General features: G+C 36.9%; 1 protein-coding gene and 1 pseudogene across 2 annotated transcripts; one reads left to right on the plus strand and one right to left on the minus strand.

Annotated features, from left to right (window-relative positions):
* The first annotated feature begins 10,754 nt into the window (after positions 1–10,754).
* Positions 10,755–18,104, plus strand: LOC143609865 (AP-5 complex subunit mu-like). Its single transcript, XM_077084503.1, has 7 exons — positions 10,755–10,853; positions 10,946–11,062; positions 11,587–11,898; positions 14,790–15,073; positions 16,629–17,521; positions 17,621–17,677; positions 17,753–18,104. Exons 1-7 carry the CDS (start codon positions 10,780–10,782, stop codon positions 17,870–17,872), a joined length of 1,857 nt encoding a protein of 618 aa, XP_076940618.1. The 5' UTR covers positions 10,755–10,779; the 3' UTR covers positions 17,873–18,104.
* Positions 18,105–18,695: 591 nt separating this feature from the next.
* Positions 18,696–33,125, minus strand: LOC143609863 (putative protein phosphatase 2C 35; annotated as a pseudogene). The gene is made up of 5 exons (XR_013149489.1): positions 32,889–33,125; positions 32,584–32,733; positions 20,106–20,979; positions 19,102–19,233; positions 18,696–19,006 (listed from the first exon to the last, which is right to left on the minus strand). The product of XR_013149489.1 is annotated as a putative protein phosphatase 2C 35 (transcript).
* Between the last annotated feature and the right edge of the window lie 38,964 nt (positions 33,126–72,089).

Below are 72,089 nucleotides of genomic sequence, written 5' to 3' on the forward strand. Positions count from 1 at the left end.
GAAGAGAAGAAAGCTTTGGAAATTGAGACTAAGGCTTATTCTACTCTTACTATGGCTTTACCTGAAAACATCTTTCACCAAGTAGAGAGTATAAAGATTTGTGCTTCATTATTTCAACATATTCGTATGAGAAGTATGGGTAATACTGCTGAAAGAAAAAAGGTTAGGCTCAAGTTTCAATTCAGAAACTTTAACCTACTTAAAGGTGAGACTGTTGAAGAAATGACAGCAAGATTTAATCACTTGATAATTGAGATGGATAATATGAGATTGGAAACTTCTGAGATTGATAAAATTGATACCATTAAAAGTGCACTACCGAGTTCTTACTCGACTTTCTTGATGGTTCTGAAAGAGAATAATTATTTCAACAATGAAGATCTGACGGCATCGGAATTTATGTAAAAGATCGAAGCACAAGAATATGATCTTAAATGTCAAAAGTCTTCAAAAGATAGTCAAGATCCTGCATTTTATGGTGGAAGTATGCCATTAAGTTCAACTATTTCTCCTATTACTGCATTTCTGACACAGACTGCAAGTGAGAATGCAACAACCATGTATAGTGATCCACGTGCTTGTTTCTACACAGCTAGAAATACTGGTTCATCTAGTTTTTCTGGTTCATCTGGAGGATCTGAGACCTCTGACCCACGGTGAAGCCACCGTGACCCACGGTGGAGACCGTGGGCCACGGTCCGGAGTTCGTAACAACATTTTTAAAAGGGTTTTTGGCTGCATTTTGACCTATCTTTCACTCCATCTCATTCTTGGCGGCTGAAGGCGATTAATAGCAGCTCCAAGAGGCGATTTCCACCACCATAGCTCGTGCCAAGACCCTACATATGATTCATATCATCCGTATTGAAGATCCAATGATGTCAAGGCTCGGCTAATCTCTTAGAATCGCACCCGGGATGTATAGTTTGTAACCTTTACAGTTTTTCTCATGTGACTATGAAAATTATTGTATTATTATTGATGATTGATATATGATTATTGATGTTTGGTATTTCTGAGTGTTCGGTCAGTTTAGGTTTACGTTGGTCTGAACGATATGTTACCGGTTGCTAGATAATTAATCATATAACTGTTTGGTTAGATTGAATACGATAAAACATTCAATTGCCCTTAACTGAGTCACGCTGGCAAGGACTGTTTGATAACCAGTGCCTTGTGTAAAGTAATTGTTGATGTCTAAGGTTTTGTCTGATTGATCAGTTTTTAGTTAATCGTTAATAATCAATCTGTTAGGTTGCTTGAGATACTGTTGGTTGCTTACTTGAATTCCCGGGTGTGATTTGCTTTGTTAACTGCTTGAAATTCGTTTATTTGTTCGTTGCTTAGTTATCTACTTTTACTAAATTTGCTTGTGTGATTAGCACTAAAAACCAGTTACTTCATAATAGTAAATCTGTTACACGAATTCATTGACCACATACTCCTTGTGATACGATAGCCTACTTGCTCTATCTATTTAGAATAATTAGGTTTTTGATTGACTCAAACGACGGTCATCAAAGATGATTCTTAGAATAGGCTTTGCTTTGTAATGTCTACGGACAAAATTTTTAAATATGTAATAGTATAACTTTTGATATGTAAAAGTTTGACTTTGATTTAATATGTATTTTGACTAAGTGTATGTAACCTTAGAGATGTTTTGGGACAGCTGAGGTGTTCCAATCTAGGGGGAGATTGTTGAGTCAAAGATTTGACCTAAAATGAAGTATATGGATGATTGGAATCATCTCAACCTCCTCAGAATTCGCCAAGTATGAAACCGAGCACACTTGGAAATCCGAGTAGGGTTTTTACTTGACCGAGCATGATATTTTGCCTATCGGCAGAGTTATCTTCATGAAGTATTCTTTAGTGTATATCCGATCAGGATTCACTATGTCTAGCAAGGTTGTTCTTCATGGGCGAGCACAGTTTACTTATGTAACGCCCCGTTACCGGTAGCTCTACTTTGGTGTTGGATTTACTCATAAACATAGTTCTACAAATCAGAGTTAATTAAAACTTTCGCGGAATAAAAATAATAATAATAATAATAATAATAATAATAATAATAATAATAATCAACCATTCTTTACAAACATTCTTAACTTGTCTTTAAAACATAGCATAAATGACAATATCAAAACATCACGACAAATCTTCAGATGCCAGCCTCTTCGATCTTGCCATGTCTCATCCTCAAACCAGTTGTCTCAACCTGTTAACATGCATGCATACTAAAAGATAGCTACGCTGAGTGAGTTCTAGTTAATCACATAACTTACTTTACATACACATATACGAGCCCAAAGGTACGCATTACATACTTAACATGTCCATCGTTCTTACATATACATTCATAACTAACCTTACGTTATAAAGAGCATTCGCTCTACATATCTCGGATATTATTAGGGTCCGGTACCCTCCATCCTCGAATATTATTAGGGTCCAGTCACCCTTCATCCTCGGATATTATTAGGGTCTAGTACCCTCCTTCCTCGGATATTATTAGGGTCCAGTACCCTTTCTTCCATACCTCCATAACGTACTTTCTATATACATAATCGTAAATTTCGCACATACATACATCATTCGTTCGTCATCTTACAACATACATATAACATCAACCGTTACCTGGCAGTACATGCAATATCCGAAGATCGTTCACGCACCGACAAGAGAGCATTCATACATTTCACATAATACATATATGACATACACTTATCACTTAGGATAAGTGCATTAACTAATCACATCGAGTATGCACATAGCCCCGAAAACATAACAAGAAATGGGGCTAGAAACTCACCTGAATGCGATTACGTTCGCCGTTAATAGTTATTCCCTTCTTTAGTTGTGCGCGACTAACTGTATAACAATTACCCGTATCAATTATCTATCACTAGCCATATCATTTTTCTATTCTAACTATAACCCCCAACGGACGGGGGTCCGGGGGCAGCGCCCCTGGCAGCGGGGTCTAGGGGCGGCAGCCCCTAGCAGGGTCCAAGGGGTAGATCCCCTGGCTGGGGTCGAGCTGTCTTATCACATTTTCCATTAGAATTTCGAATCATTAATTCATTGGCTAACTTGAAAGTCTAAGGGCTTCTTTGTAATTAAATCAATCTTTTCTAAGTCTAGGGACTGTTCTTGTCATTTATCAAACTTCTAATTCGTTACTGGTTCTTAACGAACTGGCTTATCCAAGAGAACTGGTTCTTATAACGAATTGAACCCTTTAATGAACTGGACTCCTTAGCGAATCAGTCCATAGCGAACTAGTCCATATAACGAATTAGTCCATCTAATTCGTTATCTCTTCTAACGAACTGGCTATAACGAATCCAGGGTGATTCGTCATCCTTTCCCCTTAACGAATTGAACACGAACTGTAGCTAGTTCGTTATGTTCCCATAGACGAATCAGCTAGCAAAACACCTTTAATTCGCTAAATTTCAGTTAGCGAACTTGGGTTAGGTCAGAGAATGTCAGAAACATTCTCTGACATTCCCTTCCTCGTACATTTTCCATTAGAATTTTGAATCATTATTTATTTAGCTAACTTAAAAGTTCGAGGGCTTCTTTGTAAATAAACCATTCTTTTATATGTCCAGGGACCATTCTGCCATTTTATTAAACTTCTAATTCGTTACTTTGGTCTTAGCGAATTGGGTTATCATAACGAACTGGTCCTGTAACGAATTGGACTCTCAAACGAACTGGTCCTCTGACGAATCAGTCCATATAACGAACCAGTCCATGTAACGAATTGGACCTTCTAATTCGTTATCTCTGTTGACGAATGACTATAACAATCAAGGGTAATTCGTTATCCTTTTTTTCTTAACGAATTGGATACGAATTAAAGCTAGTTCGTCAATTTTTCCTTAGCGAATTAGCTGACGAATTACCCCTAGTTCGTTAACTCTCCGTTAGCGAATTAGGGTTAGGTCAGGGAATGTCAGAAAATTCTCTCACATTCCTTAACCTCGTATCACTTTTCCGTCACCCGCCTTTCCGGCGCCGCCATTGCCGGAAAGTCGGGATTTCGCCGGAAAAACGAGTTTTAACTCGTTTTTCACCGTTTTTCGCTCCGTTCGATCCATATCTGAGCTAGGGTAATCCCTAATCCCATCTTAGGTTTGGTTTATACCCGATTCCATCCGGATCTCGTGACTTAAACGGTTTAACGGTGTCTGCTCGTCGTTTCGTGACCATATCTAACGGGTTTAAGTTCATACAACATCATACTATCATTACCTCGGGTCGGTGCTTGGTTTCCTTCTTGGTTTCGGTTTAAAGAAGGGAAGAGTCTAGAGAGAAAGCTTAAGTGTGTGTTTTGGTGGTGTATGGAATATGTGTAAATGAGGAATTAAATGGTGATTAAGGGTTTATATATTTATGGATCATGGCCTTAAGCCCATGGTCTTTCCTTTTTTCTTTCCTAACCCAAGTCCATAACCCATATTCATTTACCCAACACTAGCCCAACTCGTATTCTATTTATCTTAACCGATAACGACCCACTATAAAATAGACGAAATTTATTTTATTACTATAACCAAAAGTAGGATGTTACAACTTACTAGTAAACCCTTGGTAAAACCAAGCTTTTGAAGCCAAGTACTTGGAAGATCTAGCAAGGTATTCATTAATAAACAGTGGTCCGAGCATCTTTGATGGAATTTAAGAATTATCCTAAGGACCCATCGGGCAAGGTTCAACTCCAAGCAAGCTATAGTGTCACCAAGCACACATTGCTTTGCTAATAAGTTTTTCACTAGCAAAGAGTTGATAGGACCTCAGAAGAACAAGTTTGCTCGTTGGATCATATCGAGCAAAGTTTAATATAATCAAGAAGATTGAAGTCTGCTAGGTGAGTATTTTCTAAGTAAAGTCTACCCGGAGAACTGTTCCCGAGCACACTTCAAGATTACCAGGTCTACTCGTAAAGGACAAAATGGCACAAAGCCTACTCGGAGAAGACTAATGTAACAAAGTCTACCCGGAAGACCTGTTTTTGCACTTAGTATAGTTTTGAATATGTAATTTGAATATGTATCAATCATTAGGGTTTCTAAAGGAATGACAGCTGTCAGGAGGTGGCAGACCTATAAAATGAATAATTTAGGGCACGCCTCCTGCGGCAGACATACAGATTTGCCACTTTTACACTTTTCAGATAAGAAAGAATATTCCTGTTTGACTGTGACGGTTGTCCTAGATTATTACTGAAAATACATTCCCGACAAGAAACCCTAATCGATTAACATTTGTATGAATCAGTTTATATAAATGGAAATCTTTTGAGTTATTGTTCGTGTCTGTTACTTTTACTAACCTTTTTAGCAACAAGTTTGTTTGTTTCTGATTCCGCCATTAACAAACAATAATCTTTCCTTATTTAGCAATCCGTCATCAACCCTCTTGTCGACACATTTAATGTGTGGGTTATGACATTGTTGTGAGTATTGAGTGGCTAATCGGGACCGACATACTGGAAAACGATTAATCTTTATCTACATTACCGGAATATAGAAGATGGTGGATGGTGGAGTTGGTAAGATGAGAGAGAGAGAGAGAGAGAGATTAAAATGATTAGGGTGAAAGATCTTAAGGTTTAAATATAGCGTGTGAGATAATTTGACAATAATAGGAAATGAAATAGATGACTTGACAATAATGTGGCATTAATGCGGAGATGTTAGTTGAATGACATGTGAACAATAGGTTTTGTTTTGATAAAATTTGTTAGATTAGATTAATATACTTAATATTATAAAAAGTAACAAAATAATATATTTATGTTATCTGCAATATTATAATTGGAAAAAAATATAGAAATTAATTATTAAGAAATAGTATATGAGTTGAGCTTGAAAAGCTAAGGGGCTGTTTGTTTCAGCTCTTAATGGTACCATTCAGACCTGAACATCTGAATCGCTCAAATTCAGACCGTTTGTTTTGTTTAAAAATTTCATCTGAATGAAAAATTAAGCATCTGAATCGCTTAGATACATAAAGAGTCTTAATGAAAACATAGACAACAATAACCCTAACCTAATACACGCTTCTTCTTCATCTGTTATCCCTCTCCGCCCTCAACCTTCCAATCAGCCTACCTCCTTCCATTTCGGTGCTGCTGAAGTGTTGCTTGCCAATCAGTCTTTCTCATCTACTATCCTTCCCAACCCTCAACCAGGTAATTGTTTTCTTCAATAGCAATTTGAGATTTTTATTTTTGAAATTGAAGAATCATTCGATCCTTGTTCTCTATCTGCTAAGCATGTATAATGTTTGTGTGTTTGTATTTATAATATGTATTAATTAGATTTATAAGATTAGTCATAATTTTTAGAGATTAGGGTTTCAATTAGGGGTGATCTTTGTTAGAGATTAGGGTTTTAATAACTAGTAATGAAATTACTGATAATGCTATAAATTGATTGTAAAAGAATTAATTAGGTAACATGATGAAATATATATATATATTGAACTAGCATATATGCAGGTTGAGTGGGTCGGGTAACGAATCAGTGATTGGGTAAAAATACTACTTAAAGTTTGTATATTTGGCAAAATGGATGAGTTAGGTTAAGCGGGATAACGGGTCAAAACAGTTCGGTCCATAAAACGGTTTGAAATCAAACCGGTTTAGGACCCGAATAAACCGATTCGATCCAATCCAGTTGAAATTAAACTGAACCGCCAATTTATACCCGGTTTGAGAACAAACCGAACCAGCTGGTGAACCATTCGGCTAGAAGTTCATTTACTTAATAATAAAAAAACAACGAAACAAGAATGCTATAATAAATACTTTCTATAATATCAAACAACGTTTACATCAAAGAAATAATTTTTTTTAATGGCTAATATTTGACACCACATGAAGTCATAAATACCGTTAAACGAGCTGTCTTGTGAGACCGCGCCTCCCGCATTTCCTCCTGCAGCCACTGCATGTGCTGCTTGTGAGACCGGCGTCCCTTCTTCTGGACCCGAGATGACTGTTGCTACTGCTGCCGCAGGTCATTAGTCTGCTGCATTTTTTGTACTTGGTCTGCAAATCTACATTTATTATATTAACTATTTTGATTATCATATGTAGGTAAGTTGTATAAAATAGAAGCATTACAATTAATCTACCTCACTAATAAAAGAATGGAGTTTTACCAAACTTTTTCATTTACTTTGGTTAGATTCTGGTTTGACCCGAAAACTTGAACATTTTTTGCACTGACCTGTTTTAATTAGCGTTATATTTATTTATAAAAATGGGCAAAAAAAATAGTTTGTTGGATAACCAAATCCATTTTTCCTTGTGATATGGATTCGGGTCGAGACGAGCTGTCTTTAAAGTAAGAATCAGTTTTATGAGTTTGAGTCGATATGATTACATATATAAAGATATTAAAACCACATATAAAGGTAGCTGTAACAAGAATTTGTAACTAAATCTTCTATTTGCAATAAGAACTACGGTAGTGCAAGCAACCCAAGAAAGCCATATATCATTTATTTGTTGCAGTCAAGTTTATTCATGTTTTGTATTTGCGTTCATATATAACAGCTAATAGTTTGATGTTAATGTTTTCATTGTTGATTAATTTATTAATGTGTTCATTTTATTTGCGTTCATAGATATAGATATATAAGTACCGTAACACGATGAAATTAGGCCTTTATTAACTGTGAGTAATGTGGGTGTGGGTCTTTATCTGCTCAACTCTAAAAAGTGTGTTGACGATAAATTAGGCCTTTATTAACTTTGAGTAGATATAGTTATTTTTATGTGTTGAACTCAAAACTTGGTATTAGGGGCTGTACTTTTTTTACATGAGCTAAGCAGGACACGAAAAATATGTTTTACGTTGGCTAACATGACCGGTTATAATCTTATAATCTGGCCCGAAACTGTTTTTAAATCTATGTTTTTTATAAGTCATTACTAAGGGCATAAAAAATCAACTTATATATGTTATTTTTTTTCTTTTGAATTGTTCAAAGAAATGGCACAAAAAAGAACTAGGACTAATTGGAAACTAGAGAGTGCTGACAAAACATTTCTTGAAACATGTATTCATGAAATAACACTCCATGAACTTCAAGGAGGTAGCCTTAAATCAACATCATAGAAGAATGTAGCAGAGAAACTGAAAACAGAACACAAATTTATTGTGGATCAAAAACAAATGAAGAACCGGTACGATTATCTTAAGGCAAATTTCAAGCTTGGTCAAAGCTAAAAAAAACAAAACCGGCAATGTTTATAATCCCGTAACAAACACTTTTAACATGTCCGAAGAAGAATGGAAAATTGAGATTAAGGTATTTCTTTTATCTAAAAAGTCATTATTATTATTATTATTATAATATTTCAATAACATTATAGTTTTTATAATATATTTTTTTCACACAGACCTACAATAAAGTAGAATCTTTGAGAAGTGCGTCACTTCTCTTCCCCGAGTTTTGTGTTCAATTGTTTGAGGGCTCTACTTCAAACGGCTTTGATAGTTGGGGGCCATCTTTTACACTTCCTCATCCTTCTGAGGAAGTTTCTGACCACAATTTAAATAATCTTGAGGATTTCGAATGCACTCAAATGGACTCCCCAACTCAAGGTGTTAGTGAGGAGGCATCCGGTCGGTCTAAAGCGCAACGTAAAGTTAAGGAAACATTTAATTCAAAGCTAATAGAAGTTGGTGACCATATTACCAAGGTGGCAAAGATGTTGATTGAAAAACACAATCTTTCTAATGACATGGATGCATGCATGGAGAAGTTGGAGACAATGGGATGGGGAGAATTTGATGCCAAATATCAAACAGCGCTTTTGCTTTTTGGTTAAAGTGCTGATTTAAGAAAAGTGTGGTTACGACTTCCACTGCCCATTTGTGAGATATGGGTTAAGAATGCGGGAACGAAGTATGGATTGTTTTGATTTTATGTGTCATGGATAGAATTTATGTGGATGTTTTTTTGGATCTTATGTTGGGATTTTATTTTTATTTTTGGATGTTTTGGATATTTTTTAGGTTATGTTACGTAGGATTTTGTAATGTTCGGTTTGTAGGATGATCTTGTAATGTTATGTGGATGTTATGTTATGGATTACCTAGATGTTATCTTATGAATATTTTTTAAATGTTGGCAATTATTGTGACATGTAGTCTATGGACTCGGACGATGAGATTATAGTGTTCATTTTTCTTTGTTGGCATTGGTTAGGGTTAGCCTCAAGAAGAATTGAAAGGATAAGATACCTAAATTCGGCATTAAGCGGTCATGCATATATACAAGAATTGTTGCAGGGATCTTCTACCCAATGTTATGAGATGATGCGTCTTTCACGTGATGCATATGTATTATTGTGCAATCATTTTAAGCAAAGAAATTGGTTGCATAGTAGTAGGTCAATAAGTTTGGAAGAAAATGTGGCTATGTTTTTTATTGTTGTAGGACATAATGAACGTTTTCAAGTGGTTAAACGAAGGTTTCAACACTCAACGGAAACGATTCATAGATGTTTTCATGAGGTCCTAACTGCAATGATGAATTTCGCAAGAAAAGTTATAATTCCAACATCTTCTAATGAAATCACAAATACCTCAGACCGACATAAAAGGCTAAAACAAATATTTTCTAGGTCAATAGGTGCGTTAGATGGAACTCTTATACATGCGGTCGTGCCTGCCGATCAACAAACTCGTTATAGGGGAAGAGGAAGAGGTGAATGCTATCAAAACGTGTTAGCAATTTGTGATTTTGATATGATATTCACGTTTGTATGGGCCGGATGGGAGGGAATTGCACATGATTCAAGAGTTTTAAAAGAAGTTGCATTTAACCCAAATTCCGGTTTTCCTCCCCCCCCCCCACCCACAAGGTTATTAATCATTTTTCAACTTTTAGAATTAAATACATTATATATATATATATATATATATATGCAACCGTATTTGTAAAAAAATTTTGATACACATTTACAGACGAATACTACCTTGCGACGCTGCATACACCAACACTCGTGGATTTATAGCTCCTTACCGTAGTACAAGGTATTGGTTAGCTGATTTTCGACAACAACGTGCGTTAACTAAGGAAGAAAGATTCAATCATGCTCACACACAACTCAGAAATGTTATTGAGCGCACGTATGGCGTTTTGAAGGCTAGATTCCCAATCCTAAAGAGAATGACTCCCTTTTCTTTTCCAATACAAAGAGACATAGTGATTGCATCTTTTGCTGTCCATAACTTTATAAGAAAATGCAATATCCATGATCAATTACTTTTGGACTACGATGAGAACACCATCTTTTCTAAAATACAAGGCGAAGAAAGTGATGGCGAGTTCGTTCACGACATAGAATGGGGTTCACAAGGTGTTGAGTATATGACTAATTTGCGTGACGAGATAGCTACTCGACTAATTTCAAATTAATAAAATTAAAATTGTAAACAAAGTATTAATTTTTATTTGGATTTTAGTATGTTTCCATGAATTTTGAAGTAATGATGTGCAATTTGAATTTTCTATGATTTTTGTCTTTTCTTTTTATAATTATTTATCATTCGTAGTTTTAAACAAAAATATACATTTCATTCAGCATAAGAGTCATTTTTTAAAGTCGCCGTGGAGCTTTAAAAATATTATATTTAAGTTAAACAAGCCAAACAACATTGAAATGAAAGCTGTAGAACAAACAATCCATCCCTGGGTATCATCAATAAAACCCCTTTGGGCAGACAGAAATAGAAAGTAAGTATGGCGAGTAGTAGTTGCTGCAGCATTCGAGGTCTGTGGATCCTCAACAATCAAGACACCGTCGTCTTCTCAAGGTATCTATATCTCTCTAGGGTTTCATACATCCAATTCCTTGGCCTTATGTTCAGTTCTATACCTAACCAACCATTACTTTATCATTACTCAGGAGGTTTTCGGTGGTTGAGAGACGCTGGAGTGTTGCTGCTAAGCGAGAAAATGTCCTCTTCTCTCAACTTCCAACCGATTCAGAGCTCGCTGCTGCGTTTATCCAACGGAAAAAGAGGTTTTTATTTATTCATTTCACTTTGCACTCGCTACCACCAATAATATTTGACCGACACCGATTCCAGTGTTTTAAGTCTTAAATCAGTTCCTACTTGCAGCTACAATTGTTAGAGCATGTTTAAATTGCTATATATTAAAATTCCAGATATGATAACCGATATCTCAAATACGTCTACGGAAATTTAAAGTATATATATATATATATGTTGATTGACTGTAAACATAGGTGTAACGAACGGTTACATATATGCGTGAATAGTGTAATTTTTTATAGATGTAACGAACGTTAGTTAATCCACATATTCTTTTTATATTCATAGATGTAACTTGCATATAATGCATATGATTTTTTTAACAAGGTTATTGTTAAGCGGAGTTCTTTCGGGTTCTCGCAACTCAAGTGAGTTCTCAAAGTAACCATCCCCTACACACATTCATAATACATATAAATGTTTGTGTGTGTGTAACTGTAAGCTGTTCTTAGCGACATTTAACAGATTTGTGAGTTATGGCATAATGCAGGGAAGGGTCTGCTTGTGGGTATGGAATACGGGTCAAACAGTCAAATGAAGGCTCCGATTCATGGGTTGATGATCCAATTATGCGCCATATTGTAAGTCTTCATGTTAAGAAAGAGGAAAATGGGGAAGATCATACGTTATGGCCGCTTATTTTGCATACCAAAGGTCAATATTACATCCTTGTATTGCCCTTAGTTGAACCTGATCATTTGAAAGCATACAACACACTATGTATGAGGTCTGATTGTGGCAATGGTGTTGGAGTTGATGGAAATTTATCGTCACTCTTGCTTCAACTTCCTTGCATCACAGGGTATGGTAAGTTGTAGTTGCAGATTATTTTTTCTTGTCTATAGGATGTTGGTTTGTCTAGTAACTATGGCCTATATGTTTGCAGCCTCTAAAGATATTCCTGTTTTTTCCTGATACAATGAAATTTTGTTTACTGCCGCATTGATTGTTGCTTCGTCGTTGCTTCGTCGTTGCTTCCTTTTTGGTTTCATTAAGTCTTACTGCTTTTGAATATATGGCTTTTCGTATGCTGTGTTTATCTTGAAATGCATAAGTGCATGACTGAAATTGATTAAAGTCCTTTAACCCAAGCATCTAATATTATATGTTAGTTCTTTTAGATGTTTATGGAGTAATTAAACATTGCTAATAACTATTCAGATGACTTCATTGACTATCACATCATCATACGTTTTCTTATAATGGTATGTCGAATTCTATCAATTCTTATGTCTAACTTGTAAGCAAACTAAAATAAAACTATTTTTTGGTGCATTAGGAATACATCAATACATATGATCATATGAATGTTTACACATGCTCAACTCCATATAAGGAAGGCAATTTAATCAAATCCCTAAAAGTCCTAAACTCCTGATACAACGTTACTATTGCAACTAACCTGACTCCGATGGCATGCCTTGGTGAGCACACAAGGTATTTGACTTTGGTATAATAGGTTCACAACTCTTCTTTGTTTAAGTAGGCACATTCCTTTTCAATTGAGATATTTTAATCTGAAGGTGGCGGAAGGTTAATCAGGCATCATGTGGTGGCGTTGATAGCCGAAAGACAAGGGCACATGCACCAATCAGCCGGTGTCCCGATGATTGAGTGTTATGTGTCTTATGTCCAAGGCTTGATTCAAAACTACTATCGAGCCGGGGGTCTCACCGGAAGCAGCCTCTCTATCCCTATGGGATAGAGGTAAGGCTGTCTGCATCTTACCCTCCTCAGACCCTACCATAGCATTGCTATTGGTGGGATATACTGAGTACGATGATGATGATGATGTTGATATATTTTAATCTGAAGAAGTATTTTAATGGGCTTAGATTCTTTATTTGAAAGCAAGTCCCAAGTAAAGGTTTCACTGTTTTGATTTCAACTTCATCACTTATTCACTTTTGGTAATCACTATATCATCACATACATAATAAATAAATTTCATTAAGAACTTGATGATATAAAGAAGTAAAAGTGCATTCAGATTTCGATACTAAGTGTCATGCAGCTCTTTGAAAGCCTTACTCAGTCACAATAGCACTAAATCTCCCGAACCATGCACATGGAGATTGCTTCAAGCTATACGACTGTTTGAACTTGTACATTTTCTTGGGCTCCAATAAGCAATGGCTCCTTGTACAGCTCTTCAAGTAAGTTTCTAAATGCAATAATCTGGTAAAGTGCCCAATTGCAACTAGTAGCAGTCTATCAAATAATATAAACAAACACAAGAAAGTTTTAGGATGAATTAGAAAAAGTTCTAAAATAGTCCACCCCACAGGTAGAAGTATAACCTTTATGAGTGAAACAAGATTTCAACTGAGCCGCAAAACCTGACTTTAACCACAAACACCCATTAAAACTCTATAAGTCTAGAGCCCTTTTTACCAATACATATACTTAATATTCCTGTTAGCTAAGACAAGACTAGGCCTATGAAAACTTAAGGAAGGGATATGGAATCCTGAGATGCAACAAAGAACAATAAGGTGATAAATGATTGTCATTTATCCGTCCAGAGAACAGTCAGAATATCAAATGCCATTAGCTGATGAATAAGGATAAATTGGTTCCGGACGTGTAACCAAAGGATCTGTAGGAAATAAAAGGGAATGTTCTAGAAAAGTGACAATAGTAGACCAGGGTATTGTTTAACCTAGGGTAAAAACTGATGCAGTTTTGGAAGCGATCAATGGCTCAAGAAACTCATGATAATCAAAGACGATAAATCCAACCAAAGGTTCTAAGAACAAAGTTCTTTTATATTAAACTCAATCAAAAATTATTGAAAACGAAACAACCTTCAACCCTATTTATACTAAACTGAAAAGAGATAACATGGAAACACGATATACATAAAATAATAAAGCATAAAGTAACAATTTAAAATAGTTTAGTTAAGTCAAATGCTCCTGCATCAATAATATTGAGTCATTGACATCCTTTATGTATTCACAAATCACAAGTAATCCTAGAAAGCACACTTGTTTGACTGGACTAACTTTCACATATGAGGGACAAAATAATTGCAACCAAATAAGTGAGAATAGGAAGTACATGTTTTGTAAACAATGTGCTGTGAGGGATCTCAACGGGAACTGAAGGAGACATGATTAATGACGAAAACAAGCAATTGGACATTATTAACCGGAAGTGTTTGGACTAATAGAAAGGGAGAACTAGTTCTTTTATTTGGCTCTAGAGACGACAAATCAGAGTGACACAACTTTCTGGAGATGACACGTTCTAAATTTGTTAACATGGATAAAGGAGGATGTCCTAGGGTCATTAACTTGAGATGAGAAAACAAGCAGTGGACCTGGGCACTTGTGTTTGAGTATCCAGAGTGTACCAATAATTTGCTTCGTCATAAGCTCCTGAAAAGTAAACAATAATCTCGGAAGACCAAGATAGAACAACTTATAGCATGATTACTTTTGCTCTTCAACATTAAGTTAAAGGAGAAATCACGAAATCTACTAATCTTGGAAATGATAGGAACCAGGTGTTTAAAAGTTAATTTGGAAAGAAAAAAGTTAGGTTTTAAGTTGAAAAGTTGATATGATTATATATTCAAGTACATGTGTTTTGTAGTTCAGTAAACAAGTATCCATTTAGATGAGAAGACATGTGCTTAAAAACACTAGCTGTAAATACATTAAGAAGGTTTTATGTTTTCTTCTACAGTGCATTCATGGTGGCCCACGTTCTAGGCGACATAATAACATCAGATCTCCCAGAACCAGAAGTGGTTGTAAGTGCAGGACCTTCGGTTGGAGGCTTATTGGATTCTTTAACCGGAAGTATTGGCATCTCTGCCAGACCAAAACCCGTGGCACCGCCAGTTGCAGCTTCCACTAATTCCACTGCTATTGGCAGCGGCTCTGCCACATCAGAAGCTCCAAAAACTGCTCCTAGAAACCTTGACAAAGATGCACTTCGAAGCTTCATCAGCACTGCAATGCCCTTCGGTTGGTACACTTTTATATCTCAAAATTTTAATAATGCTTATTTTCGTCTCCAATATGTTCATCATTACATATAGCTCTGTGAATGAGCCCAGCTGAGACAGGTTGGGCTCGAGCTCAGAATATAAACGAATAACGAACTGAAAAGCTGAGCTCGATCTCAGTTTGTAACACATTCGAGCGGGCTTGTTCACTTTTTTTAAGAATTTATTTTTACTCATTGATATATAACAGAAACAATATAATTATATTTGCTTTCTTCTGAACTTTTTTTATATGTTATTTATTATACGGTTAGGTTCACTACAGACGTCCAAAAAATCTAAGAGCATCCACAACAACAAAAATCAACAAAACGCCACATCAGATTTCAAACTTTTCTAAAAAACTCACCTTCTTCCACAACAAACCTTTACAAACTGACACGTCATCACCTACCACTTTATATCTAATCAGATAAAAATACTTTAATAATATATCAAACTTTATATTTAATCAAATACAAATATACTTTTATAATATTATAATATATTAATGTGTATATTACCTAATCATCATCACCAAGAGAAACCTGCACCACACCTTTTCCCTTTCCATTTCCAGATTTGATGCATCTTCATCGACCTCTCGCCGGAAACTTTATTGATTCAAACCGTCGCCGGAGAACACAAATCAATCTACCCATAGATCAAATCGTAGTGGAGACGAAGATGGCTCTAACTGTATTTCGATTTCACTTGAATATGGATGGAAGGAGAAGATGTAAGTTTGTATGAAAGAGGGGGACCCACGCTCCATGTCCGTTGCAGGTTTGCAGAACCGGACCTGCAACACTCAATGTTCCACAACGGTGGCGTTCGGCTCCTTCCACGTCCGTCGGCTGCCACATCGGATCGGACCTCGGGGCAGGTAGCCCGTTGTGGATGCTCTAAGAACTTCAAGAACTCCCAACAATCAATCATATTATTTATTTTATTTTATGCATTTAATATTATTATAGTGTATTTTTGTCATTTACTATATTTAATTTTGTGATTACATATATGCAATTACAACTTTACATATGTGTAATAACCAACTTACATACACAGTGGCCAATTTTATAATTTCCATATATGTAATCATAAAGTTACATATAACAAATGACAAAACCATCCTCAAATTATGTTAAATATATAAAATAAATAATAAAAATGCTTGGTGGTTGAAAGTTCTTAAAACTATATAGAAATTTTGAAATGAAGCTAACCCTAAATATAGAAGGGAGAATCAAACTTATTTAAATTTTAAACATTTCCATGACTCTCTATTTACTTGAAAAAGGCGCTGAGCCTACAGGACTGTTCAGAAACTTTTTAAAAAGGAAGAGGTTTTTAAGGAACTTCTTTGCTCTAATCAAACAAAATTCAATTAAATTACGGAATAAGTACCAAGGATACACACACACATTGATATTTTGGGTTTAATTTAAACGAGTGAGCCACGAGCCGCCAGCTCGGTTTTTACAAATGAAAGTTTTGAACAACCCTAATTACATGCTACCTGTTTTAACATATAGGTACACCCTTGGATCTTAGCTACTCAAACCTTACTGCAATTCGGACCAATGGTTTCTCACCAACTGACGTACCTCCTGCAGACTGCAAACAACCCGCATGGAAACCGTATCTTTATAAAGGGAAACAGAGGCTGTTGTTCACAGTTCATGAGACCGTTAATGCAGCAATGTATGACCGGGATGAGATTCCCGATAGCTTATCAATCTTGGGTCAAGTTAATTGTCGGGCAGAGTTAGAGGGCCTGCCCGACATCCTCTTCCCACTGACTGGGTTAGACAGTAAACGGATCGAGATATTATCGTTCCACCCGTGCGCTCAAGTTCCTGAACAAGGCGGCGGTGATAAACAGGCCGTGATGTTTTCACCGCCACTTGGTAACTTTGTATTGTTACGGTACCAAGCTCCGTGCTCTATAGGTGTTCCAGTTAAGGGATTTTACCAGCTGTCAATGGTGTCGGAAAACGAAGGCGCGTTTTTGTTTAAATTGTCGTTAATGGAAGGTTATAAGGCACCGTTAACTATGGAATATTGTACAGTTACTATGCCTTTTCCGAGAAGAAAGGTGATTTCATTTGACGGGACACCTTCGATTGGTACGGTTTCGTATACGAAGCATTCAGTTGAATGGAAAATTATACCAAGTGGTCGGGGGGTGGGTGCGAAGAGTATTGAAGCGACGTTTCCGGGTACGGTTAAGTTTGGTCCGTGGAAAAGTCAAAGCTCGGGTGACTCAGGGTCTGGTCAAGGTGGTGATGAAGATAGTGATGTGGAAATTGAGCAGGGGAATAATATGGTTAACTTGGAGGAGTATTTGATGGAGAAAATGAATAAACAGCTTCCAGCTGTTGATTTAGAAGAACCGTTTTGCTGGCATGCGTATAACTACGCCAAGGTATATGAATTTAAGGTTTTATTTTTTTTTATTTTTATGTTTTTTAATCTAAGTTTGTTGGGTAGAGAAAACTATAGTTTATAAAATTGGCAATTTCAGGTTTCTTTTAAGATGGCAGGGACATCTTTCTCGGGGATAACGATAGATCCTAAATCTGTGAGTGTATCTGATTTAAGGTTAATTTATATTTTAGGAAAAATAAAAGGATACTGATGAGCAATTGATATGCAGGTAAACATTTTCCCATCTGTGAAGGTCCCTGTGGAGTATTCTACGCAGGTCCATTCTGGGGAGTATATCTTGTGGAATACATTAGGAAAATGTCAGGTTGCTGCTACACCACCAAACTGACAACTTTTGCCCTGCAAATGTTTGACCGTGAGTTGCATGGTTTTTTTTTTCTTTATCGTATTGACATTGGGTTTATTCAAACTCGACTTAAGTGGCGTGGAACTTTTACTACTTTAATTTTGTTGATGCGTTTTCCTCAACATTTAGTTGTTTTTTTTCGTTGGTCACACTCTTGTCAAAATTTCATCCATATATAAAAGAACTCCAAAAAACATGTGATTTTGTTTGGTCATTCTTGAATTCCTTCAAAAGCATCTTATCTGCGGTTTATTAACGCTTTATGGTTAATTTTAGAAACAACTATGTTTGAGATATAAGAATCAAATGAAAATGTAACGATTATGTACAATGTTATCACATTTCCTAGCAGATCGGTCTTATTGTAATTGTCTTGCATTTTCAAGTCCAGGGTTGCATCATGTAGAGAACATGAGACTAAAATTGATCCACCCTCACACGCAAGTACGCATGTGTATATCTACCAGTAAATTAGTTTTAGAAAGCACGCATGTGGTTGCTTATTGGTTATGACTCGCAAAACATAGGGTGAAGAAAAGGCGAGTGAGGAGCACACAAACAGTTTGGGGTGTGGTTTTGAAGCATGCTTCTTGTAGAAAGGAAAGTTTTGTGCATGGGAATTTGTATGTATAGCTTTTTATGTTCATTTGTTCATACACAATGGTGGGTCTCACGCCTCGGTGCCTTATCGCCTTGTCACATGCTTTTTAAAACGAAGATATATCGCCCATACCTTTTTAAAACCAGATACATCGCCCAATGTTGAGCCTAATTCATAGGAGGTGTATCTGATAACCCTAATGCCATCAAACATTAGCGTCATCTTACAACAAAATTCCATCTCTCGAATCCTTAAAATATCCACCTATGGTAACTAAACTAACAATAACACATAATGTTACAATGAACAAGGCTTGCAAAATATCATCTGGGTTGCTCAAAGGGCGGGTTCTGATCATTGTTTAACAAAACCTGGTGAAAATGTAGATTTTGTGAAAAATTGCTTCCAACCGACCGCCACATCTCTGACCGTGGTGGTGTAACATCCGGTTTCACTTCTGTCGGTTGGACATTACTACTGGTCCCACCTTCTTCACCACCATTTTTAACACCTGACTGTTGCAATCAGATTATTGTTTCTAAGTTGTCATCAGAATACAGTTATAAAAGAATAATTTGCAACTAACTGAAATGTTTATAACAATTCTCACATCGGGTAAGCCGTTAACATGTACAACAATAATGGTTATATCGTCCGTCCGATTCTCATGCTCTAACCATAATTTGTATGATTCTGCAGAAACCGCAGCACAGGCGCTCCTGGGATCCATGTATCTATCAACCTAGACAACATCAAATAAAAAACCGGCTTGTAAATAATGTTTTCTTTTAAGTAAAATAAGTTGGTGATTCCTGAGACGGCGCGGAATAATAAGGTTTTAAATTCATATCTAACCCGTTTAGATAAACAAGTTGTGTGACCTTTTGATCAGTTCCACTAAACAGGTTGACTAGTCAACCCAATCAGCTAAAAAAGGTCAAACCCACCAACCCCTATACGACCCGTTTACAATCGGCCAATCTGTTTAAGACGTTTACTTTACTTAAACAGGTCGACCCAATAACCCATTTACGACCCACTAAACCCATTTATTACAACCTTCCAACCTATTTAACACATTTACAACTTGATTTTAACCTGTTTGCTTCCTGCCAATCTGTCAACCCGTTTGACTCGCTTAAATAATGGAGTCAAGCCGGGTCATGTCCGGGTTGCACGATTTTAAGTGTATCCGAATCCTTAATATAAGGATTCATGTTCTGGTTAGATTGCAATTCTTAACACGACATGGAAATAACCAAGTTTGGGGTTGTTATATTAAACTCATTTACAAACACGTTGTGTTCAGGCTAACCTTTTTATCTCGCTAAACTAAATACATCAAATTCCAACCGATTTAATTAAACAAGTCAACCCACCAACCCGTTTAACCAATTTATTACAACCCTCTTAACTCGTTTAACACGTCTGCAACTTGATTGTAACTGTTTACTACCCGTTTAACCAATTTATTACAACCCTCCAACTCGTTTAACATATTTGCAACTTGATTATAACCGTTTACGACCCGTTAACCCATTTGAATAAATGGGTTAACGGGTCGTGTTCAGGTTTCACAACCTGACATGATTTACACCCCCGATAACAACGTACCATATCAACAACAGCTTGGCTCGATAAAAACTCAAACACGCCATCACTGGCGAGCACGAAAAACGGGTTATCAGCCGTGAGTTGAACCACCGAAACTTCTGGAACCGCCACAACACCAATCTTTTCAGCAATACTATCTCCGACACTACGTGTAAACGCGGTCCCGGGATACATTGCGTTCCGCATCCATAACCGTGGCGGATCACTCCCCGCATTCTCTTCGTCCCCCCACGATAGAACACTCGGGTCTTTCACCCCTTCAACCTGATCAACACTCAAAACTCTAGCCCCACACTCTTTCACCCTCTCACATTCATCTTTCCTAAAAGGGGTTTGATCTTGAGACAAATCTCGAGCCACAGCACGGCCATGATCACAGTTCTTGAACGAAATCACGGCCCGCGAATCACCCACATTGGCCACGAAAAGCTTGTCGCCGATCACAAGAACAGTAATTGCAGTCGTGCCACTCATGGAGTCATCGATTTCCGGGTTATCATGAAGCTCATTGTCCGTGACGGAAAAGGCGGAGTTAAAAGCTTTGACGGGATCTTCGATCAGTGTGTCGTCACTGCAAAGAGCCTCGACGAGTCTCGTTTTGACGAAAGTGGGGCAAGCAGCACTGCTTGCCCGAGTGGCCGTGACCGTCGAACACCCCGAAGAAATGGGCATTGGGGTTACCCTGAAGAGTGGTTCTAACGCAGAAAGAATCTTGGTTTTCTTTGTTAGGCGTGTCGGGATAGTAGCCACGGCGGGTGAGCACCGCGCACTCGAGTTTGAAATGATGTGAAGTGATTGGGACAACTTCTAACAGCTCATCTGCAGTTTTATCCTTTTTCCCTTTGAATTTGTTGCCGCCATCGACGGCGGCATTCTACGAGGACGGTACTTGCAGCAAACACCACCCGATTATCACAGAGGCGATTAGTCCCAAAAACCTGATTAAAATCTTAAACCAGTTTGTGAATGAAAACTTGACCCAGACACAAACAAATGCATGATGAAGAACCAAACCCTAGAAGCAACAGGGTGTTAATTTAATTGGATTTTTGTTTCTGATTATTCTTTGCCTCGTCAACGATGATTTCGATGCTCTTCAAATTGGTCTTTTCTTTTCTTTTCTTTTCTTTTGTTGAACCCAATCAACATTTTTAAATTAGAGGGATCATGTCGGATCCGATAGTTCAAGGAAAATGAACATGAAACCAAAATTGAAGAAAACAAACAATGAATGAATTCACTTTGGTTGTAATAAAATTTATTTAAAATGTAAATGTATGAAATATAATCTTTTTCTTAATCATATTTAAATAAGAAAAAACAACGTTTAATAATTATTATTACTATAGAGTAATTAAGAAACTTAGCCAAGTCACTATTGGATCGCATCAAGTTTATGTTTATTTTCTCTTGAGATTTTTTTGTTTTATCTTGTTATGGTAATGATGTTACTGTATTCGCGTTAACTAACCGCTGCAATACTTGAGGCCGCTAATTAACGCTTGGTTTTTACTGATTGATCGTTGCTACGCCCGACCAACAACGCTGAGGGTTTACTCGATTGACCGCCGTAACACCAGGGATAGGCAGCGCTCGGATTTTACTAATGAAAAACCAACTATTCTTTTTATTTATTTATTTTTATGTTTTTTAAATATAAAAGTAAAAACAACAAAACCTCTCTTTTAAAGAGTTGACTAAACGTTGACAACAAAACCTAGGTATCTTACCGTCACCATATTACGTCACTTAAAATGTACGTATTTAATTAAAAGTTGTTAAATATATATGTAATTAGGAAAGTTGGTTCACAAAGTCTCTCACTGGGCAAACTGGCGAACCATTATTAGACCACATCAAATTGCAAATTTATGTGTCTTTTTTTTCCTTTTTTTTTCCTGATTTTTGTATTTGTTTAGTACCACAATGAACGTAATCGAAACCGACTGAATTCGAGTCGACTCACTGTTGCAACACACGAGACCGACAAGTAACGCTCGGGTTTTATTGATTGATCGCAACAGAGCCCGAGACTGACAACACTTGGGTTTTACTCGAATGACCGTCGTAACGCCCGAGACTAACATCGCTCGGGTTTTACCAATGCATTTGTTTAACCGACCTTTTTAGAATGTAACCGAAACAAAGTGAATTCGTGTTGACTTATTGCCGCAAAGACCGGGGCCGACAACGCTCGAGTTTTACCGACGTCTGGGTTTTACCGACTCACCGCCGCAAAGACCGGGGCCGACGACGCTCGAGTTTTACGACACCCGGGATAAACCAATTTGATAAACGTTGCTCTAATATTTTATTTTTTTTAGGTGTTAATGTTTTTTTATATATTAATTTGAGGAATTTATTTTTTTAATTTTGATGGTTTTACCAACTTTGTTTATACAATATCGTAATGAATGTAACTGAAATCGATATAATCCGCATCGTCTCACCACTTCAACGCTTGGGACCGACAGCACCCGGGTTTTACTAACTCACCACCGCAACGCCCAGGACCGACAACACTCGAGTTTAACCGACCGAATATTGGATCCGATGGTATGAACATTTAATCAATTAGTATTCTAATTGTGTCTGTAAGAATTCATATGGAAGAACATATTTTCTATTAGGAAATATCTCATAGAATAGTAATCAACTTTCAAAAGTTTTCAAATTATGTCACTCATGGATATTTTTCTCAAATCGGGCCACTAAATTTTTAAATCGAGTCTCACCGATTTTGTAACACCCCGACCAAAGGCGGCGGAACATGCCGGGGTGCAACGTGATTGGACAAATACACAAGACACTATTTGAAGTGACGATATTTATTAAACACATTTTATTTCAACAAATCAATAACAACACATCTCGTTCATATAAACAAATAGTATTCATATTGTTCGTTTTACTAATACCCTAATAGTCTTGGTAACGTTTTCCGTCAAGCACTCGAGTCAACAAAAGTCAAACCTGTAACATTTCATAAAATAAAGTTTGTCAACACAAAGGTTGGTGAGCAATTCATAAGTTTGAGCATATAAGTATATAGTAATAAAAGCCACAAAACTTGTATACAAAACAATAAATAAAAGCAACAACTTGGATAAATTGACAATCGCTAATAGAATTACGTTAGCGCCACCTAGCTACAAGGGGTTGCCAAGTAGTCTAGGATTTAATAGAATATCGTTAATTGCATTACGTTAACGACACCGTGCTATAAGAGAATACCAGATAGATCACAGATTTATAGACTTCCCCCATGACTGAAAGCGATAAACACATAGGCACATAGCATAGAACACCAAATCAAGCAAGTATTTAAGTGATGTATACAATCACGTTTGTGGGTTTAAGATTCAAGTAAATAAAGCATTTAGTTTGATAAGTATGAAATGTCACCCCAAAACGAAAGATGGAAAAAGGGGTATGAAAGTACTCACCTCGATTGATGAACCTAGAAATAAATAGATAAATAAATGAAGCTCGAATGGTAAACGAACAGATCCAACTTGAAACGATAAACACCTTAGCTAAAATAAATAATGTAATATATATTAATGAACTTGAAACCGTAATGAAACTATATTGGAAAACATTGAACGAGGAGGTTCGGTTGTTAATCGGATTATCGGTTAATTTGTTAATGATTAAGGACTCATGCTAAATTGATAATTAAAATAAAATAATATTATTTTGTTGGGCTTTTTAAATAGCTAAACCAATATTAAAAGAAACAAGCCGGGTTTAAATCAGGAGTTCGGTTTTCATAAAAAAATGAATTGATAATATAGCTTATAATAATATTATTAATGATAAGATAGAAAAAATGATAATAAAAATTCTAAAAAGATATGTTATATATATATACATATATATAGATATATAAGATAATAATAATAACAGTAACTATTTCTAATAATATGAATATAGTATAATAATTATAACAATAATTATTATTAATAATACTAATATTAATAGTTATAGAATAGAAATCTTGGTATTAAATATAATGTTGTTGATAAAAAAATGGTAATAATAGTAAATAATATTGATAGTAATAATGATATCATACTCGAAATGGGTTCGATTTTTAAACGAGTTCACTAAATAAATATAATAATATTATTGCTAATAATAAATGATAAAAATATAATTTTAATAAATAATAATAATATGATCTTTAATAATATTGTTAAATTTAATATTTATAATAATAATGATAATAATAATAGTTTAATAATAATAATAATCTTGTTAATAATAATAATAATCACAATAATAATTTCTACTTAGTGATATTAGTATTAATTAGTGAAAATAAATTTGTTAAGTATATAAAACTAATAACACCAAAACCGGTCTAGGATGAGACCCGAACCCGAGACCTCTAGTTCAACAACTTGTGTATAACCAACCGAACCAAACTAACAATTGTTAAAATTAAACCCATAAGAAAATAGCATATCCATTTCCCGTGTGTTCATCTTTTCCCCAAATCAAAAATAACTCTATACCCAAACCGACTCATTTCAAAGTATATAACCAAATATATATAACCGGCTATTAACGAATTTAAATCTTTAATACGATATATGAAAATTAATAACATCGACACCCCAATATTAATTTACCTATAAACTGTTCCCGAGTCGTGAATTTATACCGGGAAGTAAATGAACCGAACCCGCTGGAGACGAAGCAACAGCAGTCGCCGGAAAACGAAGGCCGAGAGAGAGAGAGAGAGAGCTGTGGGAGAGAGATAACACGGGGAGAGAGGGAGAGAGAGAGATAGAGTGAGCCGAGAGAGATAGAAAGAGTGAGAGAGAGACGCGACAGCGAGAGGGAGGGAGAGAGTGATTCCGGCACACCGGTGGCCGGCCTTCCGGTCACCGGAAAACGATCCGAGGGGGAAAAGGCTGCCGAAAAGCCGAGAGGTAGTGGTGCGGGTGTGGTGGCCAGAGGCGGCTTCTCGTCGGAATTGGGGGTTCACCGGAAAACGGCAAACAAAGGGGAAAGAGGAGTGGTGGTGATGTTTGGGATGGTGGTGACGGCAGTGGCGGCCGGAGCTGGTGGCCGGAGGTAGTGGCGGCGGCGGCGGCCGGAAAACAAGAGAGAAAGAGGGAGGCTGAGTTTATGATGTTAATGGTAGGGTTAGGGTTTTGGGTTGGGTATATATGTAGGCATATTTTCATAACAGCCCCCTCAAGTTTTAATGAATGTTTTAAACGAGCTTAAAGGTTTGTACAACTCGTAACGACTTTACGAAAATCGTTTTGAACCCTTTATGATTTTCTTAACGATAGTATAACATGACAAACATCGGTTTATTTATGGTCGAGGTAGATTATAATATTATATAATAAATAAATAAGGTTCTAAAATGTTGAGTTGGGTTTACGTATTAAAAGTTTACAAAAACGAACATAATTCGAGATCTGAATTTGACGGATGTCACAGATTTTTTTTGTATGTCAAGAAAGAAATGGAGGATAAGATGTGAGGGTCAGAATTTGCAATATATGTAGTTAAATTTAAAAATTTAACAAAAAAGTTAATTATATTAAAATTCAAATATAAAAAATAAAATCCACGTCGTCACACAACATCAACATAAAAAAACAGATAAAAAGATTTCTTATGTGAAACATAAAAGAAAAACGCTAAAAAAACATGTTAAAACATTTAGTTTAATAAATGGATTACTCTATAGAATGGTATCAAAGTTTTGAAATTATTCCAATTAAGTCACTTATAAAATATTTTGTTTCAATTTGATCACTAAAGTTTCTTTTTTGTTCTAATCCTATATATTATACATAGATAGCATGTTATGTAGGTTTTTTTTTTAATTTTTAAATAGTTTGACATTGCAAAATAGTTTTTTTTTAAAATTGACAAAACTAGTAAATAATGAGAAAAAAAAAATTAATTGTGATAAAATGCAAAAAAAAAAAATTAAAGTAAAATAAATTTGAAAATTAAAAAAAAGTAAGTTTTTTTTAAGATGATTATTATTATTATTATTATTATTATTTGCAGTTTTTCTCAATTTTAAATTTATTTTTCTTAATTTTTAAAAATATTTTGCAATGTCAAACTATTTAAAAATAAAAAAAACCTACTTGACCTGCTATTCAGTTAAAATATCTAGAATTAGAACAAAAAAAAAACTTTTTTGACCTGATTGGAACAAAAGATTTTATGAGTGACCTGATTGTGACAGTTTCAAAACTTGGTTACTATTCTATAGAGTTGCCCCAATAATAAAATATAAAAGTTGAGTGGCTTAACTGGAACACTTTTTAAAGTTGAGTGACCTAATTGAAACACTTTTGAAACTTGGTTAGTATTTTATGAAATTGCCCCTTTTTATTATATTCAATTGATTACAAATTAGATTGCTCCCTCTCATTGTTAGCTCATCTTCTCTGTTTTTAGTACACAACATTTTTACAGAGGTGCGCAAAGTGTTGATGAGTCTGAGGGTGATAGCGACCTAATTGAAACACTTTTGAAACTTAGTAACTATTTTACGAAATTGCCCCGTTCTATTATAATCAATTTATTACAAATTAGATTGCTCCCCCCTAATTTTTAGCTCATCTTCTCTGTTATTAGTACACAATATATTTACAGAGGTGCACAAAGTGTTGATGAGTCTAAGGGTGATAATGACCTAATTGAAACACTTTTAAAATTTGGTTACTATTTTATAAAATTGCCCTTTAGTATTATAATCAATTGATTACAAATTAGATTGCCCCCCCCTATTTTAGCTCATCTTCTCTGTTTTTAGTACACAATATTTTTACAAAGGTGCGAAAAGTGATGATGAGTCTGAGGGTGATAGTGACAGTTAATAGAGGGTTTACAAGCAACTGAAAAAACGAAAATTTTCTAAACAATTAATAAATTAAAATATCATCTAAACTATTGATATCTTGTAATAAATGATGATGATCATCAGTGTTTGTCTGATTATTCAGTAGTTTCCCAATCAGTCCTTTAGAAGACTTCAGTTGTTTGTTGATCCATAGTTTGTCTATCAGTTCTTTAGGAGTAATATTCTTATTCTTCATTTATTATGGTGGAGAACAACTGATACTAATAAGTTGTTTTATAACATTCGTTAAATTTTTAAACTTGAAAACTCGACCCGTTTAAATTTTTGGATCTTCTTTTAATTTCTTAATTTAATCTTCAACATTATTTTACTTATGTTATACTTTAATCAACGTCTAGGGGTTAAAATTGTCAATTTCTAAGCTTTCTGTGAAAACTTGTTCTTTACGTAATCACATGATCACATTTACCAAAGTTCTCATTCATCATCTATATTATTATTATTATTATTATTACTGAATAATTAAGTATTCATTTCAAGTTATTAACATACTTGAATCTATATTAATTTCATTGTTCATATGTGTAATCGTTAATTTGACACGATAACTGGGTATGTCTAGATCAATATTTTAACATGTAAATAATTATGGTCATCTTAAATTAATTTTTATCCTAAATATTTTACTTGCCATATTTTATTAATAGAAAAACATCTTTTTAGCATATTTCAAACACAACTTTCTCTTCAAATCTTACCGACTTAACCCACGTCTAATCATAATTATAAATACCCTCATTTTCATTTTATATTCTTTGCTCATTCATCTCTTTTTCTCTCTCTAAAACATTCCTACATGTAAGGCTTTATTTATGTTATTCATTTTCATCATATTTTTTTTGTTCTCTCTTGTTTTTCTTTTTGTTTATCATGGTTATAAAATCATCATATAATCATGTCAAGGATCCCACATAATCAGTACACCATGGTGTGCGCTGTGAAGGAGACAAAGAACTAAAGGTTGTAAGATGATCTTTAGTGGTCACACCTTCACTTGAGGTTTTTGTTTTGTTTAATTTATTATAATTCACGAACCATAAGGATTTTGATGATAAATGACCAATAATATTGTATATATCATACCACAAGTGTTTCATAATTGTTCTTCATCAAAATTTATTACAAAGCATCAAGAACATTGATTTACAATGTTCCAGATCTGACAACAAAATTGTTCGACAAAGGTTGAGCAATAACTTGGTCATAACAAATTGGAACGATGCAAGGCCAAAACCTATCATTAATTTTAGTGAGTTACAATTTAAATACTATTTATTTGTATTTTTGTTCTTCGTATGCCTTCACAATCATTATTTTAAAATAATTGCACAGATATGCACCCTTTTAGAAGAATGGTTGTTTCAGCTAATCTTAGGTCCGGATCTAACCAAAATTTCTGAATGAAAGTTGTTCCTAACACATCGAATTAGTTGACTGGAGTTTTTTTTATAATTATTGGGAATTTTATCATATATGTTTATAATTTATCTATTATGGGTCAGCAAGCTATCCAATTCTGTTATCATTTTTCTGTTCCTTTTTTAAGTACAAGTTATTATATCATATAACATTATAATCCTTAGTTAATTATTCGTCAAACACAAACTAAAACTAGTCTTATTTCTTTTATTTAGGGCTTTCATGTTAGGACATTCACACGCTTAACCAAGATTTTAATCTTTTTAGCCCACTAAATTCAAGGTGAGTTTACAAACCCCTTTTTCATCTTTTATATATTTTGGAGGTAGCATATATACCTTATGTATTATTCAATTTTTTATTACCACATCTATTCAAAACACAATTCAATTTATACTTATGTGTGATTATTGCATGCTCTATGATTATACTGTATGTGCTTAAGTGTTTATTTTATTGTTTGATGGTTTGGTATCTCATCCTCATCTGTTCTCATCTATTATGATCATACATTTACCCAAGTACATTGATTTTGTATCAATTGGAATGAATCCTCATCTATTTACTTGTTTACATTTTCATAAGAATTATAATGCTCATCATTGACCTATGAATTGTTATTTTTATCTGTATATATGTAACTTAAACTTATGTATTCTCATCAACATTTGTGTTAACAAAAATCTATTTTTATACATGCTACATGTTCAAGTATTTGATGTTATATAGATTGAAGATAGTTAGTTTGGCCTTAGGGTATTTATTAAAAAATATAAACGAATGATATAATTCATTAAGTTATTGTAATTGTGTATTTTTTTATATTAATGATTAAATAATTATTATCACTTTAATTAGTGTCTTTTGAGCTGTTGTTCGATCAATACGTTACGCCCCGACATGTTCGCCACTTTTGGTCGGGGTGTGACATATTGGTATCAGAGCCGAAGGCTATAATATAGGTCGTTAGGCATAACGACCTAGTAGCATGCTTAGGGTCCCTATACATGATATGCCTTTACGTGCTTGCACCATAATTTATATTATTGATTGTCGTAGCTTAAATATTATTTAATGTTTGATATTATTCTAGTACATAAAAACACACACTATTCCAAGGCTGTGCCTTATCTCAAAATATATTTTTTCTCTGAAAAAAATATTTTTTTTTCTCAAACCGTGGTTGTTATTTAGTTAAAATATTCCTTAAAAAACCCACCTTTTTACTCCCCTTTTTTGAAGATGATTCGTGTGAAGGATATGTAGTAACTGGAAAGGGGACACGCTTTTTCTTCGAACCCTTGACACCAAGGCCTGCAAGCCTAAGGAAATGCAATGCACATAAATCTCAGTCAACTACGAGACCCGGTTGCTTTCCTATAGGGTTCGGTGAGGCTGTGAAATCTATTGTTCGGTGAGGCTTGCAAGCCTAAGGAAATGCAATGCGCATAAATCTCAGTCAACTACTAACCTCAATGTATCAAATGTGATCATGTTACGATCACATACCTTAATTATAACCGAATTCACGGTGGTTCATGGCTAACCTCGGTTTTTCCTTATGTTGTTTTAGTTGAATGTATGGGTGGAAAAATCCATGGGTGATACAAGATACCCTAACCACGCCCTCCTCTCAATTCTAATTGATTTTAAATCTGTTGTTGAAATTTAAGCCATGGTGTTACGAAAATATTCAACAGTGAGATTTTTGTATTAATTTTTTATTTTTGTTATGAATTTTAATTTTCTCATTTTATTGGTACAAGCTCATGGTAATTCATGCACATCTCAAACTTAAAATTTTTTTAATGTTTTAATTAATTATCAACCTCCTCAATACTCCAAGTTCAGGTTATTAAAATCTGCATTTTGTATCCTCACGAAGATTTTGCAAAAAAAAAGACCTTAAAGTTACATTATGTACCTAAAACCTATTAAATTTTCATATTCCGTCCTTGTAGCACGTCTTCCTCCCGTCGAGCCCATCGTCGCACTAGTAACTTAGGCCATAGTATGTTCTCCCTCATTGCTAAGGGAATTGTGGAATCCCTTCCAACAATCATTTCCCAGCTTCAAACCGTGAATGCCGCTACCGCACCCGTAAATCCAAACCCAATTGCTTTCTCCTTCAAATAATTCACGAATGCTAACTCGCCTAAATACGTTGGGGCCGAGGGTGCTACCATCATCCTCCAATGGTTCGAGCGGATGGAAAGCGTGTTCCTTCATTGTGCATGTGTAGAAGATAAGAAAACCACCTACGCCTTGAGTATCTTTGAACTAGGCCCCTCACTTGGTGGAATAATTAAATGCACTCTCTTGGGGCTGAGGTTGTCATGGCCTTGTCATGGGCGGATCTCAAGAAGCTCATGCTCAAAAAATTTTTATTTGAAATACGAGCTCCAGAAGTTGGAAGACGAATTTTTTAATTTAAAGCAAGAATGTAAGTCCAGTAGATGGATCTTTCAATAAGATATCAAGTAAACATATTGTTAGGCAGAAACTAACTACGTGGTGATTCAAGAAAAAAGATGAAGTAAAGACGATGAACAAGGTAGTATCACTTCAAAGCAAACGTATATTACGTCGTGTTCTTAAATCCCTTGAACAGAACTGATTAAAATGTTGTAAAACCACGGATTAATCAAGATCTATAACACTTTAAACCTAGATCTAAACCGTAATTGAATCTAGTTCATGATTACTCTTAGTTAGCTTATATCTTATATATTAGGTGTATTATGTATATGATATTAATAGATTAAACGAAGCTTTTGAACGAGAGAAGATTTTGACAAAGTGTCGATACTTTAAATCAAAAACTTAAATTATGCAGAGGACTAAGCCTCTATATATAGACGATTGATCTAATTCGTTACACATCCCGTAACGAATTAGAGTCCAGTTCGTTAACATTACAGACTCGATAAGGAAACGTAACGAATCACTTGATTCGTTGTGCCCCATTCGTCAATATTCCATGACGAATGGGAACATACATAACGAACTACAAGCCCATTCGTTAAACATCCTTAACGAATGGGTGTTACATTAAACAAACTGGCTAGTTCGTTAAACATCCTTAACGAACTAGCCTTACATTAACAAACTAACTTAATAACATAAGTGTCTTTTTCATAATAATAATAATAAATACAAAGACGATAAATACAAAGACTCGAGACGCCAAAACCGTGCACTAACAGACACCACCTCGTCTTGAGCTCTTTGTCTTGTCTTTAATTTATTTAAGCGCTTAGTTTTCCAATCCCGACAGCTATGGATTCCGTACTCATGACACACACGAACGACACGTTGAAACCGCATCGCGCGCTTATAGTTTTCACGGCCCTCTATCAATATTTTATTCTTGAACAACACGTCGTTATCAGTCTCAGTCAAATTCACGAGCCACATTGGATCAATAATCTTAATTAGCTCGGTCATTAAGCCCTTCCCCAATAAAATAACGGCCTCGCCAGTACGAGTATCATAATACCAACGGTTGAAAGATAAATGAATATGCTGACTGAGCGTCTTGACTGGTACATGCTTCATCGTCTTTGGCGGTTTAACCTTAAGCACGAGCTTCCTCCAACCCGTTCTTGGATCTATCTCGTCAATACGTTTACGGATTGGAATCTACGGCTTAAAGAATTTAAACCCGTGGTTACCTCGAAGAGCAAATGTCGATGAAACCATTCTGCTCAACGATTTCCACCATGCTTTATGAAAGGTCGACACCTGAGGGTTTGTACATCCCAACGCGGTAATGAGAGAACGTCAGTAATGTTTTCATAATACTGGACGCCGTTCTCCCATTTAACAATACAGACCTTTAAGTCAGAATCATACAACCATGAAATAATATCACCTCACACTTTTGACACGGCTTTAAATGAAGTCATCTGATTGGCTTAAGCAAGTGCAACAACTTCCACTTTAGCTCTTTATCTACGTACCTGTATGCCCAATAATCTTATGTGCCCGTTTGCTCTGATACTTGAACCATTCAACAATATCATCAACCTACGGATTAGGCTCCGAGTCAAATCTTGTGTCAATGCCCTTACCCTTTGATACTTTCTCCAAATGATCTTCGGCTGCTTTAACATTTTCTTCAGTAAATACAGGAGCACCCTGATCAACATTTGATCGTTGAAATAGATAAGGATATTCCTCAGCCGTCACGTCCTCAATCTCGACCACCTCATCTTCATAAATAAACGACGTGTTCATCGGAATCGTCGTATCATTCAAGACTTCCTCGTCGTTCTCAACCTCCACATCATTCTCGGTCTATAACACGTCAAATTCTTCATCATTTACGCCCAGCAGTATAGAAATCTGCTCTCGTGTCAAGGGCCGATCAACAAATTGTCCCGCTTCTATCTCATCATCATTCAAAATGCTCCTAACCACCCCCCACCCCCCGTATTATCCATAAATATAACAGTATTAGCCTTTATCGACTCAATAGGTTTTACATTCGTTGAGTCCTGATAAACGACCAACTGTTTATCCAAATCACCAGCAGCACTCGTACCCACAGCAGAAGATGAACCGTGAGCTTGTTTCGGCTCACTACCTCTGGCACCCGAGGCATCAGGATCATCTTCATCATTTTTTAGATTCTTTAATGCATCGTCTATACATGTAAGATGCAGAATGAGATCCTCTTGTTCTTTCATCTTCACCCCCTGAGCGGTAACAATCTCACGGAGGGCTTTGGTCTCCTTTTGACAGAAGGGGACATAGCTCATCAGCTTTCATTGATTGTCCAGCATACGCTCTTGAGCCAGATGGTTAGCAGCCATCTGATTTTCATAGAGATGAAGCAGACTCAAGAGCATGTTCATCTGATTCTCCTGAGGCATAGCATGAAATGATGGAGGCACCGGCTGAACAGGACCTTGAGGAAGATTAAGCCTCATGAATCAAATATCCATAGGCGGTGGTGACATCATCGTCGGTGTTGGTGAAACCACTGATGTAGCAGCAGTAAGCCTTGGTAATGTAGATAAAACAGATTGCAGAATCATACCAAGCCTAGGATCTGAAGTGAATGTAGTCGTCAATGTAAGTTCCGGGGTGCTAGTAGTAAGCGGCACCGCCGGTCTGTGAATAACAGACGACCTTGGAGGCTGAACTCCAAATGATACAGTAGCACCTTCATTCACTCGTCGTTTAGATGGCTCTCCACTAGTCACCTCTTTCCCCTTACGCTTACGTTGAGTAGCTTGAGTAGCAGCTGCCTCAACTTCAGTACGATGTTGGTGATCATCCCCACCTTCATCACCATCATTACCGTCATTCCCACCTGTTTCCTCTTCACGCTCATAATCCGAATCATCATGGATCCAACGATCATCAGAAGGACATATATAATCAGGATTAGCTAGATGATCAATCATGCGTTTGTTCTTGGAAGATCTTGTCTATAAACTTTCATACGCTTGATGGTATCAGCTGTCACGTGCTCCAATTTTAGCACATCATCCACTAACGTCTGATCAATCACCAAATCTGGAATCAGGTCCTGGACAATCAGCTGGATAAAGTGAGGATTCATCAAGAATTTCTTGCGTCGATTCACTACAAGACAATTCTCTTGGAGATGATAAAAGATCATCTCAGGATAGTTGAAGGGCTTGTTCAAAATCAATGCTACAAAAGCTGATTGCTACATAATACAAAACTCTTCGAAGCCACCCTTCCGTCCACCAAGGCAATGAATTAAAACGTGTAGTAGGTACTTGTATGTTGGACACAAGTACGCCTTGTTATACATGTACTTGTCCAGCTCGCCAGAATAAAACACACGATTAAATAATCCTCGAATCAAATCCTGATCAAACTCACACGGGTTATCCATGTTATCTACAAACTGTAGCACTCGTCTGATCACTCCACTAGTAGTAATAATAGGCTTCCTATTGATTTCAGCTACAATATGGTTCTCGGCTTCAACGTAACGTGCCGAGTTCCAGAATTGATGAACAATGCTGAAATGAACAGTCGGTCTCGCCGTTACAGCATAACGAACGATAGACCGTTTGATAAAAGCCAATACGTCACCAAACACATCCTCGTCAGCAAAATTCGTACCGACATAAGCACATATGTTATGCTTCTTGTCGTACGGAAGCAACAGAAGATCCTGCTCTTGTTGTTGTTGTTGTGGCTCAGCAGTAGGAGGATCTTGAACAATACTGTCAGCCATAACTAATAAAAATAAATAAACCCGAGACTTAGTAAAACGAATAATAAAGTGAAAAGAATTTAGAACTTTATTTTATAATAATTTAAAATGTCATTCGTTAGATATTCTGATTTTTAATAACGAACTGATGTTAAGTTATAACGAATTGATTAATTCGTTAACATGTAAATTATACGAATTAGTCATAACGAACCAATGGTTAAAAAATAACGAATTAAGGAACGAATGAGTAGTGATTCGTTATCATTTTCACGAACTTAGTAACGAATTGAACACGAAGCATTTTCAATTCGTTACCCTATAACGAATGGCCACCAATAAAGCTTAATGTTTGACTAATTAGAGTACCAAGTCAAAATTAACAAGAACACTAAAAGTCAAAGTTCAAATCTGGAATCAGTTACCACATAATCTACATTGTAAACCCGAACCGATGATCCTAACGATCTCGGAAACACATCGATAGTTTATTCATGTTGTCCATTTAGGCTAAATAATGTTGTAAATTAGGTAAATTGCAGTTTATATGTATAAGTTAAAACCGGACAAACAAACTATCAATTGACCCCTTAAATGTTCATCTAATCTGACGAAAATCATTACACAATGATCCTCATTACCTTGCGATTCAGAAATAATGATCAAAATAAGGTTTCGTTAAGGTTGGGTATTCTGGAAAAATTGGGCAGAGTAACCTTGCTTAAGGGTGAAGGAGATGATCAGTGAATGAAGACGAATGGTCTTCACAATTCCCTATAAGTAACGAGTTGACACAGTTTCCAAGGTAACGAATCATCTGATTCGTCGATTTTGAAATAACGAATCAGTTGCTTCGTTATCCACATTTGGAACACATGGCACACGAATTCATTAAATAATTAACACGAATCAATAACGAAGTAGCATAAATTTGTGCTTAGTTTGTGCTTAATTCGTTAAGTTATGGATGATGAATTAAGGTCATTCGTTACAGAGTGGCGGAAGCGAATTAGCTAACGAATTGAAGTAATTCGTTATAAATGACCCGATTCGTTAGTCATGAGTAACGAATTACATTTATTTAATTTTAAATTGAATAAATTAATAAATTAAATAAAAGAATAAAAGAATAGTTAAATCAATAAATAAATCAACGAAATTCCGTATCCCGAAGATCTTATAACTTAAAAATCTTACCCAACATGATAAGACGAAATACTTTAACGTGTTTTACGCTTAAACGCATAACTTAAAGGAATTAAATAAAATGTAAATGAAAAAGTAAAATCTTTTAGGTATTTTGTACTTTTGTTTCAAAATATTTACATGTAAAATATCCGAAAATAAAACATAAAGCAGAAAATAAAATATTTTTGTGTTTTTGTATGTTTTTCTAGAGCAGTACATATTTTTGGATTTTTGGTGAGTTTAAGCAGAGAATCATATTGAACAAATTGCCCTTCCATCAGAGTTTTATATTTCAGTGATATTATGACTGGCGTTAAGTCGGTCATTGATATTGTTGTCCACTTAAATCTTATAACAAACTTTCAAGCGTTTTTTGATATGATTAACTGTTCAATTAGAGCACAGAATATCAGAAACTATCAGCCTCTAATCTCGGTTCAAGCTTAATTTGATTTATACCGTATCACTCTAACTTGACTTAAACCATTATATTGTCGATCAAAAATATGAATTCATAGAAGTTTTTTTATCAATGCATCAAGTTTCTTTTACTGTGAGTGAGTGTGCACGAGTCCATCTGTAGGCTTACATACATTGTATCCGTTGGGGTCCGTTTTTACTGGTATTGAGACACGCGCAAGGGGGAACAAACGTATGACTAACAGAGGATTTTGATCAAATCAGTTGTTTAATTTGTACAAAGTACAACAACAATCAAGTTTAATGACTTTGGGTTTGCTCTAAAAGCGATTGAAATACTCATGCATATGAATACCTAGATGATTAAGCCGCATAAAGACTCACAGTGTCCAGAAACCTAACGCTTGTTATTTGCTTTATTTTATTTTTGGTGATCAGACAAATATAAGGCTTGAGTTTGATAGGCTATTACATTTCTGCCATCCTTACCGAGATTTTTGTTAGAGACAAATTTGGCATTTCTTTATGTTCATATCACATACTTCACTATAACATGTAAGGCCCCGTTACCGGTAGCCCTACATTTGGTATTGGATTTACTCATAAACGCAGTTCTAAATATCAGAGTTAATTAAAACTTTACGCGGAATATAATAACTTCAACCATAATATATTACATAACTTCCAAATCTCGTTTACCAAATATTCATAGCCATTTAAAAATAAAACATAGTCTTTAATTCATCATAACATTTCTGCGAGATGCCAGCATCTTCGATTCCATGCCATGTGTCTTCAATCATGCGAGCTGCCTCAACCTATTTGCTTGCGTGCATACTAAAAGTTAGCTACGCTAAGTGAGTTCTAGTAAATCACATAACTTACTTTACGTACACATATACGTTCCTGTAGGTACGCATTACATACTTAACCTGTCCATCGTTCTTTCGTATACATTCATAATTAGCCTTACGTTATAAAGAGCATTCGCCTTACATACCTCAGATATTATTAGGGTCCGGTACCCTCCATCCTCGGATATTATTAGGGTCCGGTCACCCTTCATCCTCGGATATTATTAGGGTCCGGTACCCTCCATCCTCGGATATTATTAGGGTCCGGTACCCTCCATCCTCGGATATTATTAGGGTCCGGTACCCTCCATCCTCAGATATTATTAGGGTCCGGTACCCTTTCTTCCATACCTCCTTAACATACTTTCTATATACATAATCGTAAGTTTCGCACATACATACATCATTCATTCTTCATCTTACAACAAACATATAACATCAACCATTTCCTGGCAGTACATGCAATTCCGAAGATCGTTCATGTACTGGCAAGAAACCATTCATACATTTCACATAATACATATATGGCATACACTTATCACTTAGGATAAGTGTATTAACTAATCACATCGACTATGCACACAACCCCGAAAACATAACAAGGAATGGGGCTAGAAACTCACCTGAAGTCGGTTACGTTCACCGTTAATTGTTATTCCTTTCTTCAGTTGGGCGCGGCTAACTTGGGTCGGTGCTCGGTTTCCTTCTTGGTTTCGGCTAGAGAAAAGGAAGAACTAGAGAGAAAGCTTAAGTGTGTGTTTTGGATGGTGTATGGAATATGTGAAATGAAATGAAATGGTGATTAAGGGTTTATATATTTATGGATCATGGGCTTAAGCCCACGGTCTTTCCTTCTTTCTTTCCTAACTCGTAATCTATTTATCTAACCCGGTAACGACCCACTATAAAATAGACTAAATTTATTTTATTATTATAACCAAAAGTAGGATGTTTTAAGTCTTCCCTCCTTAAAGAGGTTTCGTCCCCGAAACCTAACTATTACATAAACAGATTCGGGTAAAACTTGCGCATCTCATCCTCCGCTTCCCAAGTGGCATCTGAACCTTTGCGATGCTTCCATATCACTTTCACTAAAGGTATAACCTTGTGACGAAGTTGTTTCTCCTTGCGGTCGACTATCTCGATCGGTTGCTCAATGTAGTTCAATTGTTCATCAACCTCAATGTCCATCAATGGCACGTGAGACGTGCCATCAGCTAGGCATTTCCTTAGGTGAGAAAAATGGAAGGTCGAATGAATTCCTTCTAACTCTTCGGGCAAATCCAGCTTATAAGCCACTTCACCCACACGATCCATAATCTTAAACGGTCCAATGTACCTCGGGCTCAACTTCCCTCTCTTTCTAAAACGGATAATTCCTTTCCAAGGCGAGACCTTGAGCATCACATTGACAGCAACGTTAAACTCAATCGGTCGTCGTCGCTTATCAGCATACGACTTCTGTCTGTCTTGAGCCACTTTCATTCTTGCTTTGATCTAATCGAACTTTAAAGAAGTTTCTTGCACAACTTCTAGGCTTCCCATCTCTTTCTGACCAATCCCCCCCAACACATCGGGTGTCTACATCGTCTACCGTAAAGCATCTCAAACGGTGGCATACCAATACTTGAATGGTAGCTTTTGTTATAGGAGAACTCTGCCAGATGCAGATGATCATCCCAACTTCCACCAAAATCCAAAACACAAGCACGTAGCATATCCTCAAGGGTTTGGATCGTCCATTCAGACTGCCCATCGGTTTGTGGATGATACGCCGTACTGATGTTCAATCTCGTTCCCATAGCTTCATGGAACTTCTTCCAAAACCTCGAAGTGAATCGAGTATCTCTATCAGATACGATCAATAACGACACTCCATGCTTGGCCACAACCTCTTTTATGAACAAATTTGCTAACATTTCTGACGAGATGGCCTCTCGTATGGGCAGAAAGTGAGCACTTTTTGTCAAACGGTCCACTATCACCCAGATGGTATCATGATGCTTAGCTGTACGAGGTAGCTTAGTTATGAAATCCATGGTGATGTGTTCCCATTTCCATTCTGGTATTTCTAGAGGCTGCATCTTCCCATAAGGTTTTTGGTGCTCTGCCTTGACTTGCAAGCAAGTTAGGCACTTACTAACATAATCTACTACATCATTCTTCATGCCTGGCCACCAGTAATCTCTTTTCATATCTTGGTACATCTTCGTAGTTCCTGGATGAATCGAATACCTTGACTTATGAGCTTCATCTAAGATTCGACCTCTGAGATCTCCATGGCGTGGGATCCACATACGGTCAAACCTAGTTTTAACACCATGAGTGTTTTCCATCAACTCGTCTTTCTGACCGAAAATTCTCTCCTTCTTCACTAGTCCTTCATCTAACAACACTTCAGACTGTACTTTGACGATTTCATCAAACAGACTTGAGTTCATAATCAACGGGTATGACTTCACTGTTGCAAGGACTTCCTCGTTCTTACGGCTTAGCGCGTTGGCGACCACATTAGCTTTACCAGGGTAGTACTTAATATCGCAGTCGTAATCCTTTATCAATTCTAACCACCTCCGCTACCTCATGTTCAGCTCTTTATGCTCGAAGAAGTACTTTAAACTATTATGATCTGTGAAAATGGTACACTTAGTACCATACAGATAATGTCTCCATATTTTGAGAGCATGCACTACTGCTGCTAGCTCTAAATCATGCGTCGGATAAGTACTCTCATGGACTTTTAACTGTCTAGACGCGTAAGCTATCACCTTTCCTCGTTGCATCAACACACAACCTAACCCACGATGCAAAGCATCAGTACAAACAACCAAATCCTCGTCACCATCGCGTAGAGCAAGGATTGGAGCTTGCGTGAGTCTCTTCTTTAAATCCAGAATCCTCTTCTTGAAACTTACCCCAACTGAATACTATCGACTTTCGGGTCATACCGGTCAACGGTGCGGCTATCTTGGAGAAACCTTCGATGAATCTCCTATAGTAGCCAGCTAACCCTAGGAAGCTCCGTATATCAGTCGGATTCTGTGGAGTCTTCCAGTTAGTTATCGCTTCAATCTTAGCTGGGTCAACGGTAATCCCTTCAAGATTAATCACGTGACCTAGAAATTGCACTTCTCGCAACCAAAACGCGCATTTCGAAAACTTAGCATATAGCTTCTCTTTCTTCTAAGTCTCCAATACCTCTCTCAGATGCTCGGCATGATCAGACTCGCTCTTTGAATAAATCAATATATCATCAATAAAGACGATAACTGACTTATCCAACATAGGCCGACACACCGTATTCATCATGTCCATAAATGCTGCAGGAGCATTTGTTTGACCGAATGACATCACAAGGAAGTCGTAGTGTCCATACCGCGTTCAGAACGCTGTCTTAGGGATGTCTGCCTCCTTCACCTTCAATTGATGGTAGCCTGATCTAAGATCTATTCGTGAGAACCAACTTGAACCTTGCAGTTGGTCAAACAGATCATCAATCCTTGGCAAAGGATATCTATTCTTTACCGTAACCTTGTTCAACTCGCGATAGTCTATGCACATTCTCATACTTCCATCCTTCTTCTTCAAGAACAACACTGGTGCGCACCACGGGGAGACACTTGGTCTAATAAAACCCTTGTCGAGAAGTTCTTGCAGTTGGGACATCAATTCTTTCATCTCGGACGGTGCTAGACGGTAAGGCGCTTTCGCGACGGGTTGGGCTCCTGGTACTAAATCTATCTGAAATTCTATCTCACGCTCCGGTGGCAACCCCGGAAGATCCTCAGGGAATACTTTTGGGTAGTCGAACACGATAGGAACATCTTTCATCTCTTTCGTCTCGGCCGTAGTGTTGACAATATACGCCAGGTAGGCACCATAAACCCTCGGTTTTTATCATCGAAATGACATTAAGCCCCGAACTTTCCTTATCACCATAAACCGTCACTGCACTACCATCCAAGGATTTTAACCTTATTATCCTACTCTTACACCCTATCTGAGCTGCGTACTCAGACAACCAATCCATTCCCAAAACTACATCGAACCCTCCTAAGGTCATAACATACAAGGTAACAGGGAACTCATGTCCCTCTAACTCTATCTTACAGTCCTTAACCATTTTCATTATTTTAACAGAAGCGTCACTAGCGGTTTCTACTATAAAGGTTTCAGGCACTCGGCAACATTTCATTTTAGCTAATTTACTAAACGGTGTAGCTACGAAACTACTATTCGCACCAGAATCAAATAATACTGAAGCAGAAATACCGTTTACTAAAAACGTACAAGTCACAACATCTGGAATCTGTTTAGCCTGCTCCTGGGTCAGCATGTAGGCTCTAGTCCTTGGCCTAGCTTGATCGGTATCCTTCTTTCCACTACCTCCAGCTCCACCATCAGTACACTCCCTTGCCATATGACCCGTCTTACCACACTTGAAGCATGCGGGTTTTGCATCACATTCAGTAGCATAGTGCCCCACCTTCCCACACTTATAACAGGCATTTGTCCCAAGCCTACACTCTCCGCCATGAGCCTTTCCAGATTTGTGACACGCATCCGAACCAGTGCCTCACTTGTACTCTCCACCGTGCACCTTCCCACACGTGTTGCACGTTTTTCTCTCCCACACCTTCTGCTTCTTGTCCTTAGAGTTCCACAACTGGGTACCCGGTCATTTAATAAGAGCGACCCACTTCTTGTCTTTCTTCTCTTCCCCCACCACAACATCTTCCGCAGCCAGATCCTCATATACCATCTCTGCGAGTTCGACAGCAGAGTCAAAAGTAGCAGGTTTATTCGCCCTGACCAGCATGCGAACCTTTTTTGGCAGTCCCCTAACATAACACTAGATTCTCTTAGCCTTGGTGTTGACCATATCGGGTACCAACCTAGATATTCGGTTGAACTCGGTATTATACTCACGATGTGTCATCGTCCCAGCTTTCAAGTTCAGAAACTTCATCTCCGCCCTCTCAACTTCGGCGTCAGCACAGAACTTATTCATATCTAACTCATTCAGATCCTCCCACTTCATGGCCTTAATCTCATCCCGAGTCTTCCTCTGCTCCACACTTTCCCACCAATACATCGCCTCTTCCTCAAACGATTGGGTGGCATAACCGACAGCTTGATCGGGGCGACACTCGCTAATGCGGATAATTTTATCCATGGCAGTTATCCATTGAAGGGTAGCGATTGCGTCTCCCAAACAAGTCAGCTTCGGCGGGTCACAACCCTTAAAGGACTTATAGTTGCAACCACCTCGGCCCCTTTTCCTGTCATCGATCTTCACAGACTTAACCTCACTCGAGGCCTCTCTTTCACCTTCATCGTCTTCCTTACCACCTCCTCCCGCTCCTTCAGCTGTTCTTTCACGGCTTCCAGCAGATCTCTCGGGATTCAGGTTCTTCACAGCAGTGGCTACTGCTTGGACAATAGCTGCCTGGATTAAGGGATCTAGCTGAACCCCTTCATTATTGTTAAGGTTTCCTCCAGCAGCTCTTCCTTCTTCCTCGGTGTTGGAAGCTGTTTCTACTGAAGGTTGTTGGACACGGCGAGGCCTGCCACGACGTCCAGTGCGGCCTCCTGCTCCATCAACTGCCCTAGAACCAGCCATCGTATTCTGGAAGGAAAACACAAACGTCATCACTCAAGGAACTATTTAGTACAAGGATAGTAAGGCTAACATGTAATAACAGTGGCCCGCTGTGATTAGCTGATCACGTTACTTTCCGTGTCCTATACACTTCCTCTTATGAGTCTTATTTGTGCTGGTTCTACTCTAAACAGTTAACCAATCGAACAATCAATTAATCCTATCCCTATCATTCACATATTCCTTCTTTAGCAATTAAGCTAACATTTACATACATATTTAATCATACACTTTACCGTTACTGAGCTTGCTTGAGTGACACATGGCTATCTCGAACTGGCATCTTCTTTTTTTTTCTTTCTTAAATCCCATTCTCTGTTCAAGTCTAAGCATGTAGGATGCTTAAATCTCTCGAACTTTGCTCTGATACCAACTTGTAAGGCCCCGTTACCGGTAGCCCTACATTTGGTGTTAGATTTACTCATAAATGCAGTTCTAAATATCATAGTTAATTAAAACTTTACGCGGAATATAATAACTTCAACCATAATATATTACATAACTTCCAAATCTTGTTTACCAAACATTCATAGCCATTTAAAAATAAACATAGTCTTTAATTCATCATAACATTTCTGCGAGATGCCAGCATCTTCGATTCCATTCCATGTGTCTTCAATCGCGAGCCGCCTCAACCTATTTGCCTGCGTGCATACTAAAAGTCAGCTACGCTGAGTGAGTTCTAGTTAATCACATAACTTACTTTACGTACACATATACGTGCCCGTAGGTATGCATTACATACTTAACCTGTCCATCGTTCTTTCGTATACATTCATAACTAGCCTTACGTTATAAAGAGCATTCGCCCTACATACCTCAGATATTATTAGGGTCCGGTACCCTCCATCCTCGGATATTATTAGGGTCCGGTACCCTCCATCCTCGGATATTATTAGGGTCCGGTACCCTCCATCCTCGGATATTATAAGGGTCCGGTACCCGCCATCCTCGGATATTATTAGGGTCCGGTACCCTTTCTTCCATTCCTCCTTAACATACTTTCTATATACATAATCGTAAGTTTCGCACATACATACATCATTCATTCTTCATCTTACAACAAACATATAACATTAACCATTTCCTGGTAGTACATGCAATTCCGAAGATCGTTCATGTACTGGCAAGAAACCATTCATACATTTCACATAATACATATATGGCATACACTTATCACTTAGGATAAGTGTATTAACTAATCACATTGAGTATGCACACAGCCCCGAAAACATAACAAGGAATGGGTCTAGAAACTCACCTGAAGTCGGTTACGTTAACCGTTAATTGTTATTCCTTTCTTCAGTTGGGCGCGGCTAACTTGGGTCGGTGCTCGGTTTCCTTCTTGGTTTCGGCTAGAGAAAAGGAAGAACTAGAGAGAAAGCTTAAGTATGTGTTTTGGATGGTGTATGGAATATGTGAAATGAAATTAAATGGTGATTAAGGGTTTATATATTTATGGATCATGGGCTTAAGCCCACGGCCTTTCCTTCTTTCTTTCCTAACCCAAGTCCATAACCCATATCCATTTACCCAACACTAGCTCAACTCGTAATCTATTTATCTAACCCGGTAACGACCCACTATAAAATAGACAAAATTTATTTTATTATTATAACCAAAAGTAGGATGTTACATAACAGCTTGTTCAAGATCTATCATTGCACCAATGCAATTAAACACTCAGTTTTTTAAGCTTATTTCTTTCTGGATATGGGACCAGATTATCAATGTACTATCATTTTCTCTTTTTTGCTTCAAAACTCAATTTTTGAGGAGCATAAAAATAAATTCAATCACCCCAGTCACTTTCAGTCTACAGATTAATGGCTATCCTTTCAATCTACAAGTAGATAATCAGGACCAAAACATGCAAGCACGTTCCACAAACTTAAATAACTGACATAATTTTCAGCGGGAGAGTAAAGTAAAATGCATAACAATCGCCTCAACTACGTTCCATTGTCAGGTACATGGCTATCCTGAATATTTACAAGTAAACACCAGGACCAAACATATACACGTATATGTCCTTCAAATGTGAGTAATTGACATAATTTTTAGCGAACATATGAAAAAATCTTTTTGGATTTTCTCTTTACATACATAAAAACACAATCTTTTTGTCTTTTTAGAATAGTTATAAAACAAATAAAAAGATTCACATTCTTTTTGGTTTTTTGGATTTTTCTATACATCCCAGAAAAATTCACAATATTTTTGTCTTTTCAGATTTTCAGAACAAATAACATAATATTTTTGTATTTTTCATCATTTTTAATTGTTTTTGGTTTTTCTCTATACAAACAAGAATCACAATATTTTTGTATCTTTTATTTTTCACCACAAAACCCAAAACATAAAAATAAATGAAAGAAAAACATAAACTAAAAATGAAATAAAGATAATTATACTTATTTAAGGATCTCAGCAAGGGTTGTAAGACCATTTAGACCAAGCAGAAAGTTAAAACGAGTTTTGTCAAATGCCTTGGTAAAAAGGTCAGCGCATTGAAAATACGTGTGCACTTTTTCAATATCAATTAATTTCTTTCAAAACAGTCTCGAATGAAATGATATCGAATCTCAATATGTTTTGTTTTCAAATGTTGCACAAGATTTTTGGTGATACCGATGGCAGCAGAGTTATCATTTAAAATTAGAGTAGTAAGAAATTTCAAACCGTAGTCGTGTAGATGTTGTTGTATCCATAAAACCTTTGTACAGCAACTCGAGACTGCCACGTATTCTACCTCAGTTGTTGAAGTGGAGACCGTTGTCTGCTTCTTACACTGCCAGGAAACAAGCCGGCTTCCTAAAAATTGACAACCCGCTGTGGTCGATTTAAAGTTGATCTTGCATCCTCCATAGTTCCAAATGGAAAACACAGTGTGTTCAAAGTTTTCATCCTTGGGATACCATAACCCGATGTCAGGATTACCACTCAGATTCTGAAGTATACTTTTAAACCACTGTCAGGTGAGTCACTCGAGGACTTGATTGGTACCTAGCACACAAACAAACTGCAAACATTATGTCAGGTTAAGAAGCAGTTAAATACATTAAAGAACCAATCATAGCACGATAAAGGGTAGGATCAACGGTATCCTCCAATTCATCCGGTGATAAATTGTGACCCACGAGGAGAGCAGTTGAATGGATTTTTCTGGCAGTTATCTTGAATCGGCTCAAGATATCGTTCACGTACTTCGTCTGATGAATGAAGATTCCTTTGTCAGACTGCTGAACCTGCAACCCTAAAAAGAAATTCATCTCTACCATCGAGCTCATTTCAAACTTTGTTTACATTGATTTCTCAAAATCGTTACACAACTTGTCATTTGTTGAGCCAAATATATTGTCCTCGACATATATCTGGATGAGGAGCAGATCATCACCAATATTCTTATAAAATAATGTGCAGTCTACAGTTCCTCGCTTGAAGCCGTTATCTGTTAGATGGTCAGCAAGCGTGCCATACCAAGCTCTCGGGGCTTGATGAAGACCATACAGGGCCTTGTTCAAATGGTAAATTCGGTCCAGATAATCTGGATCTTCAAAGCCAGGAGGCTGTAAAACAAACACCTCTTCATGTAACTCTCCATTTAGAAACGCACTCTTCACATCCATCTGATAAACTTTGATGTTCTTGAAAGTAGCATAGGCCAAGAAAATTCGTATAGCTTCCAATCGATCGAAAGGAGCATACACTTCTGTGTAATCTATGCCTTCTTGCTGATGATATCCTTGAACAACGAGTCTTACTTTGTTTCTAATAATTACACAACGATCATCCTTTTTACACTTAAATACCCATTTCGTAGGGATTGGTTTCTTAACTCTATCAGGTTTATCAATGAGATCCCATGCACCAAGTCGATGAAACTGTTGCAGTTCTTCCTGTATTGCTTCTACCCAAGATGGATCAGCGGGAGCCACACGAACATTTGTTGGTTCTACTTGAGATAGAAAGCAAGTTTATTTTGCGAGATTCATGATTCCTGAAGAATGCATGTCAGCATAAGCACATAAAATAGAATAAGTAGAATTAGCAATTTGATGACGTGTTTGCATACCTACATCAAGATCACCAATGATGTTGTCCCGCGGATGATAAGAATGAATCCGAAGAGTTGGATTTTCAGGAACAACAACCGTTTTAGATAGATTAGTGATATTCTCCTCAGCATCATGAGACGAGTCACCAGTCTCATGTGATTCAGGAAGAGGAGCTGAGGAGGAATCAACAAAATGACCATCATCAGATGAGATCGAAATCACATCAGACGTATCAGGAAGATCATCTTGTGAAGCATCAACATAAACGGAACCACAAGATCTTGGAGGTAAGAATTGATCTTCAAAATAAGCACGCACCAAGTCTTCATCTGGTTGTTCGGTTAATTGAGTGAACGATTTAAATAAACCTTCATAATCGAACATCCAGTCAGGTCCTTTTCCTTGAGGAGGTGTAGTGTACCGTTGGCAAGCAACGTGGTACCACTCTTCAACACATCCCGAAGTAAAATTAAATACTAGTTTCTTAGGTGATGCGTAACCCAAGAAATAACCTTCAACAGCTTCCTCATCAAATTTACCCGAATCTCGTTTCAATATTGTACAAGGACACCCAAATGGTTCCAAGTACTTTAAGTTAGGCTTTACTTTGTTCAAAAGTTCATAACTTGTCTTTTGGAGTCTCTTTACCATCAGAAGATGATTCAACGTGTAGCAAGCAATATTCACAGTCTCGTTTCAGAATTGAACCGGAAGCTTAGAATCTGCAAGCATAGTTCGAGCCGTTTCAATCAATGTCCTATTCTTTCTCTCAGACACCCCATTTTGCTGGGGTACATAAGGAGCACTATGTTCTCGATGAATTCCTTTCTGAATACAAAAGAAATCCTACACATTGTTTTTGAACTCCGTACCATTATCACTTCGAATACGCCTCACCTTCAGTTTATACAGTGATTCGATCTTAGTGATTAAATTTTGAATTAGAATGGGTGTTTGATCTTTTGAACTCATAAATAAAATCCATGAATATCTTGAATAGTCATCAGTGACGACTACACAGTACCAATCACCAGCGATACTTGCACGATTCACTGGACTGAAAAGATCCATATGAAGTCATTCTAAAGGAATATCAATGGTATTGATTAACTTAGAAGGGTGCGACTTTTTCTTCTGTTTACCTTTCTTGCAAGCAACACAATGATCTGTTAAATTAAAATGTTTAAAAGAAAAACCGTCGACCAAGTCATGAGCCATTAAATAATTCATCTTTCGAACGTGAATATGACCTATCCTTCTGTGCCACAGAATCGTGTCCTTTTCAGTTGCCTTAGAAACAAAACACGTTTCAACAGAAGTAGATGCCTTTGAACTCATATTCAACACATAAGTATCATTCGATCATGGGGATACCATGACAACCATATCTTTAGGAATGACATATCCCGGTTTTAGAATAATGCACTCCTTATCATTAAATACAGTACTGTACTTTTTGTCACAAATTTGCGACACACTCAATAAGTTATGATCAACTTTGTCACAGTAGTTGAATTTTTCAAACGTAATATGCCAATTTGAAACATCACCTTCTTGCGTTATCATACCACCCGAATTCCCAGCAAAAGCAACATACCATCCTTGAATATTTTTGACATTTGTTAGAAGATTGATATTGCCGGTAATATGACAAGAGCATCCACTGTCCATGATCCAGTTTTCACCAGACACGGTCTTGGGTGAACCCTAAACACAAACATAAAATGATTAGTTCAAAAAGGCAGCCCAAGCCTCAGTCTTGGGCACCTTTTGAGTTTCACATGTTGAATCAAAATTAACAGAATTCAAACGTTGTTCAGTAACTTGTGAATAAGTTACAGGCCGTTTAGACTTTCGTCTTAGATAGGCAGCTTAAACGACATTTGCATTCACATTCTTAGAAATAGGTTCGGTTGGGACAAATTTTGGTTTTACATTAACCAATTTCTCATTAACATGAATCACTTTGCGAGGATTTACATCAGAAAACATAATGTGTTTCATCATCCGAAGACATTGGTCTTTTCAAAATCTCCTTCATCACAGGAACCGGTTTAGATTGGTCCTTGATAAATGTATGAAGATTCTGATATATCTTCAAGCCACAGTTTCTGACCACGTGACCTTGTTCACCATAGAGAAAGCAAGTTCTCATATCAACATGTTCATGGAGAGGTGGTGCAGAAACATGTACAACCGAAGGTTGATGATAAACTCCAGCAATTGGCCCTTTATCTAAGTCATCAAATGTCATTGATTTCCTTTTCATATAGAAATCCAAGTTTGAACAATTGGAAAAACTTTGAATTGAATCAGTTCCATGAGATTTTACAAATTGAACCTTTTTAGCGGATTTTAACAATTTTTTTAATTTTACTAAAGGATCCACAGCATTTGATGTCTTAGATTCACACATTCTTGTTCAAGATTTTGAATCTTGGAAGTTTCATTCTGAAAGACGCTTTCAATCAACTCAGGTTTGATTAGATTAAGCGGAATGTCTTTCTCAGTGAAAACTTAGCTAATTCCTTTTAGCTTAAACACACGTCCAGTTGAAGAATTTGAAACTGGAGGATTGCCAAAACGCAAAAAATACTCATCCAAAATCTTTGGTTTTTCAGATTTCTTTGCTTTAACCTTAACCTGTTTCTCCTTTTTCACTTGAGTTGTATTTGAACCATACACAGCTCCCTCAAATTCATGAGGTTCACATAAAATGTGATTCGAACGTGGAATGTCCTGATTTTTGTGTATGACTTCTGGTTCAAATACATCCTCAGCAAGTACTTTCTCAGCGTTATTTTCAACAAAGACCTTTTTGCTTTGAATATAAGGTTTTTGTGACGAAGATTGAACATTCATTATTTAACCATACACTTTACCGTTACTGAGCTTGCTTGAGTGACACAAGGCTATCTTGAACTGGAATCTTCTTTCTTTTCTTACTTAAATCCCATTCTCTGTTCGAGTCTAAGCATGTAGGATGCTTAAATCTCTCGAACTTTGCTCTGATACCAACTTGTAAGGCCTCGTTACCGGTGCCCTACATTGGACGTTGGATTTACTCATAAACGTAGTTCTAAATATCAGAGTTAATTAAAAATTTCACGGAATAATATAAAACATCGACCATTTGTTACAAATATCCATAATTTGTCTTTTAAAACATAACATAAATTATAACATTCAAAACATCATGACAATCTTCGGATGCCAGCCTCTTCAATCCTGCTATATGTCCATCTCAAACTAGCTGTCTCAATCTGTTAGCCTGCGTGCATACTAAAAGTCAGCTATGCTGAGTGAGTTCTAGTTAATCACATAACTTACTTTACATACACATATACGTGCCCGAAAGTACACGTTACATACATAACCTGTACTTCACTCGTCCATACACATTTATAGCTAACCTTACATTATAAAGGGCATTTCACCCTACATACCTCAGATATTATTAGGGTCTGGTCTCCCTTCATCCTCGGATATTATTAGGGTCCGGTCTCCCTTCATCCTCGGATATTATTAGTGCCCGGTACCCTCCATCCTCGAATATTTTTAGAGTTCGGTCACCCTTTCTTTCATACCTTCATACCATACCTTTCTATATACATAATTGTAAGTTTCATACATACATACATCATTCAATCTTCATATACAACAATTTTATCATCAAACCTTTACCTGGTAGTACATGAAATATTCGAAAATCTTTCAGGTACCGACAAGCAGTCAATCATACTTTTCACATAAAACATATATGGCATACACTTATCACTTAGGATAAGTGTATTAACTAATCACATCGAGTATGCACACAGCCCCGAAAATATAACAAGGAATGGGGCTAGAAACTCACCTGAACTCGATTACGTTCACCGTTAATTGTTATTCCTTTCCTTAGCTGTGCGCGACTAACTGTATAACAATTACACGTATCAATTAACTATCGCTAATCATATCGCGTTTCTAGTCTAGTTATAACCCTCAACGAATGGGGGTCCGGGGACAGCGCCCCTGGCAGCGGGGTTCTAGGGTTGACAGCCCCTAGCAGGGTCCAAGGGGCAGAGCCCCTGGCTGGGGTCGAGCTGCCAGGTCAGCTTGGAAAAATTTTAGTTCCATTAACTGTCTTAACACATTTTCCATTAGAATTTTAAATCATTATTTAATTCGCTAACTTAAAAAGTTCAAGGGCTTCTTTGTAATTAAATCATTCTTTTCTAAGTCCAGGGACTGTTCTGTCATTTATCAAACTTCTAGTTCGCTACTTGGTTCTTAACTAATTGAGTTCATAACGAATGACCCATTCGTTACTTTGTAAAGTATGACGAACCGGTCATTGTAACGAATTGAACCTTAAAACGAACTGGTTCTTATAACGAACTGGACCTTTGACGAATGACCCCTCTGACGGACTGGTCCTCTCTGTAATGAATTGAACCTTCTAATTCATTATCTTTTCCTTAACGAATCCGGATATGAACTAAGGCTAGTTCGTTAAGCCTCAATTAGCGAATCACTTGACGAATTGCTTCTAATTCGTTAACTCCCCGTTAACGAATTAGGGTTAGGTAAGAGAATTTCAGAAACATTCTCTGACACATCATTCTCGTACCCGCCGCCTTTCCGGCGCCGTCGCCGGAAAACCGCGGCTTCACCGGAAAAACGAGATCTGACTCGTTTTCCACCGTTTTTCTCTGTTTTTCGTCCCGTTTGATCCAGATCTGAGCTAGGGCGACCCTTAAGCTCATCTTAGGTTCGGTTTATACCCGATTCCACCCGGATCTCGTGACTTTAACGGTTTAACGGTGTCGGCTTGTCGTTTCGAGACTAAATCTAACGTGTTAAATTTTGTACAATATCATAAGTATGTTTACCTTGTATCGGGATCGGTTTTCTATCTTGGTTCGGCTAGAGAAAGGAGAGAAATTAGAGAGAGAGCATAAGTGTGTGTTTTGGTGGTGTATGGAATATGTGTAAATGAATGAATTCAATGGGTAATTAAGGCTTATATAATTATGGATCATGGGCTTAAGCCCATGGTCTTTTCTTCTTTCCTTTATAACCCAAGTCCATAACCCATATCCATTTACCCAACACTAGCCCGTCTCATAATAAACTCATATTTTCATTTTATTAACAGAAACTAGAAAACGGGATGTTACAGATCATATTCTCTAGCTTCAATCTTTTGCATAAACTCTGAAGCAGTCAAATCTTCGTTCTTGAAATAATTATTTTCTTTTAAAACCATAAGAAATGTAGAATATGAAGAAGGTAAAGCATTCTTCACAGTATCAATCTTGTCAATTTCATCTGGTTCCAATTTCAAATTAACCATCTCAGCGATCAGATGATTAAACCTTGTAGTCATTTCCTCAACAGTCTCTCCCTTCAACAAATTAATGTTTCGAAATTGAAACTTCAACATTACCTTTTTGCTTTCTTCAGTATTTCGCATACTTCTCATTTTAACATGTTGAAATAATGAAGCACCAATCTTAATACTTCCAACTTGATGGAATATATTATCAGGTAAAGCCATAGTGAGAGTTGAGTATGCTTTTGTCTCAATCTCTAAGGCTTTCTTCTCTTCTTGGGAATAGTGTGAAAATGCCTTAGGAGTAAAGCCAGTAGTCTCATCACCAATCATTGGTACAGTATAAACTTCATCGAGACAATAGAAACAATCAGGACGAACATAACCAAGATGAGCACGAAAATGTGGTTCCTATTTTGCAAAATCACTGAACTTCATCAGTCGAGGACATTTAGAATGAGATCCGATTTCAGCATCAAGGTGTAACATTTGTTGCATGAGTGCGTTCTGAGAAACCAAAGCATAGAAACCAGCCATTGTAAACAAACAAGTTCAAATTTAATTAAAAATCAAACTTCAAGGACTAAAAGTGAAAAATTTATAACGAAATGTGAACAGTAACTGTAAGGAACTGTGAATAACGAATCAAAGACACGAATTGATTGTTATCTGAATAACGAACAAGAAACAATACCACAACGAATTAGCTTTTAACGAATTAGCAACAAATCAAAGACACGTCACTAACGAATCACAGGTGAATCAAGTTTGACGAATCAAGTCAACGAATCAAATTTGACGAATCAAAATGACGAATTAACTACAGTTGATAATGAATCAAGTATAGTTAACAACGAATTAGGTTAACGAATTAGACCACGTGTCTAACGAATCAAGTAGGACGAATCAAACTTGATGACGAACTAGCTATAACGAATTACTCAAGCTTAACGACTCTTCAAATGAATGATGAAGATCTTTAAATCTTCAACAAATTTTCCAGAAATATGGAAATTTCCAGATTCAATATCAACCAATTATCATACTAAACATGTAATACTAACTCAAAACTAAACCAAATTCATCAAATCAAAGTCCAAAATCTTCGTAATCGACTCGCGAAACTCGTACACTAAACCCCGTAACCTCAATCGATTCACACAAACCACAATCAAGCCAAAACAACACTCTGTTCCGTACACACACAGATCCAAACCAAAATCAATCCGAATCCATTCTAATTCTCAATTCCAATCACATAATCAATCCCTATACCTTACCGAACACGAATTAAGCCAAAATTAATCCATAATTCATCAAATCAACTGTTAATTCAAGTGAATTCAAAATAAACTTAATAAAACCGAAACCAAATTGAAAGTACTTCAATTATCAATTCAGTAAATAAATCAAGAGCAATTAGAACAGCCGAAAGCTCTGATACCACTTGTAAAACCATGGATTAATCCAGATCTAAACACTTTAAACCTAGATCAAAACCGTAATTGGATCTAGTTCATGATTACTCTTAGTTATCTTATATCTTATAAATTAGGTGTATTATGTATATGATATTAATAGTTAAACGAAGCTTTTGAACGAGAGAAGATTTTAACAGAGTGTCGATACTTTAATCAAAAACTTAAATTATGCAGAGGACTAAGCCTCTATATATAGACGATGGATCTAACTCGTTACACATCCCGTAATGAATTAGAGTCGAGTTTGTTGACATTACAGATGTGACACTCGTCAATTTCAGGTTAACTACGTTAATCCAAACTCCATCAATTCAAACTTAAGATCACTAGAACTATAACGCACATCTCATTTCATTTAAACTAGGGTTTTAAATGACGCTTGACAATCACTACACATGTAGTCTTTCGGGATTGCACCGAAACGCAAACGAGTTGACTCAAACCATTGGTGAACAAACGACAAACATCAAAACAATAAGTAATTGATAATTATATGTTAGGCTTATGTGTTATTTGATAATATTGAGTAGAACATCAACTCAAGATGCAAAAAGCTATTTTATGCTAGAAAAGTAATAACTAAAAGTTGAGGGGCCATTGTGTAATATAATTATTATTAATTACTAACAAAAACCCTAACCTCCTCTCTCCCTCCCAAACCCGATCGGCCTCCCCCCTCCCTCTCTTCTTGGCTGCCGTCATACTACACACACATACACACAAGGATTTTCAAGCTTTTGGTTGAAGAATTAAGGTGCTAGGAAGGTATTAACAACTACTCTATGCATTCCATATGTTTAATTTTGATATTGAATGGGTTAATCAAAACCCTAATTCACGAAATTGACGATTTAGATGAGTTAGGGTTTGATTATATGCTTGATGATGATTTGCTAATGAAATTGATAACTTGTTGTGTTATTGTTGTTTGTTAATCATTGTTCTTTGATTTTAAACTTTCAAGAAAAACCCTACTATGTGTGTAATGTGAGATTGATATGCATGGTTGGTAAATATTGTGTCTAGAGTGTTATATGCATGGATTATGGTTCATAGATTGTTGTTATGTTGAGTTTTGATGTAAACTGGTACTGGACAGATTGTTAAGTTTATGTTTAGGCGACTGTAATTGAATGTTAATGTGGTAATTGGTCGAAATTATTAACACTACAGTGTACTAGTTGAGTCTAGTTTCTATAAAGTCCAAGTTTGTAATTTTTGGACGTGTAAAAGTTAACTTTTATTATTTTACAAAACTGAAGTGCAAGTCTGAATTGTGAGGTCTGCTGTTAGGCTGTTTTGAAATTATCATATCTCATAAACTACAAGACAAAATCGGTTGGTTCCACTTCTGGAAGTTAACATGTTGAGTTAAGAACCTAACCCAATTGGTCTTGCATTAATTGAAATTACCATTTAATAGGAATAACAAATATCATTCTGTTGCGCATGATTCTGACTGCTGTGAGTTTACTGTAATGTTTTGGTCTTTGTGAGAAAAATATGTGGAATAAAAATATAATAAAAATAGTTCTGGAAACCTAACTCATGTTTTCTTTTGTGACGACTTTTGGTTAACTAATTGATATGTTGTGATCTGTTGAATAGAGTAATTTTTCAAGTAGAAATCTGTCTTGATAAAACTAGCTGCTGAACTATACGAAATTACATGAAACGTACTTGTTGTTAGATAATTGCCATGATTTTGACTAAATTGCCCTTGTGGGGAATAATTGCTAGTAATGTACAATATTAATACTTGACACGTAAGTAGTTGTTCACACATGTAACGTATCACCAATGTGTTTGTTGAGTCACACACAATTCAAAAACGAAACACAAAACGTATCTCATGCATAGGTATTATGTGCCGAGTCTAGAGACTCAATAATAGTTCCAACACTTAGAAAATCTCATTCTTGTTTTAGAACGCTAGTGAGGGTTTTCTGTGACGCGCATCTCTTGGTTGACTTGTTTTTGAATTCTTCGCAAACAGTGAGTTTCACGTTCCCCTTTTACTCTTTTAAACGCTTTTTACTTGGGGGAGATAACATACTCCAAAACGCTTTAGATGTTGTTATTAATTATATATCACTTGTAAGGCTAAGTGGCAAGCAAACCAACTAAAGTCCTTCATAACATCGAACCGTTTAATATTTGGATAATAGCGAGTCACTGTTGAGTAGTACTACTGGGTTTGACAAACCCCACCCAACTCTAAACTCGACTGGAGGTCGAGTGGGTGTAATTTTGGCTAACACATTTTCCATGGTCGTGGTAGACATGGTGGCAAGGCAATTGATAAACAGTCAGCTTCGGTGTCGAACACTTAGTAATACTTGTTTTATAGGCTAGCTACCTATCGATATATAATTGATTTAACACTATCTGGTAACGCAAACGCAAACGCAAACACTCAAAACGCAAACACTTAAACGCAAACATTTTCTTTATTTATATACGTGAACGCACCAACCCTGTGTTGACACTTTTAGTATGTTATTCTCAGGTAGCCGAGGCGGGCGCGCGGTATAGGAACATGCATTTCATTGAACTCTATCGTTTTTGCAAATTTGTGTGGTCAAGAGGGTCATTTCAGGAAGGATTGCCCCAAACTAAAGCAGAATGAGAACAATGGAGGCAGCAACAGTGGCGGAAGCAGTGGTAAAGGTAGAGCTTTCGTCATTGGGTCGGGCCAGGCCCGCAGCGATCCGAATGTGGTTACCGGTAAGTTTCCTGTGAACGACTATTTTGCTTCTGTTTTGTTTGACACTGGAGCTGATAGGAGTTTTGTATCGAAAGCCTTTAGTAAACTCTTAGACTTAACTCCAACCCCGTTAGATGCTAAGTTTCCTGTTGAATTAGCTGACGGTAAGTCTATAGAAACAACTCATGTACTTGCGGGATGTAAGTTGAAACTGTCGGGTTATACTTTTGATATCGACCTCATACCTTTTACACTTGGTAGTTTCGATGTCGTTGTCGGCATGGACTGGCTATCCGAGAACCGAGCGGAGATTATATGTCACGACAAGATAGTCCACATCACTACCCCTTCCGGCGAGATCATTTCGATCCTGGGCGAGAAGAGCGGCATGACCACCAGTGTCATCACCCTCATGAAGGCGCAGAAATATTTACGAAAGGGTCATCCGGCAATTTTAGCCCATATTGTCGAGAAACCCGCGGAGGAGAAGTGAATCGAAGACATACCGATTGTGCGAGATTTTCCGGAAGTCTTCCCGGAGGATTTGTCTAGACTCCCACCTATTCGACAAGTCGAGTTCCAAATCGAATTGACCCCCGGTGCAGCACCCATAGCACGAGCCCCGTATTGGCTCGCACCGGCGGAGCTTCAAGAGTTGTCTACTCAATTGCAAGATTTGTTGGATAAAGGTTTTATCCGACCTAGCTCATCACCATGGGGAGCCCCTGTCTTATTTTTCCGAAAGAAGGACGGGACTTTCCGCATGTGCATCGACTACCGAGAGCTGAACAAGGTGACGATCAAGAACCGTTATCCCTTACCCCGAATTGATAATCTGTTAGACCAGCTTCAAGGATCGAGTTACTACTCGAAGATCGATCTGAGATCTGGTTACCATCAATTAAGAGTGCGAGAAGAGGATATTTCAAAGACGGCCTTCAGAACTCGGTACGGTCACTACGAGTTTTCGGTTATGCCTTTTGGCTTAACCAACGCACCAGCCGTATTTATGGATCTCACGAACCGAGTATGCAAGGCGTATCTGACAAGTTTGTGATTGTTTTTATTGATGATGTCCTCGTCTACTCCAAGAACAAGGCTGACCACGAAGAACACCTGAGATTGATCTAAGAATTGCTAAAGAAGGAACAACTGTACGCTAAACTCTCGAAATGCGAATTTTGGCTTCGCGAGGTTCACTTCTTAGGACATGTGATCAATGAGAATGGTATCCATGTCGATCCCGGCAAAGTAGAGGCCATCAAAAACTGCGAAGCACCTAAGACTCCGAATGAGGTGCGACAATTCCTAGGACTGGCTGGCTACTACCGACGTTTCATCAAGGGATTTTCAAATATTGCTCAACCACTCACCGCTTTGACTCACAAGGGTACTAAGTACAATTGGGGTGACGCGCAAGAATCCGCTTTCCAACTGTTGAAAACCAAACTCTGTAGCGCTCCTATCCTAGCCCTTCCCGAGGGAACAGAAAATTTTGAGGTACATTGTGACGCATCGATACAAGGTCTCGGTTGCGTGCTGATGCAACTCGAGAAAGTTATAGCCTATGCCTCTCGACAACTACGGATTCACGAGAAGAACTACACGACCCATGACTTGGAACTCAGAGCTGTGGTGTTTGATCTTAAGATATGGAGGCATTACTTGTACGGTACCAAGTTTACCATTTACACCGACCACAAGAGTTTCCAACATATCTACAATCAGAAGGAGCTGAACATGCGACAGCGTCGTTGGGTCGAGCTGCTTAAGGATTATGATTGTGCCATCAAGTACCACCCTGGCAAGGCCAATGTAGTGGCCGATGCTCTCAGCAGAAAAGAAACCGATAAACCTAGACGAGTGCGAGCATTACAACTCACAATCCACGCCAACTTACCCGATCAGATTCGCGATGTGCAACTCGAAGCCTTGAAGGACGATAATCTCCCATCAGAACTCATGCTAGGCATGAACAAGAAACTTAAAACCAAATCGGACGAGGTCTGATATTTCGAAAACCGGATTTGGGTCCCTCGATACGGAGAGTTGAGAACTCTAGTGATGGACGAAGCACATAAGTCCCGATATTCCATTCACCCTGGCTCAGATAAAATGTACCATGATCTGAAAGCACTTTACTGGTGGCCAACCATGAAAGCCGACATTGCCACCTATGTGAGTAAATGCTTGACTTGTGCAAGAGTCAAAATAGAATATCAGAAACCATCTGGTCTGCTACAGCAACCGGAACTTCCAGCGTGGAAATGAGAGCACATTTCCATGGATTTCTTCACGGGATTACCCAAAACACCGACGGGATGCGATACCATCTGGGTGATCGTTGACCGGTTGACTAGGTCTACACACTTCTTAGCAATCAAGGAATCGGACAAAATGGAAAGACTGACTCGCATCTATATGAAAGAAGTAGTGTCTAGACACGGAGTGCCTGTCTCAATCATATCTGATCGAGATTCCCGTTTCACTTCGCATTTTTGGAAGTCACTACAGAGTGCACAGGCACCCGCCTTGATATAAGCACAGCATACCATCCTCAGACGGATGGGCAAAGTGAGCGCACCATTCAGACCTTGGAGGACATGTTGCGTGCATGCGTGTTGGATTTCGGAAAGAGTTGGGAACCTCACTTGCCTTTGGTAGAGTTTTCGTATAATAACAGCTACCACGCAAGCATTAAAGCAACGCCGTTTGAAGCGTTGTACGGAGGGAAGTGTCGATCACCTCTCTGCTGGGCAGAGGTGGGTGATAGCCAAATCACTGGCCCAGAATTAGTGCTTGAAACCTCTGAAAAGATTGTTCAAATCCGCAACCGTATGGCAGCAGCACGAGATCGCCAAAAGAGTTACGCCGACAAGCGCCGAAAGCCTCTTGAATTTCAAGTGAACGACCAAGTATTACTCAAAGTCTCACCTTGGAAAGGTGTGGTTCGCTTCGGAAAGCGAAACAAACTCAATCCATGATACGTTGGCCCCTACCGGATAACTGAGCGCATTGGTCCGGTGGCGTACCGACTGGATCTACCAACGGAACTCAGTAGCGTACACAATGTATTCCATGTATCTAATTTGAAGAAATGCCTTTACGATGAAACCCAAGCAGTCCCTTTGGACGAGTTGCAAGTTGATGAACAGCTACGCTTCATCGAAGAACCAGTCGAAGTTTTGGATTGGGAAACCAAAACACTCAAGCACAGCAAAGTTCCAATCATTAAGGTTCGTTGGAACTCGATATGTGGACCGGAGTTTACGTGGGAACACGAGGACCAAATGATGAAAAAGTATCCTCACCTTTTTGAAGGGTTGACCAAACACCAAAAACCGTGAAAGCCGTCAAACTGTTAGAAATCACCAGAGGTATAAATTAAATTTCGGGACGAAATTTCTTTCTACTATGGGATGATATGACAAACTGAAAAATTTTCTTGCCTTTTCAGACACCCATCGCGACTTGACTCAAATTTTCGGGACGAAAATTCTTTCAACATGGGAATGATGTGACACTCGTCAATTTCAGGTTAACTTCGTTAATCCAAACTCCGTCAATTCAAACTTAAGATCACTATAACTATAACTCACATCTCATTTCATTTAAACTAGGGTTTTAAATGACGCTTGACAATCACTACACATGTAGTCTTTCGGGATTGCACCGAAAAGCAAACGAGTTGACTCAAACCATTGGTGAACAAAAGACAAACATCAAAACAATAAGTAATTGATAATTATATGTTAGGCTTATGTGTTATTTGATAATATTGAGTAGAACATTAACTCAAGATGCAAAAAGCTATTTTATGCTAGAAAAGTAATAACTAAAAGTTGAGGGGCCATTGTGTAATATAATTATTATTAATTAATAACAAAAACCCTAACCTCCTCTCACCCTCCCAAACCCGATCGGCCTCCCCCCCTCCCTCTCTTCTTGGCTGCCGTCACACTACACACACATACACACAAGGATTTTCAAGCTTTTGGTTGAAGAATTAAGGTGCTAGGAAGGTATTAACAACTACTCTATGCATTCCATATGTTTAATTTTGATATTGAATGGGTAAATCAAAACCCTAATTCACGAAATTGATGATTTAGATGAGTTAGGGTTTGATTATATGCTTGATGATGATTTGCTAATGAAATTGATAACTTGTTGTGTTATTGTTGTTTGTTAATCATTGTTCTTTGATTTTAAACTTTCAAGAAAAACCCTACTATGTGTGTAATGTGAGATTGATATGCATGGTTGGTAAATATTGTGTCTAGAGTGTTATATGCATGGATTATGGTTCATAGATTGTTGTTATGTTGAGTTTTGATGTAAACTGGTACTGGACGGATTGTTAAGTTTATGTTTAGACGACTGTAATTGAATGTTAATGTGGTAATTGGTCGAAATTATTAACACTACAGAGTACTAGTTGAGTCTAGTTTCTATAAAGTCCAAGTTTGTAATTTTTGGACGTGTAAAAGTTAACTTTTATTATTTTACAAAACTGAAGTGCAAGTCTGAATTGTGAGGTCTGCTGTTAGGCTGTTTTGAAATTATCATATCTCATAAACTACAAGACCAAATGGGTTGGTTCCACTTCTGGAAGTTAACATGTTGAGTTAAGAACCTAACCCAATTGGTCTTGCATTAATTGAAATTACCATTTAATGGGAATAACAAATATCATTCTGTTGCGCATGATTTTGACTGCTGTGAGTTTACTGTAATGTTTTGGTCTTTGTGAGAAAACTATGTGGAATAAAAATTTAATAAAAACAGTTCTGAAAACCTAACTCATGTTTTCTTTTGTGACGACTTTTGGTGAATTAATTGATATGTTGTGATCTGTTGAATAGAGTAATCTTTCAAGTAGAAATCTGTCTTGATAAAACTAGCTGCTGAACTATACGAAATTACATGAAACGTACTTGTTGTTAGATAATTGCCATGATTTTCACTAAATTTCCCTTGTGGGGAATAATTTCTAGGATTGTACAATATTAATACTTGACACGTAAGTAGTTGTTCACACATGTAACGTATCACCAATGTGTTTGTTGAGTCACACACAATTCACAAACGAAACACGAAACGTATCTCATGCATAGGTATTATGTGCCGAGTCTAGAGACTCAATAATAGTTCCAACACTTAGAAAATCTCATTCTTGTTTTAGAACGCTAGTGATGATTTTCTGTGACGCGCGTCTCTTGGTTGACTTGTTTTTGAATTCTTCGCAAACAGTGAGTTTCACGTTCCCCTTTTACTCTTTTAAACGCTTTTTACTTGGGGGAGATAACATACTCCAAAACGCTTTAGATGTTGTTATTAATTATATATCACTTGTAAGGCTAAGTGGCAAGCGAACCAACTAAAGTCCTTCATAACATCGAACCGTTTAATATTTGGATAATAGCGAATCACTGTTGAGTAGTACTAATGGGTTTGACAAACCCCACCCAACTCTAAACTCGACTGGAGGTCGAGTGGGTGTAATTTTGGCTAACACATTTTCCATTTTGGCTAACACATTTTCCATGGTCGTGGTAGACATGGTGGCAAGGCAATTGATAAACAATCAGCTTCGGTGTCGAACACTTAGTAATACTTGTTTTATAGGCTAGCTACCTATCGATATATAATTGATTTAACACTATCTGGTAACGCAAACGCAAAACGCAAACACTCAAAACGCAAACACTTAAACGCAAACATTTTCTTTATTTATATACGTGAACTCACCAACCCTGTGTTGACACTTTTAGTATGTTATTCTTAGGTAGCCGAGGCGGGCGCGCGGTATAGGAACATGCATTTCATTGAACTCTATCGTTTTTGCAAACTTGTTTTTAAACTGTTATTAATTGGGTTTTAAGTCGTCCTGCGTGACGCAACTCTTGGTTTACGAATTTACGCTTTCACACTTATTTACACTTAAATGTTTCGTGGTTTGAAAACTTTACTTATGGTGTTTGATTATAACTAATGATTCCGATCCTGTTAGTTCACACCCTCTGACGGTAAAACTCCGTTAGTGGATTTTGAGGGTGTGACAACAGACTCGATAAGGAAACATAACGAATCACTTGATTCATTATGCCCCATTCGTCAACATTCCATGATGAATGGGAACATACATAACAAACTACAAGCCCATTCGTTAAACTTCCTTAACGAATGGGTGTTACATTAAACAAACTGGCTAGTTCGTTAAACATCCTTAACGAACTAGCCTTACATTAACGAACTAACTTAATAACATAAATATATTTTTCATTATAATAATAATAAATACAAAGACGATAAATACAAAGACTCAAGACGCCAAAACCGTGCACTAACAAATGTTGATACTTGTGATATCTTACCTTGATCAATAATAAACATAACTTTATTGAGGGTGTTCTCAAGATACATAAGGCCAAGCCCAGTCTAAACCCAAAGCCCAAAAGTCCACTAAATAGGGATTTCAGTTATCATAACAAGAACCAGAAAATCTATAAGAAAATCATAAATCATAAATATATCCCAACAACCCCCCTTGGTTAATTGCTTTCTTCCATCAAGGCTTATCAACAAGAAGCACATCTATTCGTATTTGAAAACAATAAGTTTCTTTATGTCCCTTTTTACTTGATCCATCTGGTATATAAACTGAGCCTTTTTTCTGACCCAACCTGATCAGTGCGGGCTTGTCATTCCCTGTGACCACCTTTTGGCCCCACGTATCAGATCTTGTCTCCTTCTCGGGTTCATTTTGAATTTTCGTTAAACCCTATGCAGGTTCATCCGCTTTCGACAGATTCTGACCCCATGCAGCAAAATCCTTTCCATTGCGTTTTTGGAGATCCCACAAAATGATGGCCTTTGTCACACCCCAACCTAGAGCGGAAATTCCAGGGCGTGGGCTGATTGCTCACAGCTCTCAAGGTACTATCATGAAATAATCTAAAGTTATAATATCTTTTATTCCAATTTAAATAGTACAACAATTTCAAATAATCATAGTACATAAAAATTATAAATAAACAGTAACATAAACATCCAAACTTAAATTCTTGTATTTTCTTCTATAATATGCATCCTAAGTTGCTTCAAACAATCTTGATAATCATAACATGTGGTAACCTGCATATGCATAAAAAATACAATAGGTTTTGTCAACACAAGGCTGAGTGAGTAAAAATCCAGATTTTCATGATTATATAATAATAAATAAGAGAGCAAACTAGGTCAAGCGAGATAAGCAATTTAACCAATGAACAAGTAAATAATGAGTTGTAGATAGGCACGATGCTAAATAAACTGGCCGATGGCTATTACGATTGCCGTATGATCATACCATTCGGAGATTATGTTGGACCTCTCCGAATGCGATTCACATAAAGCTTATAAGCACATAACCAGTAAGGTATAAATTGTTAAACACAAGTGACAACATTTGAAAACTTGTGTATTAAATAGTAAGGAAATAAATGGTAACGCATACGTCCCCAAAATAGTGTAAAATCAGTGTAAAAAGGGGAATGTGATACTCACCTGATCATATGAACGAAACAAAAATGATGATGTGAGAATAATAAACCCTTCGGGATATACCGACAAGGATTCCTTAACATTGACGAATTGATTGCTTATTTGTTAACCATGTTGTCGGCCACAATCATGACGAAAACGATATGAGCAGACTGAGTTAATAAAAGTAACCATGGGGCTTAATATTGCGAGGTTGAGACGGTCATTTAGGAGCGTTTAATTGCGTTATTATCATGTGTAGATAGTAACACCATAAATTGATTTAATACGGTTCGTTATATTTCAAAAGCCGATCGTTATTGATCATTTTACTTAAATTAAAACGTCAGTGGAGTCGAATTATGCGTAATGAATGATATGGTGTGATCAATTACAAATATAATTCGGGGATTGAGGTACAAGAAAGAAAACAGGTATATGGGTTACAATAATCAGGTCACGGGTATGGGTTTGAATAATGGGTAAATGGGTTATTGGTTACAGTTATCAGAAGTTGCATTTTTGCCCCTGAAGTATAAGGATGGGAACACGAATAGATTAAAGTATAACTTTAGGATTAAAATTGGATATATTTCAAAGTTATTTTACATATTAAATAAATATAATAAACAAATAGTAATAAGCTAATAAATATTCGATAAAAGCGATATTTTTTTATTGATAAAATTTCCCGAACACAAAAACGGGTCGGGTATTAGTTATTTATTTAATAAACGAAAACCCGAGTTGTTACAGTCTTCCTTATTTTAGGAAATTTCGTCCTGAAATTAAAGGATACTATAATAACACAACTAAATTTCGAGGAAAAGAAAATTTTAAAAACAACATTTAAAATTTATCATAGCACCGAACTTTGAATAGTCAAAACAACGCTCCAAATGAAAATCCGATATGGACACTTATATATAGGATGTACCAGCGGCGTATCCACCATGTCCTTATCATCTCTACACTTGTACCGTTATCCAAACTGTTTTCGATTCTATATTATGACACACAATTGCACGTGCTATGATTTCCATGCGAGGACTGCGATAATTATGTAGGACTCCATAATTACTTAGATCGTCGGATGGTCAATATAACTCATCCCATCGTGTGGGTTACAAAACATTTGAAAGACATGATTTTTAGAGAAAACAAGAATCTTAGTACGTTTTGGTTATAAATAAAAGGTAGTCATTGTGTAAAATATTGCTAAAAATGAATTGAATTTTTGAGCTGTTTAAATAAAATATTAAAATTCCTAAAACATCTTTTGATAAAAGTTATAAATCTTGGAAGTTTGAGAAGGAAATGATTCCTTAGGGTTGAGAGTGAAACTAATTGGGATAATTGAAGACAAGAGATAAACTAGGAGTACGGTATTATAGGCGGTTGTCTTTCGAAAAGATGAATTTTATTGCATGATCATAATCACTTAAAATTAAACTATTAATATTAAAATATTTTTAATTCCAAAAATCGAATAAAGATTTGTTATAATGTACGTTTTGAGAAAGATAAATTATGTTTAGATAAAATGACAAAAACATCCTCTTTGGCAAACCTAGTTATGATTGATTTGATTTATCGGATTTAAAATAACTTGATTAATTAGATGAATAAAAACTTGAAAAATTGATGTTGATTGGATTGAAATATTTTGATTAGGTTGCAAAGTAGGGTTTAATAGAATAAATTTGGAAATATTTTTGAGCTTGAAGAACATGATTGAATCGAGAACACACATGGCGTAGATGATTATGGTTTTCATCGTTGTAGCAAGTACGGGTAGCATGTGTAGGGTTGAGCAAATGAAAAGGCATGGGTTTTAGAAATAGACGACATAGGTCGTTGTGGAACGTCTTGTGGTATGTGGCAAGTATTAACAAGATGGTCGAACGATTATTGGGTACAAATGATATGAGGATTGAATTGAATAGTGATAATGGAAAGCGATGCATAACGAGTGAATTTTTGACGTAAAGTTTCTTATTTTGAGGCGCTATGATTTTGTTGAGATTGATTGTTAATTCGATTAACAACATATGGTTGATGTTTAGACTTGCATTTGTTATTGCTGTTGTTATGAGAATGAGCAATGGTAAATGAATTGAATTTATTACCGAAGAAGTTAATGAACAAGATTGAATTGATTGTATTTATGTTTTGGAAATTGAGTCGATATTTTAGAGATTGCAGGTCTATCTCCTTGACTAACATGTGGCCATGAGGCGGTTATAGGAAACAAATGATTGATGTGGTTTGATGTTGAGAAAACATTCTATGATTAATAAAGATGTGATTTAAAGAAAAGATTGGATAGTTGTAAAGATTTAATTTGATTTATTGAGAAAAATGAATTTAAAATATGTTAAGCTAGTGTTTATTCATAACTTAAGGAGAAGTTAGAATCTAAATTGAAAATCAACGAGTTACTTTGATGAGTGAATGAGTTTTATCAAAGTTTGACATGTTTTAACAAATTAAAATTTTAGGTTGAATACATAAAATATGTTTAATATTTTATGCATATGATACCACATGTATAAGAAAGCCATTTTATTATTAAATTGTGCGATAATATTATTTAAATTACTTGATATTCTGATAATATAGTAACGTGATAAGATGAATAGGGAAACCAATTTAATAACAGAGTGTTTTGAGTATATGAATAGATCGAATCAATAGATCTTGATTAAAAAATGATTTAGTAAGGAATTGATTAATTGCATAGTTGAATAATTAAATCAAATAATAAATAATTTCGTATAAAATCAAATAAACAAACAAATAAACAAATAACGAATGTTTTTCGATGTGTTGGGTTTCTCATGAGCTTTCCATGGCATTTTGTTTCCCCAACTTATTAGCATACCAAAACCAAATCAAACGTGTGAGTTGGCCTCCCATGAGTATTACATAGCATTAGAATGTCCCAACTTAATTAACGAATCAATTATGTTTGTCGGCCCATGAGCGTTACATGGCGATTTAACCGACCAAACTAGATTACGAATAAACGAACTCAAGCATATGTAGTTGAAACATATCGTGTATCACCACGGATGATCATGTTACAACAAAATATCGCAAGTATAAAGAATTGTGCAAATGTAAAGTTGGCGTGTCCATGACGTCCCATGGGTTTTACACTCAACTAGACATATTAAAAACAATAAAACACAATTAAGGGTGTAACCATTTAGCCGGTTATGATAAACGGCTTATTGTGTCGGTCGCATGACAATTTCCACTATGGAGAGGAATATTGTCACACTCCCTAGTTTCAAGTGAAAACGAGCAAAAACAAATATAGAAAATTCGCAAAGAAACTTCCGACAATAAAAGGCAATCTAATAAAATTTAATAGTATTTTAAGATTGAGTCATAGCCTCGAAGTTATAAAAATATTTTGAGAATGTGACATAGTCTTGGAGTAATAAAATAGTTTAAGGGTGAAGCATAGCTTCAGAGTTGTGTGTGTGTGCATGACAAATAAAATAAACAATTAAATAAGTACTTAATCTAGCAAGTAAGTATGTAAGCTGTAATCAATCATATAGAACACATCATGTAAATAAATAAGCACGTATGAGGCTCCTAAGCATATTACTAAGGCACCACTAACGACCTATCTTAAATCTTCGGCTCTGATACCAATCTGTCACACCCCAACCTAAGGTGGAAATGCCGGGGCATGAGCTGATTGCTCACAGCTCTCAAGGTACTATCATGAAATAATCTAAAGTTATAATATCTATTATTCCAATTTAAATAGTACAACAATTTCAAATAATCATAGTACATAAAATTTATAATTAAACAGTAACATAAACATCCAAACTTAAATTCTTGTATCTTCTTCTCTAACATGCATCCTATGCTGCTTCAAACAACCTTGATAATCATAATATGCGGTAACCTGCACAGGTAAGTCCCGAATCTGGATCACGACAATTATGATATCAATATAACAAGTATAGGTGCGGAATATCTATACTCAGTGATTCAAGAACACGAATTAACACAAGATGGTAACACAAGATTGCTTCAAAACACACGTATATTAGCAAATACGTCTGGTGCATAAGCACTTACAAAATGTGATTATATGACTGTGAATAATCAATAGTAAAGCCAACAACCTTAACCCTATACACTTTATAACCTATATATAAGGAAACCAAACACTAGCCTAAAACATATAAAAGCCCACCGAGAACACAAAGGTGTTCTTGGTTTACATGGAACCCGCACCCAAAGCCCAATACAAATATATTAAGTACAAACCACATAAACTTGGCCCAACAATCTCCCCCTTGGTTTGTAGCTTTATCTTTAATCGTGACCCATGTAGTCTATATCAGCATCCTTCAACGCTCCAGCCCAAAACTTGTTGTTGATGATAGACTCAACCATGCTCGTGTATTCTTTGGCAGCTGTTTCAAAAAGTCCATCAGCTACAATCTGAAACGTGCTGAGCGTCTTGATATCCCTTTCTCCAAATTTCAACAAATCCTTAGGATCAAGAAATCGATATTGACCTTTTCCCTTTTGTAGTTTGACAACAACCATGGCAGTAACAGAGTCATAGAACCAGAATCTCATGTTCTCCAACATACCATCAGGAATGGCATCTAGTACAGGAATGTAAGTAGCTTTCTTTTTGGGAGGCCACATCACATTTACCATTGTTTATCCTGTCCTCGGATCTCGAACTCCCTTTGCTTTCTTCAAGAGGGATTCGACAGTCTTCATATTCGGGAAACCTCGATCAACTTGTCTTTTCAGAAATTCCCAGAAGTCTATACCCCGCTTGTCATTTGATGGATTTGTGAATGGAGAATTTATTAAGTCATTCAGATCCACTTTGGTCCAGGAACCGAAATATTTCATTTTCTTGTAATATTCAGTGGTTCCTGACCTTCTTTTCACCCACCACATGCTCTTATCCGCATCAAACCCCCAATATAGGACTCCTGATCGATCACCATATTTGTCAGAGAAACCCTTTTGAAAAGTGACAATGTACCTGTCTGGATGATCCGATGATACAACATTCTGATCTGAATTCTTCATCATCAACAGTTTCTTCTTTCCCTTTTCAAGCAGTTTTTCTGAATTCTGTCTGATTTCTCTTTGGTGACTGGTGATGCATCCAGGTATTGCTTTAGGGACTCTGATTCCTCTTGTCGGCTAATACCAATGTCGTCGGCTGGACGAACAGTAGAATCTTTGTCATGATCAACAATGGGAGTTTGATATACTACATCTTCATTACTTTTAAACTCATCTCCAAATTTCTGAAATAGCTTTTGTTGGAGATCGAGATACATTGCTGTTAAACCTCCCATGCCAGACTACAACTCTTTAATCTTGGAGTCCTTGTCCAAGTTGCTTGCCTTAAGTTCCTGAATACGAACATCCTTAACCACCGAATCCTGCTCGAGTTCAAAGACTCGTCGTTGCAGTGCATGAACGTCTACAGGTGCATTCTCAATAACCACACCTTTTCCCTTGTTCTGGAAATAGCTCTCTTGCAAGGATTTGGGCAACCTTATTTGAAGTACCTGAGCTTGATTGACCCTGAATAGATGGGCCGGATGAACCAGAGGGAATATATGAGGGGTTTGAGTAAGGAATTTCTGTTTTTAAATCAAAATCACTGACAAAATCACTAGACAACAAATCCTGAAAAGATGGTTTAGCAACAGGTGCATCTGGTTCAGCTTGCGTTTCTTGAGCATACGATTCTGGTTGACTAGTGTGTTGTTGTGGGCTGGTGGTTGATTCTGGTGCTGGTGTGGGTGTTGGTGTAACAGTGGTTGTTTTGACTTCACTATCCAACTCGCTAGATCTCAGATCATCCCTTTTTCGTTTACGATGGATGATATCAGCAGCTGGTTCTTCAACATAGTCTTCCTCAATGTTTTCAGTAATTGTCTGAGGAGGCTTCAGATCAGTTGACTGAAATAAAACTTTAGCAGGTTCAAGGGCTTTCAACATTTCATCATCAGTAAGAGTGACTGTCTGATGGTGTTCTTCTTCATCTTCTTCGTCATCAAAAATTTCAAACGTTGCAGCCCGTGGTTGAGCGGGTGCCGCGTGCTTGTCAGCAACCTGAGCTATAACAGGCTTAGCTTCAGTCTCAGCAAATCGTCCGAATTTTACCAGAGCTTTTAAGCCCCGATATACCACTTTGGCTCCCTTTCTCGACTGCTTCATTAACCCAAAAGTATTGGGTCCCATAGACTTCATGTCCAAGGTCTCAACAGATTTAACCAGGTCGGTGTAATGAGAATCAAAGATCATCTGTAAGAACCTTGGATACATTAGGAACATCTCCTTCTTCTTTGCTCTTAGGTTGCTCATAATTTCATTGAAAACAAATTGGAATAATTGTAATTCCAATCCATGATCAGAGCAGCAATAGCAGACATCTGAGTGTGGCTGATCTCATTTGAACCTCCATTTCTTCCCGAGATACATGTAAAGAACGTGTGAAATAAGTATCTCCAATACGGGTGAAATAACTTCTTGATTGCTGGAGGGTAGGTGCCTTCATAATCCATTCTTGTAAGAACCTCAGTAACTTCAGCAGCAGAGTACTCTGTTTGGTAGTTGGGTTGATCCCCAAACAAGAGCACTTCCCTGATAATGGCCTCAGTAACAACGACTGGCTTCTACTGTACTTTGGAATCAATTGACATGACTCCGTCCTACCCTCGTGGATTGATTGACGCATTGTTCCAAAAGTCGGTAACCATCTTCTTGCAAATGACAGGGTTCTCTCGAAGAGCATGAGAGATCCTGCACGTATTTAGTCCAACGATCATCGACTTGAATTCCTTGTGCGCCATGGGTGGATCAAACAGATGACCAGCAATGTTATGTGTATCAAAAAACTTTAATGGATTCTGATCAGCCATTTCTGCACCAAACGAGTCAAGTTAGACAACTAATAAATTAATATGATAGTGTTTAACATTTGGTCCATGATTAATAAAGAACTTGGGCCACAATATTGAAACAGGCCCAGTGAAAACTTATATGAGAGCCCAAGAATGCATTGGATGGTCCAACAGTGAGTGTTAAGTCCATCTGCAGGGATTTCGGTAAACAAGGTAAGTTCTCGGTCAATGAATGAGATTTCAGTCAACGAAATTCAATAAAAATCAAAGAAATTAACTGAGAACTTGAGTTTTCGGTCAATATGAAACCGAGAACGGGGGTTCTCGGTCAGTACTTGACCGAGAACGAAAGTTTTCTGTCAAGACAGGGTGTTCTCGGTCAACATAAGTCAACCGAGAACTCTTGACAGCTGGAGACAGAAAACCTCTTGGTTTCTACTTTGGGAAACGTGTAATCATAATCATCCCACCGAAATCCCTAAACCTCCATTAAAACCTGGAACCACTCAATAAAGATCAACCGAGAACCCTTAATTAAACACCAAAAAGGGAACCATCAAAACCCCTTTTTACTCATGAATCCAGTTTTAATTCATTAAACCATCCATGAAATTCGTTCATGGCAGCATCCAAGATGCCTCTGTCGGTACATAGGTATCATAGATCTTGTTGAATACCTGCCAAACACATAGGAGCTCACTGAAAGAGATTAGTAACAAGATTTTGGATTTCGGCTTGAACACTTGGAGAGAAAAGGTATAATCAGATGAAAATAAAAGGTTTTAACAAAATAGAGATAATGGATACCAATACCAAGTAGGCCGAAAACTATTAATGGGCTTAAAACGGGCCAAAAACAGAGTGCAGCCCAAATAAGATTATGATCAAACAATAAGGTGACCCAAATCTTTCAAAAAAACGAAATTTAAAAACTTAAACTTTCACAAACGTTTCGAGGAGAGTAATTTCGAAAAATTAATAAATAACTCAATAAAGTAGGCAAGACAAGACAAAATGAATTTAACCAAGAACAAGAAAAATAAAACCACATTAGTATACATAATGACTCCCTTGAAATTATAAAATCGGGATCAAATTTCAGTTTTTAGTAAAACACCGCCTTTTTATGAAAAGATCCGAACATGGAATCATATCGTTTAAAAGGCTGTCACAAGGATTCATGTTCAGCGTTATTATGACATAAAGAGACAGGTTGATAGCAGGTATACCAAACTTAGCATGATTTTCATTGCATCAGTGATATGATTAGGGTTCAGTTCGCCATAAAGCTTAGATGGACATCACTCATGGATCTGTGA

Source organism: Bidens hawaiensis, unplaced genomic scaffold, assembly GCF_021521415.1.
Source record: "Bidens hawaiensis isolate Kalapana, Puna unplaced genomic scaffold, B.hawaiensis_p1.1 tig00017282_1, whole genome shotgun sequence".
NCBI lineage: Eukaryota > Viridiplantae > Streptophyta > Magnoliopsida > Asterales > Asteraceae > Bidens > Bidens hawaiensis.

Coding starts and splice junctions, on each gene's coding strand:
- LOC143609865 (XM_077084503.1), top strand. CDS start 10,780: ATGGCGAGTAGTAGTTGCTGCAGCATTCGAGGTCTGTGGATCCTCAAC. Junction 10,854..10,945: donor GACACCGTCGTCTTCTCAAG/GTATCTATATCT, acceptor ATCATTACTCAG/GAGGTTTTCGGTGGTTGAGA. Junction 17,522..17,620: donor ATGCGTATAACTACGCCAAG/GTATATGAATTT, acceptor TGGCAATTTCAG/GTTTCTTTTAAGATGGCAGG.